At 37.5% G+C, this 72,089-nt stretch overlaps 2 protein-coding genes across 2 annotated transcripts; one reads left to right on the plus strand and one right to left on the minus strand.

The window, feature by feature from the left end:
• Positions 1-20,421: 20,421 nt before the first annotated feature.
• LOC131161758 (uncharacterized) lies at positions 20,422-43,181 on the minus strand. Its single transcript, XM_058117714.1, has 7 exons — positions 42,726-43,181; positions 29,215-29,300; positions 22,149-22,655; positions 21,807-22,028; positions 21,598-21,722; positions 21,246-21,464; positions 20,422-21,111 (listed from the first exon to the last, which is right to left on the minus strand). Exons 1-7 carry the CDS (start codon positions 42,726-42,728, stop codon positions 21,074-21,076), a joined length of 1,200 nt encoding a protein of 399 aa, XP_057973697.1. The 5' UTR covers positions 42,729-43,181; the 3' UTR covers positions 20,422-21,073.
• An 8,432-nt stretch (positions 43,182-51,613) lies between these two features.
• On the plus strand, positions 51,614-52,303 carry LOC131162585 (uncharacterized). Its single transcript, XM_058119199.1, has 2 exons — positions 51,614-51,800; positions 51,915-52,303. The coding sequence occupies exons 1-2, from the start codon at positions 51,614-51,616 to the stop codon at positions 52,301-52,303; spliced, it is 576 nt and encodes a 191-aa protein (XP_057975182.1).
• Positions 52,304-72,089: the final 19,786 nt, after the last annotated feature.

Here is a 72,089-nt window from a genome sequence, read left to right on the forward strand (position 1 = left end):
ACATCATCATGTAACTAACCCCTTAGAGCTTATGAGTTTAACTTTTCCTTTCTCTTCTTTAGCTCTCATTTCCAACCCTTAGAGTTTAACTTGATGTATAGCATGCCCTTATAGCTACTCCCCATAATAGTAGCTAATATATATGAATAGGAATGTCTTCAAACTTCCACCATTAATTTCTCATATTAAATAAGTTAACCCTTTAGTTAACCCATACAACCATTAATTCATATCCTTATCATATGGGATACATACCCTACATGTGGGACTCATATCATTCATGTGGGACATATCCTTTGGGATATAAATCCTACATTCTCCCACTTGGCCCATATAAATGATATTAATATGGATTAACAAATAATCGTAATGTGCACAAAACGTTAGCTTATTTATACTTTTCAATGAGATTAACATAATATCATAATTAAGCAACCCATTAGAATGAGTCATGGCGGTAAATATCATTAGAGCGACATCTTCCCTTCCATGTACCACAATACTAATAAACCACTTAATTATGATCCATAATAGGAAGTTATCATATTGTCCCTGTAATGTCTTTGTCAAAGACCATTTCTGTTTAACAGTAAATCATCTCCATAATCACGTGATTTATGGTAAACAGAAATAATGTTCAGAAACAATTTTATTGATATCATTATACATGTTATAGAACAAAACATAAAGATCAACTATCATACATCAAGGATAACAACAAAGACTCATGTGATCAGCATGTTCTTTAAATGTCTTTGGTGTCAATCCCTTCGTTGAAGGATCTGCTATCGTGAGCTCAGTCCTTATATGTTCTATAAGTACTGTCTATTTCCGAACTTCCTCCTTAATGGCAAAATACTTAAGCTCTATATGCTTCGCGCCATTAGAGTATTTGTCATTTTTTGAGAAAAAAACTGCTGCAAAATTATCACAATAAATTCTCAGTGGCCTGGCTATACTGTTGACAATCCCAAGTCCTAAGATAAAGTTCCACAACCACAAATCCTGAATCGTGGACTCAAAGCATGCCACAAATTCAGCTTCCATAGTAGATGCTGCTATGATAGTATGTTTGGTGCTCTTCCATGATATTGCTCCTCCAGCTAACAAGAACAAATAGTCATACGTTGACTTACAACTATCAACGCATCCAGAAAAATCTGTGTCGGAGTAGCTAACCACCTCCAACTGATCTGTTGTCCTATATATGAGCATACAGTGTCTGGTTCTTTTTCAGTACCGTAAGACTTTCTTTGCAGCTTTCCTATGCTCCATTCCGGGATTACTTTGGTACCTCTCGAGCATCCCAACTGTAAAGCTAATATCTGGTCTCATACAAGTTTGCACATACATCAAACTCCCAACAACAGATCCAAAAGGAATATTTTCCGTACTTTTCTTTTTGAATTCATTTTGTGGACAATCTTTTACACTGAACTTGTCCCCTTTACAAATAGGAGCAGGAGTTGGTTTACAATCAGCCATATGAAATCTTTCTAGAACTTTATTAATATTCCCTTTCTGAGACAATCCTAACAGTCCAAGTGATCTATCCCAGAATATTTCAATTCCAATCACATAAGTTGCCTCACCCATATCTTTCATTTCAAATTTCATAGAAAGAAATCTCTTGGTATCATTCAATAAGCCAAGATCATTACTGGCAAGTAAAATATCATTAACATATAGAATCAGAAAGATAAACTTGCTCCCACTGACCTTTAGATGTATACACTGATCAACAGTGTTTTCTTTAAAACCAAAGGTCGTGATGGTATCATGAAACTTAAAATACCATTTCTTGGAAGCTTGTGTAAGTCCATATATTGATTTCTTTAATTTTCAAATCATGTGCTCCTTTCCTTTAATCATTAAACCTTCAAGAATATCCATATATACCTCTTCATCTAAATTCCTATTTAGAAAGGCAGTTTTCACATCCATTTGGTGCAACTCTAAATAAAAATGAGCCACCAAAGCCATTATGATTCTAATAGAGTCCTTTTCAGACACAGGAGAAAATGTCTCTTTATGGTCAACACCTTCCCTCTAGGTGAAACTCTTTGCTACAAGTCTAACTTTATATCGTTTAATGTTGTCATTACAGTCGTGTTTGGTCTTAAAGACCCATTTACACCCAACTATTTTAAACCCATTAGGCAAATCAACGATGTCCCAAAATTTATTATGTTCCATAGATTTCAACTCATCATTTATGACATTGATCCACTTTTCAAAATCATCACTTTTAAATGCTTGTGAAAATGTAACCGGATCCTTACTAGTTCCTAAATCATAATCAACCTCTTGCAGATATACTAAATATTCATTAGAAATAGCTGGTTTCCTTACTCTTTGAGATCTCCTTAATGCTGTTTCTTGTGATTGTTCTGCAATTGGCTCGATGGTGACATTTTCATTATGAAGTGATACATCATTAGATTGTTGTTTAGTGTTATCATGCCTTTCAACGACTAAAGGAACAACAATATGACGACCTGTTCAATTTCCACATTTTTTTAATAAATAAAATCATTATCACAAATCCTAACTCAGCAAATCATAATCCACATAGACCCGTGGGTATCAAGGATACATTAGAACACATAACGAAAGCCTAAGCAGCAGGAAACATACAATAATAATATTATAAATACGAAAACATCCATCACATTACCACAAATACCAGAGTCGCTATATCCACTGTATTTCAGTATATACATCCCAAAAACAAAATCTAGGGATATTTCCCACAAAATCCAACTGTCCCTACTAAAACTTACTCCTTGAAAAGGGCAGACAAACAGCTCTAGATTAGTGGGGCTTTTCCCGCTCTCCTATCTGGGGCTCCTAAAAAGTTTATAAAATTTTGGGGTGAGACACCTCTCAGTAAGGGAAATAAACTAATACTAGTGTATGACAACATGAGTATTTTGTGTTATATATATACCATACATAACATATTCAGTAAATGTTATATCAAATCTGGGAAAACATATATATCATCAAAACATGGCAGAACATACTTCATTTCCATAAACATATTCCATCTCATATAATAATAATACAAAAAACGTTCTTGGTAGGTTAGCTAGTTGTTGTCATTTATTACCCCCACATGACTAGGTTGTATGGCCTGAAGGTGGGACCTGACAATGGTTGGTCGACCACTGCCAAGTCAAAAGTACAGTCTGTAAGTCTGATGGATCTGCCTAACCTGGTCCGTACACTAGGGGCGCTCACACACTTCTTAAAAACCACATTGACCATCCAATCTCACACCACTTCGTATAGCGGCGTTAACACAGATATCATGATCACGAAGACCATGAACACATAGCAACGGTACTGTACAAGTGCTAGCCTAAACCAAGCCAACCAAGTTCTGATATCATATAACATATATTGAAACTGTGATAAATGGATATTTCATATCATTAGTTTTCAAATCGATCATATCATTTTGCATATATACTTATACCATGAAAATCATCGGCTCGTACGCCAGCAAATCATAGCACAACCCGTATGCTGGCAAATCATTTTCATTGATCGGCCCGTACGCCAGCAAACATATCCATAGCTTGGCCCTTGTGTAGGAAAATATATCAAAATCTCGGCCTATATGCCGATTTTCCATTATAAAAATCCGTATCATTCACGCATTCCCAGAAAATAGTATTTCATAACAATTTTTACTCATGCCACACTAACAGGTTTTTCGCATATCCAACCTACCATTATTTTAATAGCATTTTCCCAAATATAAATCATATATAAATATATTAATTTTCTAAAATCAAATGCTAGCTTAGTTTATCCCCTTACCTGCGTCCTGAAAAGCCCCTAAATCAAACACTCCTGCACTCGCAGGGTTCCCCGTTCAACACCCTGGAAATAGCATTCCCCATAACTAAAGTTCAGTATTTCTACGCGTATATCACTTCCTACAACTGTCAACTAACCAAATACTGCGTAGAAAGCCTTAGCCTTGATTTGGGAGGGATTCCACCTCAGTCCCACCGACGATCTGCTATGGTAGATTTGTAGAGAACTTTCCCAAGAGCGTCGTGGTGGCTTCAGATCGTCGAACTGGCGAAAATTCGGCCCGAAATCGAAGAGAGAAGGAAGAGAAACCGTGTGAGGAGAGAGAGAGAGAGAGAGAGAGAGAGAGAGTGAGAGATTCGGCGCCGGAAAAATGAAGTGAGAAACATGTTTAACCCTATTTATACTACGGGATTCATCGACGAGCCACGTCATCTCGTTGACGAGTCCTTTAATAATTTCATCGACGAAACCCACTCCTCGTCGACGAAATTCAAACTGCTCAAAACCTCTCTCGGTATTTCCTCATCGATGAATCCCCCTTGTTCGTCGACGAGGCCTTGATAATTCCCCTCGGTTATTCCTTCCAAAATGCAACGTCATCGACGGACGCAAAGCGTTCGCCGACGAAGTCGATTGTCTCCTTCTGTTTTCAGTTTCCATTTCCTTCTTTTTTTTATTATTTAAATACCATTATTCTTCGGGTCGTTACATTCTCCCCTCCTTATAAAATTTCGTCCTCAAAATTTACTATTCACATAACTCACCATCCCTTAACAAGAAAAGGGTCTACTTATTTTATTACTTACCCTCACTTGTGGCGGAGGAATACCGTGGTTACATTCCGAGTCCCAGGAGATTACACATAAACAAAATAAAAATTCTCCTAAAACTAAAATACTTCACTAATTAAACCATTACATGTACCTACAAAAGAAATACTACCTACTACTTACATTTACCTATTTAGACTCCTTGGAATAGATGCAGATACTTTTGTTTCATCTGTTCCTCGGATTCCCAAGAAGCCTCTTCAATTGCATGATTCGTCCACAAAACTTTTACTTGAGGAATCTTCTTATTACATAGCTCCTTACCTTTCTGTCCAGATTCTGTATGGGTACCTCCTCATACACTAGTGAATCACTAAGCTCTAATTCATAATAACTAATGATATGAGAAGGATCTGGGATGTATTTCCTCAACATAGCAATATGAAACATGTCATGGATCCTAGACAACGCAGGTGGTAAAGCTAGCCTATAGACTACCGGTCCCACTTTATCTAGAATCTCAAATGGACTGATAAAACTAAGACTAAGTTTACCCTTCTTCCCATATCGCATAACCCCTTTCATCGGAGCTATCTTCAAAAATACATGATTACCCACATCAAATTTTAGATTCCTGCGGCGATTATCAGCATAACTTTTCTGTCGGCTCTAAGTTGCACTGATCTTGTCTCTGATAAGTCGAACCTTATCACGTGCTTGTCGCACAAGCTCTGGCCCCACTACTCGCCGCTCACCCACTTCATCCCAAAATAAAGGAAACGACATCTCCTACCGTATAAAGCCTCAAACGGTGTCAAGCCAATACTAGTTTGATAACTTTTATTATACACAAACTCTACTAGTGGCATGAACTGAGTCCAACTACCCCCAAAATCCAATACGCACACACGGATCATATCCTCTAATGTCTGTATCGTCCTCTCAGTCTACCCATCTGACTAAGGATGGAATGTCGTGCTAAATGACAATTGAGACCCCAGAGCTTCCTGCAAACTCTTCCAAAAATGTGATGTAAAACGCGGGTCTCGATCAAACACAATCGATACTAGCACCCCATAAGAACGAACTATCTCCTGAATGTAGATCTCTGCTAAACGGTTAAGGGAGTAGCTGATCTTAATAAATATAAAGTGGGCGGTCTTGGTCAAATGGTCAACAATCACCCAGATGGCATTTTGGCCATGTAATGTCGTCGGCAGTCCTGACACGAAGTCCATAGATATATGATCCCACTTCCATTCTGGGATAACTAACGGCTACAATTGTCCTACCGACCTCTGGTGCTCAGCCTTTACCTGCTGGCACGTTAGACACTACGCTACATACTCGGCAATCTCTCTCTTCATACCACTCCACTAGTACGACTCTCGCAGATCCACGTACATCTTCATACTACCAGGATGAACTGTATACAAAGATCTGTGAGCCTCCTCTAAAACAGTCTTCCTGATCTCAGTATCGGCAGGAATGCATAATCTGGAACGGAACCGCAAAGCTCCATCATCTGCAATACTGAATTCCTCCCCCTAACCACTCTGTACTCTATCTATCACCTCTTCTAATTCTGGATCTTTTTTCTAGGCGGCTTTAATTCTTTATTACAGCATAGGTTGTACCACTAAACTAGCAATACACACTAAAGGATCACCCTCTACCAACTTTATACCAAGTCTCTCCAAATCCATAATAATCGGATGCTGAATCTCCATAACTGCTAACACTGGGCTCGCGGTCTTCCTGCTCAATGCATCAACTACCACATTTGTTTTTCCGGGGTGATAACTGATGGTACAATCAAAGTCTTTAATAAGTTCCAACCATCTTCTCTACCTCATATTCAGCTCCTTCTGCATGAAAAAATACTTCAAACTTTTATGGTCAAAGAAGATCTCACACTGCTCGCCATGCAGGTAATGCCTCCAAATTTTCAATATGTGTACCACTGCAGCCAATTCAAGATCATGTGTAAGGTAGTTCTTTTCATATTCTTTGAATTGCCTGGACTCATATGCCACTACCCTACCATGTTGCATCAATACACAGTCAAGTCCCTTCAAGGACGCATCACTGTAAATGACATACCCCTCACCCCCTGATGGGATAACCAATACTAGTGTTGTGACTAATCTTTGCTTTAGTTCTTGAAAACTCTGCTCACAGCTGTCGTCCCACTCAAACCTGACATTTTTCCTCATCATTCATGTCAAAGGTCCTGACAAAACTAAGAATCCCTCAATGAAATGGCGATAATAGCCAGCTAGTCCGAAGAAACTCCTGATCTCCTTGACATTTCTCGGTCTAGCCCAATTCACTACCTCCTCAATCTTGCTAGGATCCACAGAAATACTGTCTCCAGATACAACATGCCCCAATAACACAACCTTCTCAAGCTAGAATTCACATTTACCAAACTTGGCGTACAACTTCTTTTCCCGAAGTGTCTACAAAACATGCCTTAAGTATGTCTCATGCTCCTCATAGCTCCTCGAATAGACCAGTACATCATCAATAAAAACAACAACAAATTGGTATAGGTATTTGTGGAAGACTCTGTTCATCAAGTCCATAAATACTGTATGAGCATTCGTCAAACCAAACGGCATAACAAGAAACTCGTAATGCCCATACCTGGTCCTGAAGGCCATCTTCGAGATGTCTTCTGCTTTCGCTTTTAACTAATAGTATCTGAATCTGAGGTCAATCTTCGAATACACCCGTGTACCCTGGAGTTGGTCAAACAAATCGTCGATACGGGGTAGAGGATACTTATTCTTGATTGTCACTTTATTAATCTCCCTATAGTCTATACACATTCTCATAGTCTCGTCTTTCTTCTTGACAAATAAAATTGGAGCTCCCCATGGAGATACACTAGGTCGTATGAAGCCCTTATCAAGCAGAACTTGCAACTGATTCTTCAATTCTGCCAATTCTGCTGGCGTCATCTGGTACAGTACTTTAGAAATCGGCATTGTACCAGGAAGTAAATCAATAGAAAAATCTACCTCACGATCATGTGGCAAGCCTGCTAACTCGTCTAGGAAAACATCTGTAAACTCCTTTACTACAGGCATGCTAGCAAGTTTCAATTCATTCTCTAACATCTACTTCACAACAGCCACAAACCCTTGACAACCACTAGCTGAGGCAGGGATTGCACTCGCAACCCTATGAACTTGAATTATGCTTCCCCCAGAGAATTGAATGTCACTTCTCGTGCTTGGAAATCTATGCTGGCAAAACTAGCTACTAGCTAATCCATGCCAAAAATAACATCAAGCTCGTGCATGTCTAGCACTATCAAATCAGCAGACAAAGTATTTCCTTGAATATCAACTGGACAACCTCGGAGCACCCTACTACATCTCACTGCTGACCCAGTCGGTGTAGATACCAACAATTCAACATCTAATGATTGTGTTTCAACCCCACATAATTTAACACACCCCGAAGATACGAACAAGTGCGTAGCTTCTACATCAAACAATGCAATAACTTTAAAAGAAAGCATAATAATCATACCAATCACCACGTCACCTGCCGTCTCAGCCTCACCCGACGTCAAAGTGAACACCCTAGTTGGAGCCGTATTTCTCTACTGGCCCCCACATGGCGCCTGATAAGCTCTCGGGTATGGTCTGGGAGATGGAACTACATCTGGTGAGGTAGGACAGTCTCGCACCATATGCCCCGATCTACCATAGCGATAGCACACCACACCACCAGCTCGACACTCTTCCCAGTGCCTCCTACCACAAGTCTGACAGACTGGAGGACCCTGCCCTGTATGCACCTCGCGTCCTCGTCTCCTGCCTCCACCCTCTACCATGATTTCCTCTCCTCCACTGACCCGGTCTATGACCCTGCTGGTAGCCCGTAGATGCAGATCTCTTCCTCTATCCCTGCTCCTTTGCATCGAGAAGCTCACCAATCTTTACCAAGGCTGCCCTATCGACTAACTCAACAAAGTTCTAGATCCACAGCACCACCACCTGCTTGAATATACTCCACCTCAAGCCTCTCTCAAACTGTCTCACCTTCTTCACTTCATCAGGAACAATGTACGAGGCGAAACGAGAGAGCTCGATGAAACGCGCTGCATACTACTGGACAGATAGCTGTCCTCGCTTTAGACTCAGGAACTCTTCTACCTTAACCTCCCTAACAGTAGCTAGAAAATACCTATCAAAGAACAATTCTTTAAACCGATCCCATGTCATGGCTATCGGAGTCATCCTCTACTGCTCCAATAGTCTCACCGCAGTCCACCACCTCTCGGACTCTCCTATCAGTCTATAGGTGGCAAAGAGGACCCTCTGTTCCTCAGTACACTGCAACACAGCCAAGACTTTCTCTGTGTCCTGCATCCAGTTCTCAGCTGCTACAAGATCAACTCCACCTGAGAACGCCAGAGGATTCATCTTCATAAACTTTTTTATAGTGCACCCATGGCCTGCAAATGGACCACCCTGCTCCCTCGAGCTCCTAGCGATCTCAGCCATAACCTGCTGAGCCACGCTACGTAATACCGCGTCAGAGTCGGTCCCTGCTGCACCTGAAGGCCCTGCTCCATCACTGCCACTTGCATGGGCACTACTGCCTCCTGGATCCATCCTGAAACAAAAAACGCAACTCAAAAATCCTATTCTCATAATTTACCTACCAATCCTCACCACTTATCTCAACATTCCCAACTTATTTCTAATCTCCAGTCCTACATTCTAGGAATATAACCCGACAATAGCTTACTATGGTTTTCCTGAAATCGTGACCCCAAGAAAAACACAGAAACTACCACGGAAGTGCTGCCTCTAGATTATAAAACAAAACCTCAAATCATTTCCTAAACTCTGGTATTGTTTCTGCTGCATCCTAAAGTCTACAAAACCTAGCAAACTAGGCTCTAATACAAAACTACAATGACCTGCTCAATTGCCACATTTTTTTTATAAATAAAATCATTATCACAAATCCCAGCTCAGCAAATCATAATCTACCTGGACCCGTGGGTACCGAGGATACATCAAAACACATAACGGAAGCATAAGCAGCAGGAAACATATAATTACAATATTATAAATACAAAAACATCCATCACATTGCCACAAATACCAGAGCCACTATATCCATTGTATTTCAGTATATACATCCCAAAAACAAAATCTAGGGACATTTCCCACAAAATCCAACTGTCCTTACTAAAACTTACCCTTCAAAAAGGGCAGACAAATAGCTCTAGATCAGCGGGGCTTTTCCCGCTCTCCTATCTGGGGCTCCTGAAAAGTTTATAAAATTTTGTTGTGAGACACCTCTAAGTAAGGGAAATAAACTAATACTAGTGTGTGGCAACATGAGTATTTTGTGTTATACATATACCATACAGAACATATTTAGTAACTGTTATATCAAATCTAAGAAAACATATATATCATCAAAACATGGCAAAACATACTTCATTTCCATAAACATATTCCATCTCATATAATAATAATACAAAAATGTTCCTAGTAGGTTAGCTGGTTGTTGTCATGTATTACCCCCACATGATTGGATTGTGTGGCCTGAAGGTGGGACCTGACAATGGTTGGCCGACCACTGCCAAGTCAAAAGTACAGTCTGTAAGTCTGATGGGTCTGCCTGACCTGGTCCATACACCAGGGGCACTCACACACTTTTTAAAAACCACATCGACCATCCAATCTCACATCACTCCGTACAATGGCGTTAACACAGATATTATAATCACGAAGATCATGGACACATAGCAACGATATCGTGCAAGTGCTAGCCTAAACCAAGCCAACCAGGTTCTGATACCATATAACATATATTGAAACTGTGATAAATGGATATTTCATATCATTAGTTTTCAAATCGATCATATCATTTTGCATATATACGTATATCATGAAAATCATCTGCCCATACGCCGGTATTACACATTTTACCATAGCTCGGTCCGTACGCCGGTAAATCATAGCACAGCTCGTACGCTAGCAAATCATTTCTATAGCTCGGCCTGTACGCTGGCAAACATATCCATAGCTTGGCTCGTGCACCAGCAAATATATCAAAATCTCGACCCATACACCGGTTTTCCATTATAAAAATTTGTATCATTCACACATTCCCAAAAAACAGTATTTCTTAACAATTTTTACTCATGTCACACTAACAGGTTTTTCGCATATTCAACATACCATCATTTTCAATAGTATTTTCCCAAATATAAATCATATATAAATATATTTATTTTCTGAAATCAAATGCTATAATAATATACATACTTTCATAAAATGCTACCTTAGTTTATCCCCTTACCTGTGTCCTGAAAAGGCCCTAAATCAAACACTCCTGCACTCGCAGGGTTCCCCGTTCAACACCCTGAAAACAACATTCCCCAGAACTAAAGTTCAGTATTTCTATGCATATATCACTTCCTACAACTGTCAACTAACCAAATACTGAGTAGAAAGCCTTAGCCTGGATTTGGGATGGTTTCCACCTCATTCCCACCGACGATCCGCTCCGGTAGATTTGCAAAGAACTTTTCTAGGAGCATCGTGGTGGCTTCAGATCGTCAAACCGGCGAAAATCCAGCCCTAAATCGAAGAGAGAAGGAAGAGAAACTGTGTGAGGAGAGAGAGAGAGAGAGAGAGAGAGAGAGATTCAGCGCAGGAAAAATGAAGTGAGAAACATGTTTAACCCTATTTTACTGCGGGATTCATCAACGAGCCACATCATCTCATCGACAAGTCCTTTAATAATTTTGTTGACGAAATTCAGACTATTCAAAACCTCTCTTGGTATTTCCTCATCGACGAATCTTGCCTTCATCGATGAGATCCTCTTATACCCTCGTTGACGAATCCCCTGTGTTCGTCGATGAAGTCAACTGCCTCCTTCTGTTTCCGGTTTCCATTTTCCTCTTTTTTTTATTATTTAAATACCATTATTCTTTGAGTCGTTACAAACATTGTCTGTTAAAGGTCTAGATATTGGTATAGGAACCTGAATTTCTTTAATGACCACATTTCTTGATATATCACTCCCACTACTTTCACCATTTTCAAAGAACTTTGCATTACCAGATTCAACTATTCTCATACTATGATTAGGACAGTAAAACCTATACCCTTTATACTTTTCTAGGTATCCAATTAAATACCCACTCATAGTCCTTGAATCCAATTTCCTTTCATTTGGATTATAGACTCTAATCTCTGCTGGACAACCCCAAACATGAAAGTGCCTTAAACTCAGTTTCCTTCCCGTCCACAGTTCAAAAGGAGTTTTTTGAACTGCCTTACTAGGAACTCGATTTAGCACATACTCTGATGTTTTAAGGGCTTCCATCCATAATGAAATGGGTACTGAGGAATTACTCAACATACTCCTAACCATTTCTATAAGAGTATGATTTTGCCTTTCAGCCACACCATTCTGTTGGGGCATACCAGGCATTGCGTATTGAGTACAAATACCATGCTATTCTAGGAATTCAGTAAATGGGCCTGGACAGTGTTTTATGCCATCATACTTACCATAATACTCACCACCTCTATCAGATCTAATGATTTTCACTTTTTTATCTAATTGTCGCTCCACTTTAGCAACATATGCCTTTAAAGCATCTATTGCCACAGACTTTTCATGCAACAAATAGATATAGTCATACCGTGAAAAATCATCAATAAAGGTGATAAAATACTTTTCTCCACCTAAATATGGTGAGTCAAAAGGCCCACATACATCAGTATGAACAATTTCCAGTAGATCCTTACTTTTTGTGGCTCCTTTCTTTGTATGTTTAGTTTGCTTTCCTTTAATGCAATTGATACATACATCGAAATCAGTAAAATCAAGGTTCGTGAGAACCCCATCCTTTACCAATCTCTTCATTCTTTCCCTTGATATATGACCCAGTCTTTTATGCCACAAGAAAGAGGAATTCTCATTTATTTTACTATGCTTAGTTCCAATATTATGATGCAGAGTAATGAGTGTTTCAGCAAACTTTTCATTAAGATTAAATTTATATAACCCCTCATACAAAATACCAGAGCCAACACATAAGTCACCTTTCATAAGACAGAAACCTTTATGTTCAAAATACAAACCATAACCATCATTATCTAATCTGGACATGGAAATTAAGTTCCTAGAAATATATGGAACATACAAAGTATCAAACAAGTCTAAACAATGACCCAATTCAAGATACAACCGAACAGTTCCAACACCCATAACAGGCACTTGATTTCCATTCCCCAAGACTATCTTGTGTTCATTTTCCTTTACGCTCTAGATCGTAAGGTGTCCCTACATCGAATTGGAAACATGAACAGTAGAACCAGAGTCAATCCACCAAGTGTTAGAAGGAACTTGTGTCATGTTTGATTCGAAACATACATAAGCTAAAAGCTTACCTTTCTTTTCGAACCATGCTATACGTTTCGGGCAACTTTTCTTTAAATGCCCGTAGCCACGACAAAAGTAACACTTGGGACCATAATGTTCCTTACTACAAGCCTCACCTCCATACGAAGTACTCACCACCTTCAATGGATCTCTATTTAAACCTTTCTTTGTTTTCTTTCCTTTATGTTGACCTTATAGGTCACACCCGATTTTGATAATGACAAATATTCTTGTATTTAATGAATATCTAGTTTATGTGTAGGTCTACATTAGCAGATACATTGACGGCACAAAGAGAAAGTAAAGTTGAAGACCCAATCTCTTTTTGCAATGCATTTCATATCTATTTGGTCTATAATAGTAATTAGGATATTTGGTTTGTAATAAGCATACACATCACATGCATGGTTTATTTTGTAAGCTCAAACAAAATATGAACTAAAAGTGATCGTAGAAAGACCTTAGGATTTTCCCTTTAGTCGACCAATACCGGACTTTTTCGATGTCTTAATTTTGGACATAAATGACCCTAAGATACACACATTTGTATATATGTTTGTTAGGCACTTGAATAGGGTTTGTATGTTTCAAGAAGAGACTGAAATGCACACTTCGTGTACTTTCGGTCGACCGGCAAACACAGTTCATTTTGGCCTAGTCGACCAAACCGGACCTGGGTCAACAGTTGACCAAGGTCCTAGTCGACCGAACTAGGTAGTTCAAAAAGCCTCGGTCGATCAAAACCTCCCTGGGTCAACATTTTGACCATCTGGTCGACCGACCCCTTTTTGTACCCCAACTACTTGGTCGACCGAGGGTCCTCGGGAGAAATCCCAACGGTCTGGTCGATTGAACTAGCCAGTTCAAATTGGCCCGGATGACCGAACCTCAAAAATTTGAAAAATCGCCTTCTTCTAGTCGACCGTGCCTTTAGTTCAAAATCCCCCTGGTCGACCGAACTTGTTCTTGTCAACTAGACCTCTCGGGTTGCACCTAATTTTTTACCACAGTTAATATTTTTAAACAGGGTTAAAATGTTTTAAATGTCATTAAACTTTTCTAACAATCCCTAATAGGTCCCCAACGGTCAAAAATTCTGGTATGTCTATATATACCCTTTCATTTGGGAAAATTAAGCATCGATTAGCAAAAACAAAAATCCAATTTCTCTCTCAAGCTATATACTTCCTACTGCTCATACTATTTCCAAATCCACTCAAACTTACCTTCTTCACTTCTTTGTATCATTTGTAAGTGTATTGAGTGTGTTCATTTAGAGGTTTGCTCTCTCATTTCGCGAGTGCTTGAATCGATTTTTATGAGAGCATAACCTAAGCATTCTTTGGTGGCTTTTCTAATAAGCCTACCCTAAGAAGGCTTCTGGTGAACTTCTGAGTGTTGCATTCTCATTGCAATATCTTTGGAAGTTTGTATTTGTTTTTTTCTTGCAAAAATATTTTCAAACTTACTCAAATATCTTGTGATACTCATATTGACATTATTGTGAAAAGATATTTGTATTTGATATACAAATTTTGTGGCAATATCTATTCAAGTTTATATTATTTACTGAATACAAAGATTGCTTAGCTTTGCAAACCAAGCATATACACTAGTTGAAATATTTGAAACTTGCATAATATCTTTGTTTGAGCATCTTGATTGAGAACACATTGAAATACAAAGATTGCTTGTTGACAGTCTCACGAAAGCATTACACTGATAGAGAATACCTTTTGAGAATTGAACTACCTAGACCACACTGAGCTTACATTTTAAATCATCTATGGTGTTTGTGATTGTGTGCATTTGGGGTACAAATCTGCTTTACGTGAAAGCACCTTTATATTATACCTTTTGATTGTATATCTGTGAGATTCCAAGCATGGCTTGAGGGGGCGGTAATCCAGCCCGGTAAGGATTGGTGTAAAGGTTGAGGTTAGCCCTGTGCTAATTGACCTGATTTGTATAGGTGCCGCTTCACCCGTTTAAGTGAGCAAAGTATTGTGATAATCCTTGTGCTGGTTAGTCAAGGCGGGGACGTAAGCAGTTGGCCGAACCTCGATAACATTTCTATGTGTCACCTTCTCTTTACTGCTTTCTGGTGCTTATGTGATTAATTAAACTGCTTTATTTAATTTCTTATACTATTACTTGCACTACATTGACCATAGGCTTGTGAACATACTGTTGTTAAGAGGAAACCTAGGAGATAAATTTTAAAAATACCAATTCACCCCCCCTCTTGGGATCACGGTAAAGCTAATACTTTACTTCCAGCTGCGTGACTCGTGACATTTACTAAATGTTGTCCCTATTGTTTGAGTCTTGCCTCTTCTTGAACTAACATACTTGCCAATTTATTCACATTCCATTTTTCTTTAATTGTGTTATAGTGAATCTGAAAAGGTCTATACTGAGGAGGCAAAGAGTTCAAAATAAACTGAATAAGGAAACTTTCATTAGCATTCATTCCCAAAGTATTAAGTCTAGCAGTCAAATTAGTCATTTCTAGGACATGTTCATTCATTCCTTTGCTGCCATCAAATTTCATTATGGTTAGTTCAGCCATCAACCTTCCTGCAAGGGACTTATCAGCTAAACGAAATCTATCCTCCATTGCCTTAAGATATTCCTTTGTGTTATCTAGTTGAGGGAGTGTTGATTTAATATTATTTGCTATACACATTCGCATAAACATCATACTTAATCTATTCTACTTTTCTCTTGACTTATACAAAGCTTGCTACTCCAAACTGCTGGTTTCAGTAATAGCAACCAGTTTATCCATTCGCAGAGCTAAGTCCAAATCCAGAACACCAAGGTGAAACTGAATTTGCTCATTCCAGTCAAAGAAATTTGTCCCACTAAAGATCGGAACGAAAGAAGCCAGCGAATGCAATGAAATAAGAACAGACACTACAATAATACAAAATGCTCACTACATTAATGCTTTGAGTTTAGAACATTTCATTAATAAATTGTGTTCAATCTGTGGATCAACTTATGCAATATACTAATCCTTACACTTACTGGTAATTTTCATTCATCCAGGCATAATTGATAACCCTTATAAAGTTTGATTGGTCTATCACCTTTGGGCAGGCATCCCAATCTCACTATCATTCTTCAATTTTCCTAATTAAATCAATGATTATTTGAAAGTTGGTGCACCTTTGGGCCAGTCGTAATATTTAAATAACCATTCTATTATTATTTTTTGCCAAATTATATTTCAATCATCATTTACAACTTTTCTCAGCAAAATCACTTTGGTGACAACATGCTAACCATAATAGAAACATTGATTGATTCCTTATTTATCCATAATTTATAGCAAATAATCAATTCTCCAATATAAGAATTTTAGTAACTTACTTTCATGTAAAATTCTCTAACTTATGCATGCATAACATGTGAGTGTTCCATTATTAATCAAGTAATAATAAAATTATTTGCGTGAATATCATTTAGTAGCCCTACTTTAATATCACTATACAGGGGGAAACTATCAACGGTCCACATGTAAGAAAATTTTCAAACCCACAAAAACCCCATAAATCCATCAAATATCACATATACTTTCAAGAATCATTTGTCATATGAATTCTTCAATTCGATTCCATAAAATATTATAAACACAAATTTTCACACGAACCCATAACAAGATTGTAAGGGGTTAAAAGAAACAATCTTTATCTTGAAAGGAAGATCATGATAATTTCAAACTTGGTTCTGATACCACATGTAAGAAAATTTTCCGATGCTATTATTATTTTTTAGAATAATTTTCATAAATATACTGCAGTCAAAAAATAATTTTCATAAATATACTGCAGCCAAGGATCTTCAATTATCTTTGAACTTCACATCAATAACTTTTATGCAGGAAAATAAATAAATCATAAACTATAAACTTTACATACCGGAATCAGCCATATCGAACCTATCGAGAAGAACACCCGGAGAATCTGAAAATATCGTTTCTCCCACTTTTCCTCTTTCTTTTCCTTCCTTTACCAGATCTATGGGATCTCTTAATGATTAGAGGAGTAGAGGCAGAGAGAGGACAATTCCTTTCTTCCTATCTTTTCTTTGCAGCTAACATCACCATGTAACTAACCCCTTATAACTTATGAGCTTAACTTTTTCTTTCTCTTCTTTAGCTCTCATTTCCTACCCTTAGAGCTTAACTTGATGTATAGTATGCCTTTATAGCTACTTGCCATAATAGTAGCTAATATAATATATATATATATATATATATATATATATATATGTATGTATGTATGTATAGGAACCTCTTCAAACTTCCACCATTAATTTCTCATATTAAATAAGTTCACCCTTTAGTTAACTCATACAACCATTAATTCATATCCTTATCATATGGGACACATACCCTACATGTGGGACCCATATCATTCATGTGGGACATATCCTTTGGGATATAAATCCTACATAGTTGCCAAGACTAGTTTCTTTTCACGCTATTTTCTCTCCTCCAAGACCTATAATTAGGGTTTCATAAAACCCTATTCGGAGATCAAAAAAGTATAAAGAGGAAAATGGAATAAATTGAGATACAATTGCAAATAGGTTGTTTTACTAGAGATCTTCATCAATGAATTTTAAAGATAAGATTGCTAGACAATCAAAACTTATATATCTTCACAATTCCCAATCAAGGTAAGCCCTCATCCAAATTTTCCCTTGCAATATTGTGCTTGAATGGTTATATAATTTTAAGTTGTAAGATCACTTGATCACATTTTCTAAGTGTGCAAGCATGTGAATATCAATGCATTTAAGATTCACTTTATTGGAGAAGGAACCATTGAGGACTTGATTCCAAATTCAAAAGTGTGATAAGTAAGAATTTTATACGTAATCCCAATTTCAAATCAACGATCAAAACAATTTTTCATGTTTTACTTTCTCTTCTTTCTTCCAATGAATCTAGCAACTAGCTCAATCTAACTATCTCATGTAAACATAGTAGTCGGAACCAGTCCAATGTTCACTTGAGCATTCACTTGCTTTTCATTCCTCCAAACTCTATAACTTGCTCAACCTAAGTTTTCCATATAGACCTATAATAGTTGGATCAAATACTAGACTTGAATTAATCATAATAGTTGTTACTTTTTGTTTTGGAAAAAAATTTTTTTTTTTTTTTTTTTTTTTTTGTGTCTAATTTGTCTAAGCAAAGTTTCTTAATGTTTATAAATTGGAATAAAATAGGAATGAAATAGGACTTAATATTGCCATTTTTGCCAAAATGACATTATCAAGGAGATTGTTTTTCTTAATGCATCGCATTAACCTTCTCAATCTATAACTTAATGCCCAACTCCTATTGTCTTAAGGATGTTTTTATAAATTGTGGAATCTTAATTATTATTATTTTCACTTATTTTTCCTAAAAATAATAATACTGCAACTCTTTTGTAATCATATGGATAACTATTTCAAAGGTGGCTAATTTGGACTGAAAATCTCATGGGATTCCTATTACTAAGATACCCAACCAAAGAAAATAATGATCCATTAGTATCCCTACTACATTTAAAAAGAGTAGGGGTAGTCCCATATGGGTAAAATGAGCAATTTGCTTGGCAAGAACAAAAGACTTTGTTTTGAGGAGAGCATTGGGTGCTTTTACAATAGGAAAGCTTGTTCATGGTGAAGCTTAGGGATTGATGTACTCCAAAAAGCAAATCCATGCAAAAGGAGGTCAAATACGACTTCAAAATCCAAATAACCACCGAAGAGCTTCGAAATTATACTTGATGTTAAGTTAACAAAATATTCTTAAGAAGAAATGACTCGTTTATAAACTTGTTTTACCATATTTATAGTTGTTCATTAAATTTTTAGTTGAATTCAAAGTCGAGTTTGAACCAAACTCAAGTCAAATTTGAATATACTTATTCAAACTAATTCATTAAAGTATTATTTGAGTTCGTGGTAAACCTGCGCCATATTTCTCCATATTGCTAACAAAAAATAGGGACATGGAACTCACAAGGTTGGGATAACAACTCTTGCACTTAATTTGCAAGGCAATACTATAGTCATGCATATTTGCACACTACATTACATGAGTGCTCTTCATGCCTATGCTCACTAATGTCAAGTGACGCTTTCTAAACTGAGACAAATTGAGCATGCTACTATTATTTCTTCATCACATATTCCCTGTTTCATAAACTTTTCTAGTCCACACACATTTCTACCTAAGAATTATGACAAATGGCTTCAAAACTTCAACAAATATGTAATTTTTCAAAAAATTTAATATCAATGGTCATTCCATTCTTCCTACTCAAGGGTGTGTAAAAACATGAGCTAACTATGCACACATCAAGACTTTCATTGGTGAAAAATCATCCATACATCATAACTTATATCCTTGGCTACTTGTTTTTATATCCCTGATATGCTTGTTAGTATTGTATATATGCACTTTTCCTAACGTGCACACTTGTTTTATCTTAATAAAGTTACCCTTCAACCAAAAACACAAAATGTCGATCGAAGTCTTATTGTGTTGAAGCTAAAAGTTAAATGTCTAATAAAATTATAGAAATCAACTCCAAAACTAAGTTTGCTACAAAGATTTGGTTAATTGTAGTTTCAAAGCTTATTTCATTAATTTATGAAATAAACATGTAAAAATAAGTACTTGAGTGGTTTAGCAAAATTTCAGCCACTACATTGTACCATACTAGTGAAAGCAACTTTTTTGACAATGACGAGATTTGCAATTCTCATCTCGAGCAACAAGTTAAACTTGCGGAAAATAGAAAAATATCAATAAATGACTACCAAAAGTAATTAAAATTGCATTTGAGTGTATTGATTTCAGATCTTGGATTTGAACATATTTTAACACAATTTTATATTATATCTTATCAAAATCCAATACAACTTCAAATCCAAAGTTGATCCAAACATAGTAAATGAATTACATACGACATGTACATTTGCAACTATTTGAATCTCAAACTAGATCCATTAAAGAATAGTTCACTAGCTTAACCAAGTCAAGCTCAATCTTTTTCAATTTCAGCTTATTCAATAAACAAGCTTAAAGAATAAACTTCAAAAATCACTCATTTATCCAAGAAAATCTCACAAACGGCTTTCTTTGTTCATCACCCTGAGCTTCAGTTATGATTGGGATGCAAGGTCGCCCTTTTGCATAACGGCTCTGTTTTTTAATGTCTTATCAACTAATAATTTTATAAGCATTAGGGCTTCTATGTTTAGGTAAATGCAACTGACACCCCAAAAGAATATCAGACATTTCAATTTTGTACTTACTACAACTTTATCCTCTAGGTTTCACTACACAAGCCAAAAAGAAAGGGTCAAAAAAAAAGAGTAAATTTTTCAATTCAACGTATGAGAAACAATATGAAGAATGAAGGGCCATTATTTCATCATGTGAAAACAAAAATAAAAAATGAAAAGCAAATGGTATTTTGGGGAGTGCCAAGTAACACCTCTCTGTTCTTGTATCAGCACTTTTCCCTTTAGTGCCATCTCGCATCTTTTGTTTACAACGTTATTCAAGTAATAACACTACCATTTACAAACGAATAACATTTGAAAAAACAAAATGAAATTGATTGGTGTAGGAGACCACCCCATAAATAGGCAAAGGGAATATCACCATTGACCTCTGTAAAACAATGCAAACAAACCCCCCCCCCCCCCCTCCCCAAAAAAATAAAAAAAAACCTTGGGTTCCTTTTTCTTCGCCTTCCCAGAAACAACTGCCGTACATCACCACCAGAGAAACAGGCAAAAACTCAAACAGCATACATAGTTCCCAGGAAGAGACTAGCATGATAGCATCTTCAGTTCAGTTGCAACTGCAGTACACCCAGCTGCTCATGCAAACCAGCTCCGCAAGAGGTATCACTTCGGGCACATGGCAAGCGGAATATTGAACTGCCGATCATCAACTCTTAATTTATAGATCACAAGGCATGCCACAGAACTTTTTCCTAACCTTAATATAGTCAATACTCGACTGGTTCCATGTCGCGTTCATGCTCACCTGTTTCAATAATTGTCAGGCCAATTATTAAATATCACACAGCAATGGAAAGAACATGCAATATCTACCAAAAAAAAATATCAACAAATGAAGTAAAATAAGAAATATGGAACACATTAAGCCAGAGACAATACCACCATTGCATAATGGACTGAGGGGACTATGAGTATTCCAATACTTGGTCTTTTTGAACTTTTTTGCGCCTGCTCGACCACCTGAATTATTTACTGAATTCAATAATGCAAGCTGTTCTCCACTACTATTTTGAACTGAAAAAGGGTCATGCAGTTGGTAATCTGAGGAAGCTTTATTCCCCCTGAACACCCCCCACAAATAATGTTTCCCATGAAATCCTACAAAGAGATAAATTAATATGTACTTTTAACTTGGGAGAGAAGCATTCAACAGACATGGATGTATCAGGGAAGAAAATAGCAGCGAGGACTCTTAAAAAGTGAAATAAGGAGCAAGGTAATCTGAGCTTACTCCAATAGCTCAATGGTAGTTCAGTGGATGTGAAAACCAGAAGTTCTGCATTTTCAACCACAGCTCTCATGGCCAGCTCTTGGCTGATCATGTCATCCACCAGGCGGTCATAGAACCTCTCATCCCTGTATTAAAACATAAATGTTAAGAAAATATCCAAAACTGACAGAAGACATAAAAGATGATATAACATTATTAAAAGCCAATACATTTTGTTTCCTGGAAAGAAATAAAGGGCAATATTGTCATCACTTGGCTGTGATATCTCAAAACTTTTCGGCCACACATCTTTCCTAGGAAGCATTTCCAGGCAAAGCAACGCTGGAAACAAACTGGCCTCTTCAAACACTTTCAGACATGCTTTGTTTGACAAATGTGCTACAAGTCCTTCAACTAAACCAAAGTTTTTGTCAAAAATGTCAAATCCACCCCTGTCACATCAGATGTTCAATTGTCAAATTTTGTAAAGAAATTTTATTTATAAAAAAAAAGGAAAGAGGAAGACAGACAGATAGGCAGACAATAGACAAAAAGAGAATAGGAACTTCAACCTCCAAACAGGATCAATGATTGGTTGTGCATGGACAATAATGTTTTGGTCTGAATTATCAAGTGAATCACCCACAGGCATTTGAGAGGCCTTGAGTTTAAAGGATTCAGCTTTTTCATTAGTGTTACATTGGTTTTCCTGCATCAATGTTCTGTGTGTTCCAAGTTCCTGATCTTTCATTTGATTATCCTCGCAAGAATGGCCTTCATAATTCTTCCCGTTCAACAAAGAATAATCAGCGGTTGACAATGCATATTCACTGAAGTTAACTATTTCACACACTTCACAAGGGCCATCATATCTCTGCTCCTCTGTCTCAGCTATAGAACGACTAATGCCCTTTAACCTCTTCCTCAGCTTTATTTTGGATTGGGCTGCTTGATACGCTTTTTTATTTATCCGTTCGCTCTTCCTTGGTGGGATTGGGGTAGGCTTATCAAGATTCAGTACACAACCCTCACAAACCCAAGCCACATCTTCATTGAAAGTTAATTTCTCTGAGCAATATCTGTGGAAAAATGTCAAATTTTTAATCAACAATCCACTAATGATACCAAACCTAAAGAAGCATTTGGCTGCCAGCAAAATATTACATGCTTTTTTGTTTTGCACAGGGTTTAGAACAAGCATGATTCTAGCATATGATATGGCCTTACTTTAATTGATGGCAAATTAATTATGGGATTTTAAAAAGTTTATCGACTCTGCATTTTCTCTCGTCATGGTTTCTAATGCTCATGATTTGCAGTAATAGTCTGCATAATGGTCATGGTGTAATAGTTGCAGCCATCGCATACATTATGTAATCGGTAACAGACACTGCATCTGTGAATTCATTTTTGCATCACCAAACTTATTAAAAACATGTAGATTCACAAGTTTTGATCCCAAAATTCTGCATGCTAATGCTTCAAATGATTTTTAGTAAATTTTAGTCAACTTAAATATAATATAACATATACTACAAGTATTTTTTGGATGTCATCTTGGTTGCTTTAGATGCTATTGGCAAGAAAAGCATGCAGCTGCTACTTCTCACTACTTCACTGATTATAAGTGAAGTTTAAAGTAAGAAATCATAAATATAAAGAAAAATAAAATGTAGAATGCCATTTTTTTACCTTTTTAATCTTTCATTAAAAATTTTTTAATTTAAAAAATAAAACATAGAATGGTCATAATGTTGATATATTAAACAAGAACAAAATTCCTAGCAATACAACATATTTTATCTCAAAATTAGGTGTAACAAAAACACACAAAAATAAAAGAACATAGAACATGAAAATACGTAATTTTAATGATAGAAAAAGTTGGGTTTATGTGAATACTATTATTAGAAGAACGCATACTAAATGTCGAAGAAAATAAACCCCCCCCCCCCTTTTTAAAAACAAACTTGTTTTAGAAAAAAAAATACTAACTAAATTAAACCAACTTAAAATTGAGTTTCTAGCTTCAATAAGGAAAAGAAGGGACAAAAAAAAAGAGGGGGGGCTCAAAAGCTTGTTGGGGGATCTAGGAACAATAATCACACACAAGCAAATATAAACAATCAAAAATGGAACACCAGATTTAACGTGGTTCGGTCCAATCTGACCTACATCCACAGAGCAAACCAATCTCATCATAAACTGAGAGAAGGATTACAAGGAGGAGCCACTACTCAACTCAACTCTCTCTCACACAACACAATTTCACTCTACTCTCTCACTCTTCCACACTCTATTCTTGCCACACAATTACAAACACACATCTCTTATATATAGTCATGGATGGGGAGGTGGAATTCAAAGAGTAGTTGGCTTAATTTCAATCATGGTGGGCAGGGTTGGTGGAGGTGGCTGCAAGTCTCCACTTACTGCAGCTCAACATTCGACGAAAGCGGCTGGGGTTGGTGTTGCCGACGTCTCCACCTACTACAGCTCAACAATCTCCCACTTGGAGACGGAAACACCATCTCAACCAGTGTATGGTTAAATGATGTGCTCACATCTATCTTCAAACATGAAGACCAACTAAAGTTAAGCACAACTTCAGCTTCTCTGTAATCACCACCTTCGTCAACATGTCTGCTAGATTCCAGCTACCTTGATTTTTTTCAATTGTTAGCATTTCATCCTCTAATAAAAATCTGACGAAGTGATAACGAAGTCTAATGTGTTTGGTTCTGGAATGAAATGCAGAGTTCCTTGTCAGATGCATCGCACTCTGATTGTTGTTGTGCAAAGCATTCCTCTCTTGCTTTATTCCAAGCTCTGTCAACAAACCTTGAAGTTAAATCATCTCTTTGCTAGCTTCTGTCACTGCTACATACTCAACTTCTATAGTGGATAGGGCAACAATCTTTTGTATATGTGACATCCAACTAACAGTTGTTGTGCCAACAGTGAACACATATCCGGTGGTGCTTCTGCGGTGATCAATTCACCAGCAAAATCGACATCTACATACCCTTTAATTTTCAAGTCTCATTTGCCAAAACATAAGCACTTATCAATAGCGCCACTTAGGTACCTCAAGATCCACTTCACTGTTTCCCAGTGAGTCTTCCCTACATTTAATATGAACCTATTGACAGCTCTCACTGCTTGGCCAATGTCTAGTCTGGTACAAACCATGGCGTACATGAAACTTCCAATGGTTGAGGCGTAAGGCACCTTAGCCATGAAGTCCTTCTCTTCATCAGTCTAGAAAGTTTGATCCTTGAAGAGGCAAAAGTGTTCGACCAATGGTGTATTTACTGCTTTAGCGCTGCTCATGTTGAATCTTTGTAAAACACGGCCAATGTACTTGGACTGAGATAGTCGCAACATTCCCTGTTGCTTATATCTAGAGATCCGCATTCCAAGTATTTGCTTCACTAAACCCAAGTCCTTCATGTCAAACTCCTTTGACAATTGCTGCTTCAATTTTCTTATCTCTTCTATATCTGATCCTACGATCAGCATGTCATCGACATATAACAACAGAATGATATACCGAGACTGATACCTCTTGAAGTAGCAATAGTGGTCGACGTTGCACTTTTAAAAATCATTCCTATGTATAAAGCCGTCAAATTTTCGGTACCATTGCCTGGAAGCTTGTTTGAGATCGTACAAACTCTTCTTCAACCTACACACAAGATTCTCTTTACCTTTACTGAGAATCCTTCTGGTTAGTGCATGTAAATCTCCTCGTCTAAATTACCATGAAAAAATGTCGTTTTCACATCCAACTGCTCGAGATGTAGGCCCTCCGAGGCAACAATGCTCAAGACTTATCTGATGGTTGTTAGCTTCGCAACTAGTCCAAAAATGTCAGTGTAATTGATTCCTTCCTTTTGCTCGAAGCCTTTGACTACCAACCGAGCTTTGTATCTCCTAGAGCCATCATGCTTCCTTTTGATCCTGTACACCCATTTGTTGTGAAGAGCATTCTTACTTTTGGGCAACTTAACTAGTTCCCACGTTTTGTTGGAGGTGAGGGACTTCATCTTGTCCTTCATCGCAAGCTCCAACTTGCTCGAATCTCTCGCCTAACATGCTTCATCATAGCATTTGGGCTTTCCTCCGTCTGTAAGAAGTAAATAATCCATATACCTTTTATTTGGTACATGAGGCCGAGACGATCTCCTAAACTCCGGAGCTAGAATAGGAGGTGGTGGTGCAACGATCTACTCCACAAATTCCTTCGCCTGAGGATTCTCGGCATTTTGTTGTCGTGTCCCGACACCTTCTGAGACATCATCCATGTCTACATAGGTTCTTCCATTCAAAACTGGTTCGGTGGGTTTTGTTGTGTGTCTGTCCTTGTACATCACCTTTTCGTTGAAGATCATGTCTCTGCTGCTAATCATCTTCTTGTTTTCATCGTCCCAAATGCGATACCCATACTCATCTTCACCATAGCTTCCGAAGGTGCATTTCCGAGACTTTGGCTCAAGCTTGTTTCTAACATAATCACTAATATGTACATATGCAACACAACCAAAAATTTTCAAATGTAAAAGTCCCACCTCTTTTTCACTCCACACTTCTTCTGGTACACTGTGGTACAATGGTACTGATGGAATCCTGTTAATCAAGTATGCTGATGTGTTGACTGCTTCTGCCCAAAACTACTTTGGTAAGTCTGACTGTATACGCATGCTTCTAACTTTTTCAGTCAACATTTGGTTCATCCGCTCGACTATGCCGTTGTGCTGGGGCGTACCTGACAAAGTTCTTTCCATCCTAATACCATGCTCAAAGCAGAATTTCTTAAACTTGGCGTCCTCATACTTACCACCATTGTCGGTTCTCAACTTCTTGATTTTTAAATCAGTTTCATTTTCAACTATTGCTTTACAAATCTTAAAAACATCAAAAACTTCTGACTTATGTTTCAGAAAGTAACTCATACCTACCGAGAATGGTCGTCAATAAATGTGACGAAGTAATTCCTTCCGCCTATGGATGAGACGGTCGTCAGTCCCCATACATCTGAGTGGACTAGTTCTACTCTCTCCTTCTTTTAGGTACAGTTGTATGTCTGAAAACTGACTCTCTTCTGTTTCCCAAGTATGCAATCCTCACACATGTCAATCTCTACTGACCGTAGACCACTCAATTTTCCCTTTGAATGCATCACCCTAAGTCCCTTCTCGCTCATGTGACCAAGCCGTTGGTGTCAAATGTTGCTATCATCATTTTCTGTAGCAACTAAAATAGACATGCAGACATTGGAGGTCAAATAAAGTTTTCAAGTTTTCTTACCTAATGCAATCGTCAGTGCACCCTTTGATCTTTCATTCATTGCCAATGAATGTTATGGTGTATCCCTCATCTGCCAATTGTCCAACTGAGATCAAATTCTTTCTCAGGTCTGGAATATATCTGCCATCATTCAGCTTCCATACTAACCATTCATCTTGATCTTCACAATTCCCTTGTTGGCTATATTGCAAGGTTGATCATTGCCAAGGTACACTTACCAAAATTACCTAGTGTATACTCCTCCAGACAATCTCTGCTGCAAGTGGCATGAAATTAGGCTCCGGAGTATAAGACCCAAGACTCCTGCTTGCTCTCCAAAGAGCATATCAATGCATCTCCTCTTTTTGAAGAAGAGGCGAGATTTGCTTCTGTCTTCGCCTCATGTCCTTTCCTTGGACCTTTGCACTAGTTTCTGTATTTCCCGGTCTTTTCACAATTCTAGCACTCAATTTTCTTTGTGCCCTAGGAACCTCTGGGATTTCTAAATCCGAACTGCCTAGTCCTAGATTTGCCGCAATTGTTTGATCGCCCATGTCCGCTCCTTTCCCTCAGCTTTCCACGTTCAAAGGCAGAACTTGAAATGGAAGCATTGTTTAGTTGCATCCTGATCTCTTACGTCAAAATCATGCTAATGATCTCGTCATACTTCAGCTTTCATTTTCCTACGAAGCTACTTATCGCTGTAACAATACCTTTCCAACTCCCTGGCAACTGACTAAGAATCAATAAGGCACGAATTTCACTATCAAACGTAATTCCAACCGAGGCGAGTTGATCCGACAGCTAGTTGAAATTATTCAGGTGTCTACTAAAACTTTCACCTACGGACATGTTCATGATAAATAACATTTTCTTTAAGTATACCTTATCAGCGGCTGATGGCTGCTCGTACATGTTGGAGAGCGCATCTATAAGAGTGTTATGTGTGCTTGATAGAAGGCAACAGACTTTGTTAGTGTCATCCTGATAGCTCTGAGAGCTTTTCGATCAAAGCAACTCGCACTCGCCCTCCTTCATGGATTCTAGCTTTGCCTTCAATGGTAAGTGCAACTCCTTACCAAACAAGTAGTCCTCAATCTGCATTTTCTAGAAATCAAAATTGGTGCCATCAAACATCTTGATATTTGAGTTCTTTTCATTCGACATCTCAATTCGCCTATCTAGAGATGAAATCAGCTCAAACGGACAGTACGGTTGAATCCGAAACGGCCGAAAACCTTAGAAATGATTCAAGTCGTTCGAAAAAGGGACTTGAAACGGCTCCAAAAACCTGGTCAAACTAGTCAACTTTCCGTTAAACTAGTCAACACCGCTACTGACGTCATTAATTGGCGCATTACAGACGCCATTAAATGACGTTATTTGCTGACGTGGCTGGTGTCGTGGTAGGGTGGGCCCCCAACTGCTAACGTGGCACGATGGGTCCCATCTGATGTCGTGGCACAGTGGGTCTCACTACTGACATGGCAAGATGGGCCCCACAGCTCACATGGAACAGTGGATCCACTGCTAACGTGAAAGCTGATTGGCCCACTAACACGCACGCTGACGTCACACTGACGTCAACCTTCTTCAACCTTCAACTCGTCCTGAACTCGCCGGTGCGTGGGGGCACATGAGGTTACTCGCCGGCCACCGAGAGGCGCGTGAAGGCACATGGCAGTGACGAAGGACAACAAAGAGGAGGAGCCACTGCTCAACTCTCTCTCACACACAACATAATTTCACTCTGCTCTCTCACTCTTCCACACTCTGTTCTTGTTACAATTACACACACACACACACACATCTACATATAGTCATGGATGGAGAGGTGGAATTCAAAGGGTAGTTGGCTTAATTTCAACCATGGTGGGCAGGGTTGGTGGAGGTGGTTGCAGGTCTCCACTTACTACAGCTCAACATTCAACAAAAGCAGCTAGGGTTGGTGCTGCCGACGTCTCCACCTATTGCAGCTCAACAAAGCCTATTGTAGTCATCCACAACAAGTTAATGTAAAGGCCTTACAGCTCATAACGCTCTGCAACTGCATTGCAATACCGTAATAGGCCATTCCATATCATTGAGGATTGTACTACCGTTACCATCATGAAACACGGGATTTTCGAGATATCAGCCTATAACAGTCTTAGAAGCCACCAACACTATTACGTAACAGTGGTAACAGCCATTAAGCAGTAATTTGAAAACTATGGAAATGCCTCCTTAAGAACTCTACTCCAAAGAATAAATTTTAACACACAAATGTCAAGGAACAAGATGATTCGTTTTTCTGTGGCACCCAAAAAACAAACATTTGTAAAATTAAATATAAGCAACGCAACTAACCGGTGTTGAGAAGTAACCTGACACTTCTCACAGTGCACCAAAGCATTTGAGTAACCTTCATCACCACACGTCTGACAAACTGTCACCTGAAACAATTAAGGGTATAAGTGGAGTGCCAAATGACAATAAGGGCATGGTTTTTAAATTGTTTTTTAAATGCTGAAAAATGTGCATGTTCAGTAGATTTTATATTTAGTTTGTTTGACAATGCACACCAAACACATCAAAAAGGGTCCAAAATATTACAATTTAAGGGACTTGGGTGGACACCAAAGACCAAATTTCAATTGATCAAATGAAATAAATATTTTCAAAGCTAAATTTTCAGCTTCATCAAAAGCAACTATGTCAGCATCAATAACCTCGTAAACCCCAAAGTGAAATTGCAACTTTTAATTGCTCATAGTATCAAGAAGGTTGGCATAAGCATGATAGGAGATGCGACTGGTGTGAATGTGATGCAAACAAAAAAAAATTACAATCTTACAAGAATATAGTCACATAAGAAATAATAAATAAATATGACAAACCAAGCCATCTTGGCCAATCACATGACATAGCTAGACACCCAATAATGATGTAAAACATACATACTCCAATATCCCACAGTACAAGTCCACTACAAACCATTTTGTTTAAAGATAATGTCTAGTCAAGCCATAAATGGTTGAAGCTACAAATCAATCTTCAATGAAAATCCAAAACCCATAGCCTCATGTGAGCTCTCAACAATATGGTAATTTGCGCTAGCCCAATCCTCATAGGATTTGCCCTAACACCAATAGAGAATAAAAGAAAACTTAGAACATTAACACATGGACAAACAAGACATTCCTTCAATTTGATACAAAGTTATTTGTCATGTCCCAAAAACAAGATTTGTCCAACTAGATCAAACAAGCCTACAAATGATCTAGCCAAAAATGTCCCACCAGCCAGATATGAGGCAAAAGTGTGATTTTGTTAACACCCAATTTTATCTAGATCAATCAACTAAAAAAGTGTAATTCTCAATTAATTGAGTGAATAGTGGGCAAACAGTGAACTCAAAACAATTAAATAAGGATTCCTTAGGAAAAGCCTTCAATGAGCATAGCTCCTATTTGGGCTAGTTTAAGATTTCAATTTTGTGTTTTAGGATTTACCATTTTATTGGAATAGGAGGGTATTCTTCATCCAAGGAGTTTTTTTTCTTATTTAGAATAAGGTTGTGTCCACAATTCAAGGTACATACACATTCTAGCAATATGAGGCGTCATTGAGTTTTGATAATGGGAAATACACACATAGTAATATGGTATATGTGCAAGCAATGGTTTTAGATAACAGCAACGATCGGAGTAACAATAACTATCGTGGTGTAGCAGTCATAGCTATCACAGATGTTACGTAACAAGTACCTCTAAGATATCACCACCTCAGTCTCAAAAGTCATCATTGTGAAATGTTCATAACAGTTGTTATGCACTAATTTCTAAAACTGGTACTGCAACCCTCCCACCCCCCACCCCCCCCCCCCCCCACCAATATCATAGGAAAACAAAGAAGTCAAACTATTTTCACTAAATCATTATCCTACTCAAAAAATAAAACTACAATATAATTTAAATGATGGTTACCATCCCATGAACAAGCATAATGCCTTGAACAAGCTTGTCTTGTGGCATTCTCCCCCATTTAAATGATCAACATCCTCATTGAATTTAATACTAAGGACTCTTCAAAATACAGAATGCTAGCTCTCTCTCTCTCTCTCTCTCTACTTTAACACTTCATACTGGCCCTGAGCAAGACATGCCACCTTAATGCACTATCTAATTAGAGTGAATTAAACTCTTACTGATTTGACCACACCCGACTCTCTTAGTTAGAAAGAAAGGAGTAGTTTACCTTACTGCTTGTACACCTTCCTCATTTGATATGGATAGAATTTTCACAGGTTGTGTGTCTTTCGTTAACATCTAACTAATTTCTTCATCTTTGAGACCCTTTCACTTCACTAAGAACTTGTGTTGCATCTTCTTTGACAATGTGAACTCTTTATTTGCAAGGATATCTTCAACTTATCGTTTGTTAGGTTGCGATGCCTTCAATGGCACTCTTAATTGACTGACTTTGGGTTGGATCTTATGCATAGCTTTAAAGGAAAACATGAAACACAAGATGCACCTTCATCGAAGCTAAAGGATCAACCTTGTAAGTTGTAAAAGGTCTTCCCGACTTTGGCCAAGACTTCTAGCGACTTTATTTGTTCTAGATGAAGCTTAACATGCACCACTTCACCCACACTGAAGTGCAATAGTCTACTCCTTATCTACCACTTCTTCATCTTCTTCAAAGCTTCCTCCCAATGGGCTTAGGTGATCTCTGCGTTCTGTCTCTATTCTTGGATGTAAAATTACATGCTAAATATTTTCTCTATACAACTCATCCACTATGCTAGGTAACAAAGATTGCTGGCCTATTACAAGCTCAAAAAGATTCTTGTCAATTAAGCTCTTTTGGGCATTGAAATAGAACTAAGCCAAATCGAATAGTTGCACCCAATTCTTCTAAGATGGGAATGACACAAGCACTCCACCAATAATCCATTCCCTATCCATCCATATGTATATGATGATAGCTAAAAGAGATGTCAAGTTTTGAATCGAGAATTCTGAAAAACTATGTTCAGCTTGTGAATTTTGTGTCCTTGTCATTGACAATATCTTAGGAAACACCCTAATAGTTTACAATACGTTTCTCCTCTACCAAGCAGTACTTCAACGCTAGTATGAAAGTACCGTACTTTGAAAATCTATCTATTTCCAATTTACCATAAGTATGGACCTTGTGAATTTGACTTGGGCGAGTTGGTGCTGAAGTCAAGTGAGACACTTTTACAGTCTAGTTAATACTTGAAGAGGCTCCAACAACCCTGTAATCTTCTTCCACTTGACCTTGTCTTGTTGGCAAGTAAGACTAGTCCAAATATACTCAAGGACAATAATACCACTGTTTCAACAATGCCAAAGTCTAATGCCATCTTGCATGGACTGCCCACATGGTGTAATGGCACTCTCGCAATAATGTCTTCCTTAGGTCACCAGCTCGAGGCACAAAAAGCTAGTTACCATGTGTCAATAACAATCTGTTCTCTAGCCAAAACTAATACGCGTTGCCTTCTTCTACCAACTTTAAGAAGTTTTGAGCAACTAGATCTTTAACAAGTTTATCCTTAATGTGCTCCAAAATTGTCATGGTAACCTTACTAACCATTAAGTGTGTTACTTGTAAGATCGCAAGCTCAGCCTTCTTGCTCAATGCATCTATGACTTAATTCATCCACCCCCTTTATGCTTGAAAGAAAAATCAAACTCCACTAAAAATTCTTGCCAATGGGCCTATTTAGGGGATAACTTAGGTCATGTAAAAAAATGACTAATCAATTGATTTTCCTATTTTCACCATGAATCTAGACCCAAGTACGTATGCCACCACACACTTAGACAATTAATGACACGCTAGCATTTCCTTCTCTTGAGTTGTGCACTTCCGGTCATTTTCACTAAACTTATGGCTCTCATATGTAGCAAGATGCACATCCTATAACAAAACTCAAACCCAAGGCATAGTTTGATGCATTTGAACCTTAAAGAGTTTTATGTGTCAACAAAAGCAAGTACTACATTTCGCATCATAGCCTCCTTCAAATTTTCAAAGGCTCCTTGTCATTTAGTTCCACCTATGACTTTTCATTAGCACTTCGGTTGACGAGGCAATCCTTATAAAAAATCCCTCCACGAACTTGCAATAGCAATTAGGGAGTCCAAGAAAGGAAAGCAGCTCTTTGATTGTTATTGGATCTTCCAATCTTTAAATGCTCTCACCTTTCCCATATCCATCCAGATATGACCTTGTTCAACCACATGACCAACGAATTTGATACTCTTATGAGCGAAAGAGCACATCTCTTTCTTCACATGTAGGTTGTTCTCCTTCAACCTGTCAAACACTTTCCATAGATTCTTTTCATGCTCTCTAAAGTGGAACTACTAACAACAATGTCATCCAAGTATACCATGACAAACTTGTTGAGATCGTCATGAAACGCTTGGTTCATCAATGTGTAGAAAGCCGATGGTGAATTCATCAACTTGAGGGCATCACTACAAATTCATATGCCCCATATTGTGTCATACAAGTAGGTTTTGACTATCACCATCTACTACCCTCACCTAATAGCAGCCTAACCGCAAGTCAAGGTTGGTGAAATACTAAGCATAACATAGCTGATAATACTGATCAATAATAAGTGCAATCGAATACTTTGTTCATGTTCACTTTGTTAAGCGCATGGTAGTCCACACACATCTGCATACCCACATCATGCTTCTTCTAAAACAACATTCGTGCTCCAAAGAATACTTTCGTAGGACATATAAACCTGCTCATAATAACTAATCAAGTCCTCAACTCTGTTAACTTTGGAGGTGCCATCTAGTATGGACTTTTAGCTAGGCATCACTCTTGGTAACAACTCAGCCTCAAGCTCAGCACCTCGTCAAAGGCATGGTTTTAAATAGCAATAACAATCTGCATAGTGATCAGGATTGTGATGTAACAATCAACATTGTTGCAAACATTAAGTATTGGGTAATGGACCACATCCGTGAATTCATTTTTGGCATTAGCAAACCTCTTAAAAACATATAGATTCACATGTTTTGATCCCAAAACCCTATACTGATGGTTTGAATGATTTTTAGTACATTTTAATCACTATAAATATAAAATATACTACAAGTATTGAACGTATACCCTTAATTTAAAATGGAATTTCTATAGGATGATTGTAAGACTAGCAATGCTATATAGATCAAAATGTTGAGCAACTAAGAAACAACATATCCAAAAAGTAAAGTTTCCAAGATAAGAATGCAAAGGTGAAAAAGTGATATAACGCTAAAGGACAAATTAAGGAATGAACATATTTGTTGTTAGGCATAATTTTTGTGCAAGATAAGTGAGGGATAGCTCAGATAGTTTGGACATCTGCAACATAGGCCAAATAGTGGGCCAATGAGGAGTGAGCTAGTTACTGTGATGGGCAACAAAAGGTGGAGGGTTAAACCTAAAATTGCACATGATTGTTTAAATTAGCCAAAAAAGATTCACATAGTCAAACCCTCCTACAGACACTTAAGGTTGGGTTTGTTGTTGTTGTTGTTGTAGTCCAAGTAATGGATGTCATCTTGGTTGCTTTAGTTGTTATATGCAAGAAATAGCATGCATTTACTACATTTTACTACTTTGTTGATAATAAAAGAGAAATTCAAACTAAGAAATCATAAATATAAAAATTATACATAGAAAGTAAAGAATGCCATCTTTTGCACTGTGTCTTAAATGGAATTGTTGTTATCAAAAATAAAATATATAATTTTCACATGATAAATAAGAAAAAAAAAAATGCACACAATAGGGCGTACTTTTGTCTCCAAACTAGGTGTAGCAAAAACAGATTAATAAAATAAAATAAAATTGAAAGAACTTAGAATATAAACATATATATTTAATAAGAACAAGTTGGATTTTTTAATAGTAGTAGTTAGTAAAGAAATGAATACTAAATGTCAAGAAAATTAAACCCAAAATTGTTTTTTTTATAAAAATCACTAACTAAATAAAACAACTTAAAATTTAGTTTCTAAGTGAGGAAATGCCAAAAAAATAAGGGACTCAAAAACCTATTTTACTCATTCACGCTCATCCTAGGCACTATAACAGCCCATAAAGGCTAATAACAGCTTTTACAATATCACAACAACTCGTACGGCCATTACAATATCATAACAGATCATAACGGCTACTACGGTTGTGAATCAGCATATCTAAGAGATATTGCCCCATAACAGTATTGGAAACCACCAATACTGTCATGTAATATCCGTAATGGTCATTATGCACTAATATTTAAAACTATTGCCACAAAAGCAACTTTGTGTGATAGCTTATCCAGCATAATGACTTCTTACTCTACAAAATAGATCCTCTTTTGTCCTATGTCTTCATCTACCATCAACAACGCCAGATATGTCTCCTAAATGTTGAAAAGATTAAAATTGAAAAACAACACATTTAGATATTTAGACACCAAACAATTAAATAATTACAATTTTAGATTCTAAGACTAGTTCAAGTTCAATTTAGATTTGATTCATAAAATCATATTTGAATTCAATATTTAGCACTTAACACTTAATTTTACTAAACGTCCCTTAGTCTCCCACTCTCCCTTAAAAATTCCATTCTAAGTATACTTGCAAATCATTCATTGGAACGGCTGTGAAATTCTCATGTGTTGCCCACTATCTAAACATCGCAATTACTTCGTTGGTTACTTCCAAAGTAAAGTTATAGAGTTAAATAACTTTTATGCATCTTGACTCTTGAATCCTTCTCCAAGTTTAAGATTAGTCTTTGCACTTCCCCTTATAAGAAAGTTATGGGTAGCTTTCTTATCCACCATAGCACGAGCATTCTTCCCTTTGATCTACAGATTCACAAACATTAACCCTTTCGCTTGGATAATTTTTTATTATTTCGTCTGCCTCTCCTATGTGTAAAGTAATTGCATTGCATCCATCCTCAATGTTTCCATCTCATCATCATCATATCCTTGTGTCTCATTTGCAAAGGAAGCTGGTAAGACATTAAGCAATAAAAGGACAATCAACAACTCAACAAGCGCCTTGAAGTAAGAAGCACACCAACTTATCCTAACCATTGGATGTAAAGAAATAGCAAAATTATGAAGCTTTTTTTTTTTAAGTTGATACCTTGGAGTAGGCTCCTCTACGTTTGGATTTGCCCCTATTGAAAGGCTTTCCACTATTTACACCCAACATGCCACTCTTGTTGGATGTGGTGGAACTTTCTCAAACAATCAAGCATTCCGCAATAGCCTGTGTAGTAGTCAAGTCTTGAATTTTGTCGATGAAGTTTCAGCCCTTACTCACAAATTCGGTCCTTCAAGGAGGTAGAACAACTTGCCTTTCTCTAACATGTCCCAAATATCCAACATCAAAGTACAGAATTAATTCACATACTCCTTCACTGTACCAATGTGCTTAAGATCCTGTAGTTTGTGCTAAGTATTATACAACATTTTCATGAAAGAATTGATCCTTAGAATTCTTTATTCAAGTCTTCCCAACAATTAATTACACATTTTTCATTCCAGATCTCATCATACATAGTACAATACCATAACTTACCATCTCCACTAAAGTATACTATCGCCCTGGATGCTTTCACCTCCTCCGAGTTAGTCCTCACTGCACAAAAGTACTACTTCATATCAAATAAAAAGTTCTCCAACTCCTTGGCATCACAGGCCTATATGCTATGTGCTCTCACCCTTGTTTCTTCCATACTCTATTCCTACAAAATAGGAATTCCCAATAGCACAAACAATTATGTTTTTAGCAATAAACTCAACCATCAATATGTTTTGCCATTGTTGGTAGTCTCACCTAGCACCTCTAGTGCATCAATTCTCTTGGTCTTAGTGTGGTATGGTTCTCTTACCAATGCTCCCTGGCAGACCCAAGTTGGAGCGTTACAAAATGGTATCAGAGCAATTACCCAGCCAGAAGTGTGATGAGATTCACATCGCCTGGGTTTGGAAATGTAGGTTCGCAACCAAGACGTTGCGTTCTGTGAGTGGGGGAGAATGTGATACCCCGTGAAAGAAAGGCTTAAAAAGGATAAGATTTACTACCCATATCAACAAGGTGCACCTTTCTTTTCAGGAGCCTTCCCATAAGAACTCCACGGTTAAGCATGCTTAGCTTGGAGTAATCTTAAGATAGGTGACCTTTTGAAAAGTTTTCTCAGGAATTGTGTGAATGAGGACGAAACACACTGAAAAGGACACGTGTTGGTCTGTGGGATGAGTCATTAGTCCGATAAGGTCCCCCCCTGTTGTCTGGTCCAGGTGGAGGAGGAGAGACTCAGTGCTCCCTAGCAGACCCAGGTTGGGGGCGTTACATAAATAACATATGTATATGTATTCATCATTTGCAAATCATGTACCACAAATCCCTTTTCTCCTTTCAAGATGGATCCTAGGGATGAGGACATAGAGGCTAAAGGAAAAAATGATGCAGAGACTTCCAGTGAGGAGGACTTGGACATCTCCATGATGTTGAGGGGTATAGCCCGACAGGTCAGGGCAGAAATGAGGAAGAATCCGAGAAAGCAGAAGTATCCACCTGTAGGTCAGGGCTGCAACATCAAGGAGTTCATGAGAATGAACCCTCCGGCCTTCGTAGGAGGACCTAATCCAATGGCTATAGAGAATGGGCTACAGGAGATAGAGGAGATCATGGTTGTACTCGACTGCACGGACGAGCAAAAGTTCCATTATGCCGCTTTTAAGATTACTAGAGATACAAAACGCTGGTGGCTTTCTGTGAAGCTACTAGAGGAGCAGAGGCTGGTAAAGATTGAAGAGTTTACTAACCTGACCCAAGGGAATATGACCATTGGGGAGTATGCAGCGAAATTTGTGGAGCTATCTCGTTTCGCACCGTTCTTGATCCCGAACGAGCCAAGAAAGGCCAGAAAATTTGAAAAAGGCCTAAAACACAGAATTTACAAGCTGGTGATGGGATTCTAGGTCCAGAATTTCTCAGACTTGGTTGATAAGGCTTCAGTGCTGAAGAAGAGCATCCAGAGCATCACAAAGCCTACAGAGCAGAAGAAGAGGTCTGCACCATCCAGTTTTTAGGCTGAGGTCAGTCAGGGATCGAAGAAGAAAGAGAAGAACACAGTGGGTCCGAGGCAGGAGACAAGGGATCTGGGTTATTCTGGTTACAGGGTAATCAGTCTTACTCCGTATGCTAGAAATATAACAAGAGGCATAGGGATGAATGTTGGTTTGGAACTCCTAATTGTTTCAGGTGCGGTAAACCGGGGCATATCAAAAAGAATTGTCAAGAATCGTTGCCTGCAGTACCTGTACCGAACCAGGATCGAGAGAAACAACAAGTACCACTAGGAAGGGGTGGTCCAGCACGAGTGTACTCATTGCTTCAAGCTGATGTAGATACTGCTAGAGGCGCAGGTACGAGATTATATATTTAAGATAATGATGATTTAATTTAATTAGGGATGATTAAGAAGTTTATATGATGATCTTAATGTTTATGATGATGTTATTTAATTGTGGAAAATGTACGAATTCATTTGATAGATATTGGGATATGTGAGATGTATTGAGTTATGAATTTCTAAAATGAGGAAATGAATGGTTGATAAAAATTTCCAGGACGAAATTTTCTGAAGGAGGGGAAAATGTAAAGATCCGGAAAAAAATTAATATTATTATTAACTCATTAATTATAATTATTAAATTGAATTAATGAAATAAATAATAGGATGAATATATAAGTATAAATATATATATATATAGGATAAAGTAATGTGGGTATTTATATATATATATGTATATATATATGTATAATATTACTATAATGTTATAATATTTAAAGTAAGATAATAAAGTAATAATATAATATAATTAAATATAAGTGGAATGCATTAAATGCAATCCATGACATTTGAAATTAAGGTTATTATAATATATATATGTGTGTGTGTGTGTGTGTAAGTTTATGATATTATATATATAGGTTAAAGTAGATATAATATTATTATAGTGGTTAGTATTACTATTGCATGAAATCTTCAATTTCAAAATTGAATCTTCACTCTTGCCAGAAGCCTCAAGCCCTCTCTCTCTCTCCAACTCTCCTCCACGGCCACATCTCTCTCTCTCTAAAATTTCTCGGCGAATATTCAGCCGATCGGGAAACGGAAGATACCGTTAGATTCCTATCTTCATCACCGACATTTCTACAGGAGTGGATTTGTCATGAGAGCAACATAGGCATCACTCCTGGGTAAGGTAAACCCTCACTTTTTACTCAATTTCTCCTTAGATCTTCATCTAAATCGACGATCAGGCACCACCACGAGGTCCTAGTCTCGATCATCGTCATTTTGGTCAAAGTAAATTTTCAATTTGGGTTTCCTAAGCACCACTCCAAAGCGAGGGTGAGATTTAGGGAATTAAGTAAATTAGTTATATTTAAGAGTTTAATTATCTCAGAAACGAAATCATCTAAGGTTTACATAGGCCCATAAATTCCAAATAAATAATTAAACTCTTAAATATAACTAATTTACTTAATTCCCTAAATCTCACCCTCGCTTTGGAGTGGTGCCTAGGAAACCCAAATTGAAAATTTACTCTAACCAAAATGACGATGATCGAGACTAGAACCCCGTGGTGGTACCCGATCGTCGATTTAGATGAAGATCTAAGGAGAAATTGAGTAAAAAGTGAGGATTTACCTTACCCCAAGAGTGGTGCCTACGTTGCTCCCATGACAAATCCACTCCGATAGAAATGTTGGTGACGGAGATAGGAATCTAACAGTACCTTCCATTTCCCAATCGGCCAAATATTTGCCGAGAAATTTTAGAGAGAGACAGGTGGCCGAGGAGGAGAGTTGGAGAGAGAGAGGGCGTGAGGCTTTTGGCAAGAGTGAAGATTCAATTTTGAAATTGAAGATTGCATGCAATAGTAATACTAACCACTAACCACTATAATAATATTATATCTACTTTAACCTATATATATAATATCATAAACTTACACACACACACATATATATATATATTATAATAACCTTAATTTCAAATGTCATGGAATGCATTTAATGCATTCCACTTATATTTAATTATATTATATTATTACTTTATTATCTTACTTTAACCATTATAACATTATATTAATATTATACATATACACACACACACACATATATATATATAGATACCCACATTACTTTATCCTATATATATATATGTATACTTATATATTCATCCTATTATTTATTTAATTAATTCAATTTAATAATTATAATTAATTAGTTAATAATAATATTGTTTTTTTTTTTACCCAGGTCTTTACATCTTCACCGACCTCAAGTATGTCTCCTATAGTCCCCGATCCCCCTGCTCCCTCCTCACAGTATCCTTCTCAAACTCGTCGAGCTCCTGATCAACTTTCTTTAACTTGTTCTAATGAACACCCTATCTCCAAGTATCTTTCTTATCAAGATATTTCCTCAAGTTATCAAGCCTTTTTGGGACAGGTTGATACTATTATCATACCTTGCTCAGTTCATGAGGCCCTCCAAGACCCCAATTGGGTTGCCGCCATGCGTATTGAGATGGAAGCTCTACATCAGCAACATACTTGGGATCTTGTTCCCCTTCCTTCAGGTGCACGCACAGTGGGCTGTAAGTGGGTGTTCACAGTTAAGCACCTTGCAGATGGTACTGTCAAGTATAAAGCCCGCTTGGTGGCTAAGTGTTTTACGCATATTCCAGATCAGGATTTTCATGCTACATTTGCTCCTGTGGCGAAGCTCACTTCTGTTGGCCTCCTGATATCTTTGGCGGCTTCTTTCACTTGGCCTTTATACCAGCTTGATGTCAAGAATGCCTTCTTGAATGGTGATCTTATTGATACTATTTACATGGATTCCCCCTCCCGAGTTTTCTACTCAGGGGGGGTGTTCTGGCAAAGTGTGTAAATTGCACAAGTCCTTATATGGGTTTAAGCAATCACCTCATGCATAATTTAAAAGATCCAGTGATGTGGTTCTCTCTATGGGATTTATTCAGTGTCAGTCGGACCACACTTGCTTTATTAGGCGTCTCTTCCATGGTTATTGCACTATTATCTCTGTAAATGTGGATGACATTATTGTTACAGGTAATGACTTGTCTGGAATTGCTCAGATTAGAAAGGACTTGGGATACACCTTTGACATAAGGATTTGGGACCTCTTAAGTATTTCTTCGGCATTGAGATAGCACATTACTGCAAGAGCATTTCCCTCTCTCAGCGGAAATATGCCCTCGATCTCCTTATGGACACTGGTATGTTGGGATGTCGGTCTGCTTCTACGCCCCTGGATCCGAATATCTCTCTTTCTGCAGAGTCTGGTGATCTACTGACAGACCCTTCGGTGTATCAGAGACCTGTTGATCGCCTCATCTACTTGACCAACACTCGACCTAATTTGGCCTATGCAGTGAGCCTAGTAAGTCAGTTTATGCATTCTCGCTGGACTTCACATCTTGATGCTGTCTATTACACCTTACGGTATGTGAAGACCTCACCTGGACTGGGATTGTTCCATTCATCTGCAATACAACCAGGTCTTTCCGTGTTTACTGATGCTGACTATGCTTGGTCCAAGACTGACAGACGATCTACCTTAGGTATTTGTACTTTCAAGGGTGATCATCTTCTTTCTTGGAAGAGTAAAAAGCAGGTTGTGGTTTCACATTCTTCTGCTAAGGTTGAGTATTGGGCTATGGCACAAGGTACATGTGAGATCCTATGGCTACGCTCTCCCCTATCTGAGATTGGTTTTCCTGTGACAGACTCTTTTTTGTTGCTTTGTGACAACAAGTCTGCTATATCTCTCTCTTTTGATTCAGTTTTGCATGAGAGGACCAAGCATATTGAGGTGGACATTCACTTCATTGGGGAAAAAGTTCGTTCTGGGATTATCTCTCCCCACTTTATCTCCTCCAAATGCCAGGTTGTTGATGTCTTCACCAAGTCTGTTGGCCCAGGTTTATTACAGACTGCTATCTCCAGGCTTCGATTTGTCAACATCTTCGTTCCAACTTGAGGAGGAGTATTGAACATAGTGTATAGTTTTAGTCCCACATCGAAATGTTAGGATTACCTCACTCTCTTGTATAGCTATACATATACATCTCCAAGTTCAAGTGAAATTCACTTCCTCTTGTAAAGTTCTCTCTCTTTTACTTTCTTCTATAACTCTAAATTAAATTAATACAAGTAAACAGTAAAAACATTTTTAAAAGGCTTTTATAGTTTTTAAAATTTAAAAAAAATATATGAATATTTTTATTTAATTATATTTTAAATTCACATAATCAATTAATTTTAATTTTACTATTAATAAAAATTTATAAAATGAATGAATTAATTCACAAAAAGTTCATTCTGGATATTAAACTATTCAGGCAACAAGTTACAAAAACATCTTAAAACCATAAAATATGATTTTCAATTTTCTTTTTAAAAAAATAACTGAAAACCAACAATAAAAACAGAAACTAACAACGTAAACAAAAGCATTTTTATAATCCTATTATTTACTACACAAAAAAACAAAAAATGATACCAAAGACCCTTAACTTTTTAAACTTTTATTCAGCAAGCAAACATAGCAAAATAATGATGGCATGAGATCTCCATTCTTTATAACAGAACCATGAAGGTGAGAATTCACAACCGACCCTTGAAAGCTTACCTTAGAACCAACGCTTACCATTTAGGATAACTGCCAAAGTTTAATCAGCAGCCAATATTAAGGAAAATAGAAAAATTCGAAAGAGAAACTTACCATTGCTGCAGAAAACTCAGAGGCTCACGACCAAATCCATGAAAGAAGGAGAAGTTGTCGAGAAAAATACAATCACAAGTTGGGGAATTAGAGATAAAGAAAAGACAACTGGCGGAATGGGCGAAGTCATTTGGGGGCGGAATAGGCGAAGACATTAGGGTTTCCAGGAAGAAATAGTAACCAACATTAGAAAACCCCCATTGGAGAACAACGTTATCAGAGATCCCCAAGCACAGAACAAGGAATGAGGCAAAACTGCAGAAACCCTAATAAATATAGTAGCCACCGTCAGAAAAAAAACCCAGTGGCTATCCAAAAACCCTAAAGCTCTCTCTCGGAAAAGTGAGAACTTGGGGACCTGGGCAAGGAGAAACGCACAGGGCGCGTACTTTCAAAAGCGTGGGGATGTCTAGCAACGAGAAGGCAGGCTACACGTGGGTACAATGAGAATTCTCAATTGAGGCGAGCAGGAGTGCGTACGTGATTAATGATACTGTCAAATAGGGGAAACAGAAAAATGGAAAGCCACCCACGCAACCTTTGAATTTAAATTTTAAATAAATTCTAATTTCAATTTAAAATCTTTTCGAGATCTACGCTTGCAAATAAATAACTTTTAATTCAAATTTAAAGTAGTGACTACCTCTAAGATATAGCCAAAAAAAAAAAAATTTACCCCTAAGAATTTTACAAAATATCTTTAGGCATTTTCCAATTAGACAGTCAAATCATTAATCAAAACGTTCATTAATAAAATGCAGTTTGGTCTTGTAACGACACATTTATTGATATAAACAAATAATTTTTAGACTTATCTTTTAGACTCATTTATTATAGGGGTCAATTTGAAACAAGGTTGAGCTTAACTCGTTTATGCTCATTAGGGGTGGGCATGGTTCGGTTACCCCCAAACCGATAACCAAGCCAAATTTTTTATTCACTAAAATTTGCGAATCGAAATCGAACTATTTCGAATGATTAATCAAATTTCAGTTAACCGAATTTTATACCAATATCTGATAATTAATAGAACCGAACTATTAGATCTGAGACGAATAACGATGGTGGCGAGTGGGCAACGAGTCGACGACAGCAACGGATGCTGCTGTTAGAATATATGTGTGCAATGTCCACCTCTTATGAGTTGATTGGCACACTTACCTAACGTATGGTTCAGATGAGGTCGAAGTGGTGGACCGCAATGGTACTTTCAATGGTAACCCGATTAAAAAATATATTTGTATAATAAATAAATAAAAAGATATTTTTGAGGAGATATTTTGAAAGGATATATTTATTTTGAGATATTTATATCTAAATATTTTGGAGAAGATATTTATTTTAATTACTTAAAGGCTAAGTTAGGTTTTTCTTTATAAACTCTCATTCTCTCTCTCTCTCTCTCTCTCTCTCTCTCTCTCTCTCTCTCTCTCTCTCTATATCTCTCTTCTCTCTCAGATTTCCAGGTCGTGTGTTGCTGGAATCGACAATCTGACATTGCTACATGGATTAGGAAAGGAATCTTCACAGCTTTTATGGATCAAGATTTCATTTTGAAGATTTCCAAGTTTTTCCCAAAAATTGAGGTAAGGGTCGATTTTTGCTTTTGGTTTGGTAGATCTGTAGTATACGAGATTATACTGAAGTTTTATTCTTCGAGTATTAGGTTTCAAGGTTTTTGTGTCGTTGTTTTGAACCGTTTAGGTTCGGAGTTTGGAAAGCTAGGGCTTGAGTTCCGGGTCATTTCGGACTCTGATTCACATGCAAGTAAGGGGTTATGTTAATACAGTGATTTATACAATATGAATTGATTGAAATGTTGAAATAACTTTTAGATATCGAGTTACAGCGGTTTTAGGGTTTCTAGGCCTCGGTTTGGTAAACTGGCTTTATTTTCAAAACCAACTGATCAAATTCAAATGTTATATTTTTAGAATATTGTACTTGTCATTCTAGACCTTTTCACCTGTTGGAAATGTTGTTTTTGTTGTTTAAAGCTCGTACTGTGATATTAACTGTTTATATTTACTTTCGGGTTGTTTTCGAATGTGGAAAATTGTGTGCAGGTGTTGATGTTGTGAAATACTGGAACTATTGTGAAAATGTAGGCAGTTTATTTGACGGCTACAAGCCAAATTTCACATAATGATGTGTTTTGTGAAATGATTTCAAAAAAGTGTTTAAATTGCTTAAATTGCACGATATGCTTTAGGAACCCTAGAGACTAATAGTGTAGGCATAGATTCGTTGTCAGTGAGGGCACCATACTTTTGATCTATATGAATCTAGACTGTATTAAGACAGTAGGGACGGTCAACCCCGATTGTGGGGATTTATACATGTATAGAGTTTGAGGGCGTGTCCTATCCTGCATATCTGTACATTTATGTAATTGTTGTTATATACTATGAGATTGTTCATCTGATAAAAATGGGTTATGTATTTTACAATTACGAAAACGATGATTGTATATGTTTATGTTTTTGTTGAACACTTAAAGCATGCTGGCCACACACTGTTATTAGCTTAGTCATCCTTTACTAAGAGGTGTCTCACCCTATCATACAAACTGTCTTTTCAGGTCCTTATCGAGGTTGAGATTAGCAAGGACTGGAGCAGGGTAGCGATTTGTTTTTGAGTGAGCATCTCCACGAGCTCAATTTTGTAGATTATGTTATAGGTTCTTAGAACTTGTAAAATGTTGTAAGACTTGAGGATGCGTCGAGTATCATACAGTATTGTATATGGATGTTGGAATAGTTGTATGAATCTATCAGCCAGTTAGAACTCTGGTAATATTTTGATGGATGTTTATGTTTTCCATTGTATATGTAAAAATCCCAAAAAGATATATAAAAGATTAGCGGATTGATTTCCAAAAAAAAAATAAATTTAAAAATTAAAAATTAAAAAAATAATAAAATAAAAAATATTATTAATTAATTAATTAATTAATTAATCAGATTTTAAAAGAAAAAGAAAAAAAATAATTAATTAAAATTTATTTTTATTTTATTAATAAAATATATTATTATATTAATTAAATATATTATTATTATTATTATTATTATTATTATTATTAAATCACCTGAAGCTTCAAAGAAGCTTCAAGTGAATTCCTATTTGAATTCACGCCCCCCCCTGCATTATCTTCTTATCTTCTTCTTTCTTTTCTTTTCTTTTCTTTTCTTTCCTTTCCTTTATTCTCCTGCGCAGCCTCTATAATCTCTCTCTCTCTTCTCACATTTTCTCTCCCTCTCTCCTCGATTTCATGACGGATTTTTGCCCGATCGAAAATCCGAAGATACCACTGGACTCCATTCGCTGCTGTCGTCATTTCTACCAGAGCAGATCGGTGGTAGGAGCGACGTAAGCGTATTCCCTTGGGTAAGTCATTTCCCCCTTTTTCTTTAATTTCTTGCAAAATATAAGCCCAATTGACAAACGGACACCACCACGAGAATTTAGGGATGATTCTCTACAAGTCTAGTAGGACAGAATTCTCATGGGGGTGTCGGGCCAAAACTCCAAATTTGGGGTGTGGCGATTATTAAAGGGCTTATTTTTAATTAATTAGCATTAATTTAGAAATGCTAAAATATTAAGCATCTGCGACTGAAATAGGATTTCTGAAATTTAGGGCTCGGGTGAGCGCCGCGGGTGTAATTTTGGGACCCGCAGGCAAAATTTGAAAAATTAAGTAGGGATATTAAATAATAGTTTAAATATTAATTTGAGGTATATGGAGCCTAAGGAAGGCTAGATGAGTATTATTTTGGAGAAATAGATTAATAAATCTGGGGAAAAATGTAAATTGCAGGAATTAGATTTCAGGCGCCAAGGGCGTGAAATTTTGGATCCTAAAGAATTTCTCAATAGTCAGGTAAGGGAATAAACTAAAGTAGTAATTTTTCATACAAATTATTATTGATTATTTCTAAATTTATTTTTAGAAAAGCATATATTATATTGTGTATTACGAATAAAATGTACGATTGGGAAAATATTGTTATGATGATTAAAATGTATATGTATGTATGAGTGTAAGTAATTCATGATTTTAGAATATGAAGTATGACTTTTAACAGCTGAAATTAGGAATAGCTTCCCAAGAGGGGGGTGAATTGGATTCTAAAAGTTTCTTTTAATTCCTTTTAAAATACCTTAAACTTCTTTTATTTATTTTAACCAATTCTTGACTTATTTTTTAATTCCTTAATCAATCAAGAACTTAGTTCTTTTATCCAATCAATTAAACACAATCTTCAAAGCAAATAATCAATTTATTTGCCAAGTACAAGTTAAACAACAAACAACCAAACCAAGATATAAAGTATTCAGCAATTTGGTAATATAAGATCTTGAGATAGTTTATTTGTTTATATAAGCCCTGTGATTATGAATTATAATTTATGCTTACTGAAGTAAATCCCTCTATAAATAAATCCAATCACTCTTTCCAAATATTTAGAATTCCAATAAACTCTTGGTAAATTTATCTTTGGGGTGTTAACCAAGTAACGTACTCCCGTATGGTTTCCGTAAGATATGGTGTAACCAACGTACTCCCTTTCGATTTCCGCAACCCAAATCAAAATTGGATTTTAAGTTTACTTGATTTCCAAATATGCATAGTATGTATAATTTAGATATTTAAATCATCCACGCAGTTGTATATGAACTGAAATTAAAGAATAGGGAAAGAGAGAGTGAGACGGAGATTTTTACGAGGTTCGGCTAATACCCAGCCTACGTCCTCGCCTTTGGCAAACCACCAAAGGATTCACTAAACCTGTTCCGTTGACGGGTGGAACAAAACCGATTACAACACTCCTTGGTTAAGGCTAGAGTCTGCCTTCTCCAAACGATATTCCCTCGTTCGGTCACTCCTTACATAGGCTAGAGTCTGCCTCTCTAAGCAATATCCCCTTACTTAGCCAACGATCCAAACACCTTGGAACGTCAATGAACTACAAGAAACATAAGATAAAATCTACGTACAAGTATACTCTCTCAAAGAGCAAGTTAGTACAATTTCAGCACTATATACTTAAATGTAAAATATCAATAGGAAATAGAATAAAGCTCAAGTGTAGAATTCACCAATATCCTTCTTAGAAGAGGATTAGCAGTAGGAATTCAAAGGAAGAAGGATCAACACTTCAGAGTTCTCAGCAAAAGAATTTTCCAATTAGCGAGCAAGAGAACTTAGGAAGAACAAGAATACTTTCAGCTTCTCAAAACAGATTTTTCAATTCTTAGTCTTTTATTTGTTTTGCAAAATCATGTATTTATAGGCTTTCAAACTTGCAAAAGTTTCCTTAAATAATTTCCCTATTTATTAGAATATTTAAGGTTCAAACGGCTATAATTTAAAACATTCGAATTTTAAAAATTTGCCCGTTGAACAATTTTTAAATGTCTGACAGCAGTGACCTCGTTTCAGTGTTTTGGCCATAACTTTTTCTATATAACTCCAAATTAGGTGATCTTAGTGTCAAACGAAAGCTAAGAGAAAATCCTACAACTTTCGTGTTTATCACTATTTAAAATAATGAGTTCTTGATAGAGAAAAATTCACCTCAATGCGGCTGTATAAAAACTGACAGCATTTGGGAAAAAACTCTTTTTGGTGCTCTTTATTCCAAAAATGATTTTAACCTTTTTAAAATAATTTTTGACCTTTTAAAAATATTATTCAGGTATTTTAAAAAGTATCTAGGTCTAAGAAGTTAACCTAAGAGCTTCAAAATATTTCAAATGATATTTTAAACATTAAAGCACTTACATGAGACTTCTAAAATATTAACATTCTAAGTTCTTGAGTCTTCATGCTTTGTCCTTTGATTGAATCCATCTTTTCTTCAAACTTCCATATTCTTTAAGCTTTCTTACTTTGCCTTTCTTTGGATCTTTTGACTTTGATATACCTTGGCTTTCAACAACTTATTCATGTCCTCATGTTCTTCAACAAGTAATTCATGTCTTGGCTCATTTAAACTTCATTTGATCCTTGTGAGCACTTTGACCTTGCTTCTGTCATATTTGATCCGTGTGGGCACTTTAACCTTACTTTCACATATATGAATCCTGAAATATCATTACTCACACAATTACATTAAATTTCACTTGTTTGTTAGCATCAAAACAAGATAACAAGATTTTAAGCCTTGTAAGGCCAACAACAGCATATGTGTGGCATGAATATTATTTTGTACGAAATGTATTATGATGTGAAAGATTTTACGAACAAAGCATGATTTCAGGTATTATGAAAATATGAGTTATGTTGTGATGGTTTTGACGATTATGTGATAAATGTTGTATTTTCAGTATATATATACCTGAAACGATTTTGGCGCGAGACCATATATTTATGTTATTGGCACGAGACCGTATCTATGTTTTTGGCGCGAGGCCATATTTACTATGATTTTGGCGCGAGGCCATATGTATGATTTCGGCGCGAGGCCGTATTTATGTTTTCGGCACGAGGCCGTAATGATGTTACGTATGATCATGTATTATATGTTTTCACAACCAGGATGTTAGTTTAGTTCAGACTAGGAGCTCAGTACCGTAGCTATGGGTTCATTTTGGCACGAGGCCTTATTAGTGCTACCGTCCCACGAGGGGATGGGAGATGGATAGTCGATGTGCCTTTCAGTCGAGTGTGGACGTCCACCTGGCAGTCCGGACCAGGGTGTGGCGGGCTCATCGTACTTACAGACATATTTGATTCGGCAGTAGTCGGCCAGCCATTGTCGGGTCCCGCCTTTGGGCTGCACAACCCGTCATGGGGGGTAATACATGACACCAGCTAGCTAGTCATCCTGGGTTTGTTTTCAGTACTACAGTTATAACAGATGACTTTATGTATGATATGATTTGTTAATAGATGTGAAAATATATGTTTACCCAGTACGATATGATTATGTTTATAGAATTATGAAATGTACTGTATATGTACAAATGCATTAAATATTCATGTTGCCACACAGCTGTATTTAGTTTATTTTCCCTTACTGAGAAGTGTCTCATCCCCAAACTTAATTAATTTTTCAGGAGCTCCTGAGAGACGGGCGGGTCAGGGCCGCCGTTGAGCTAGTGAGATTACCCTGTGAGAAGGGTAAGATTTTGTAATAGCGTCAGAGTTATTTTGTGTTTAACCCTAGAGATATTTGGATGTATGTGAGGATGTGTAGAATGCTCTGGTATTATATTTTATGACTGGATGTTTGAGATTTTATGTGTACTGCTGTTAGGTTTTCCGGTGTGTATGACAGGTGTCCCCGCTACCCACGGGTTCGGGTTGACCATTTTATTTATTATGTGATATTTTATGTTAAGAAATTGAGGGACGTTACAGTATATATATCTGTTAAGAAGTATATCAAGTACACAAACGTCACTACAATAACACCCAGGTCGTAAGTTAGGACCAAGGTGTTACACGTGGTATCAGAGCCTAGGTTTGCTAGGTTCTGCAAACTTTGACGGTTGGTGAGTAAATTACCAGAGTATTGGCTATAATGAGATAGAGTTAGAGAGTTAGTCGAGTTTTAGTTTGGAGGTTTGAAGGCAGGATTTCCTTCGACGATCTTCTGTGTTTTTTCAAGAATAACGATTTTAGGAAAATCATGGTAAATCCATCCATGGTTTCATTTCTAGGTTGAGAGACTTGACTCGGATGTTGAGATGAGAGGTTAGATGGTCTAGTGTGTATGGGCTGTCAGTGTCTCGAATACGTGTTGTTAAATCTTCTTGTTCCATATTTGCCTTTATTGTGTTAAATGTGGAATGACTAAGTCGGCTTTTACCTATGTACAAGACGAAATCAAGAGGGAAGGGGATTATGGCAGGAGGCGATAAAAACTTGGATGCCTCTAGTGAGGATGAGACTGAGGCTCTCGTGTTCCTCCATGATATATTGAGGTAGGCCAGGAAGGAACCCAGGAAGGGTTCTAGGGAGCAGGATCAGATGGTTGCAGATAGAGGCTGCACGTACCAGTAGTTCTCTAGAATGAATCCACCAACATTTTTGGGAGGGCCGAACCCGAATATGGCGAAGGACTGATTACAAGAGATGGAGGATCTGCTGGAGGAGTCTGAATGCACAAAGGAATAAATGGTTAAATACGCCGTCATCAAGTTGGTAGGGGAGGCTAAGAGATGGTGGCGATCAGCTAGGTTGGTCGAGGAGCAGCGCCTAGGGTACATGTCGACTACCTGGAGTCGCTTCAGGGAGTTGTTCATCGCACGATACTTCCCCTTCACCACCCGTGAGGTGAAGTCTAAGGAGTTCCTCCACTTGACTCAGGGATCGATAACGGTGCAATAGTACGCGGTTAGGTTCGTGGAGTTATCTTGGTTTGCACCTCACATGGTTTTAGATGAGCCAGAGAAGGCTCGTATGTTTGAGAGGGGCCTGAAGCAAGCTATACGTGCGCAGGTGGTAGCGTTGATGGTCTAGGGCTTTTACAAGCTTGTGGATAGAGCCATGGCGGCTGAAGCCAGCATCCAAGAGGGGGAGAGAGAGAGAGGCGAATCAGAAGAAGAGGTCTTTTCCCCAGAATTCGCAGTTAGGCTCTGACAAGAGTTATTGGAAGAAGTTCAGTGGTCCTTCGGGCCAACAGCAGCAGCAGTTGGGATCTTAGGCTTCCCAGGGGAGTTTAAAGAAGCCAATGTGTCCTAAGTGCCAAAAGTAGCATTGGGGCGAGTGCAAGTCTCGATTCATGGGCTACTACAGGTGCAGGGAGTCAGGGCATCTGATATGAGACTTTCGGGCGACAGTGACTCTCCCTTCAGCATAGGCTCATAACCGAGGTGATAACCAAGCACCTCGAGGTGGTCACCAAGGAGGCACCGCTCAGTCTAGGGTGTACTCGATGACGCCAAATGATGTAGAGAATGCTGGCAATGTGGTGATAGGTACCATTTACAGCTTATCATATAATGTTATAGTTCTTTTTGATTCAGGTGCAATCCACTCCTTTATATCTCAAGAATTTGTTAAATGGTGCGGAGTGGAGGCTCAACCGTTAGAGATTGAGTTATGTGTGGATATGCCATCAGGTTTAGTGGTGGTATGCAGTAGAGTGGTCTGAGATTACCCGATAGAGATTCAGGGGAGGAGGTTGCCTGCCAGTCTAATCGTGTTTGATATGCATAGGTTTGATGTAATCCTAGGGATAGATTGGTTGGCATCCAATTTTGTGAGCATTGACAGCTGTAGGAAGGAAGTAGTGTTCATGCGTCTTGGAGAACAGGAATTTCTATTTATTGGGTCATGTGTGCGTTCTGCACCACGGATCCTCTCCGGGATGCAGGTGAGACAGCTAGTTCTGGAGGGTTGTCGGGGATACCTGGCGAATGTGAAAGAGTCACCTAAGAAGGGATTGAAGTTGGAGGATATCCCGATGATAAGGGAGTTCTCTAATGTCTTTCCTGAAGACTTGCCAAGGTTGCCTCCAGATAGGGAATTGGAGTTTGCTATTGAGTTAGCATCAAGAATGGCACCAATCTCCAAGGCATCTTATAAGATGGCTCTAGCTGAGTTGAAAGAGCTAAAGGAATAGTTGCAAGAACTTTTGGACAAAGGGCTCATCAGGCCAAGCGTGTCACCCTGGGGTGCAACTATGTTGTTTGTGAAAAAGAAGGACAAGTCAATGAGGATGTGCATTGATTACTAGGAGATCAATAAGGTGACCATGAAGAACAGATATTCGTTGCCTTGGATTGATGACTTGTTTGACCAATTGCAGGGCACTCAGGTCTTTTAAAAAATCGATTTGCGATCCGGGTATCACCAGTTGAAGGTGAAAGTAAAGGATGTATCGAAGACTACTTTCCGAACCCGGTATGGCATTACGAATTTTTGGTTATACCTTTTGGTTTGACGAATGCACTTGCAGCATTCAAACTTGATGAACAAGATGTTCCATGAGTACCTGGATAAATTCGTGGTGGTGTTCATCGATGACATCTTGGTGTATTCAAAGAGTCCAGCAGAGCATGATGCTCATCTTAAAGTAGTCCTTCAAGTACTTAGAGAGAAGGAACTATTTGCTAAATTCAAGAAATGCAAATTTTGGCTTAAGCAGGTTGCATTTCTAGGGCACGTGGTGTCCAAGGAGGGGATTTTAGCTGACTCAAGTAAATTTGAGGTCGTAGTTGATTGGGCGAGACCAAGGAACATGCATGAGGTTTGTAGTTTCTTGGGTCTAGCCAGGTATTATCACCGATTCGTTAAGGGCTTTTCTAAAATGTCGGGCACTTTGATGCGACTTACCAGGAAGGATAGCAGGTTTGCATGGACTGGACACTACTAGCAGAGTTTCCAAGAGTTGAAGCGGTGCTTGGTCACGACTCCAGTGTGGACCATTCCATTCGGGGATGATAGCTTCGTGATCTACAGTGACTTCAGGACTAGGTTGTGTTTTGATGCAACGGGGTAAAGTGGTTTCCTACGCTTCTGGTCAGCTCAATGAGTATAAAAAGAATTACCCTACGCATGATTTGGAGCTACCAATAATTATGTTTGGTCTAAAGATCTGGTGGCACTATCTATATGGTGAGAAATGCGAGATCTTTACCAATCATAAGAGTCTTAAATACTTCTTCACCCATAAGGAGTTAAATGTGAGGCAGCACAGGTGGCTCGAATTGATCAAAGACTACGACTGTACCATTAGCTATCACCCTGAAAAAGCTAATGTGGTAGCTGATGCGCTGAGTCAGAAGTTAATGGAGGCATCGATTTTAGCAGTTGTGGGGCAGCATCAGATCAGGATGGATCTAGAGAGATTGAGGCTACAGCTGGTGGACGGGGATCCCCAGGCCTTCGTTACCTGGTTGGTGGTTCAGCCAACCTTACGAGAACGAATCAAAGCTGCTCAATTGAACGATGTGGAGTTGGTAAAGATTGTGTAGAAACTGCAGAGCAATCCACTTTCAGACTTTAATGTCTCTGAGGATGGAGTTCTTAGATCCCACACCAGACTGTGTGTACCAAATGACACAAAGATAAAGAGGATGATTCTGGAGAAGGCTCATCGCACTCTCTATACTCTTCATCTAGGAAGCACGAAAATGTATAGAGATCTACGAGAATCGTTCTGTGGAGTAATATGAAGAGGGAAGTGGTCAGATTTGTTGGGCAATGCTTGACATGTCAGCAGGTGAAGGCTAAGTATCAGAGACCAATAGGACCACTACAGCCGCTTGACATTCCCAAGTGGAAGTGGGAACACATCTCAATGGATTTTGTTTCGGGGTTGCCTTCAGCGGTGCACAGACAGAATGCTATATGGGTGGTAGTGGATTGGCTGATGAAGACGACACTTTTCATTCGAATCAGAGTCAGCTATTCTATGAATAGGCTGGCAAAGTTGTACGTACAGGAGGTAGTACGACTCCATGGTGTCCTGATGTCTATCATTTCAGATCAAGACCCACGTTTCATGTCTCGATTCTGGAAGGGGTTGCTAGATGCCTTGGGGTCACAGCTCACGTTTAGCATGACGTTTCACCAACAGACGGATGGGCAGTCTGAAACGAGGATTCAGATTTTGAAGGATATGCTGCGGGTATGCGTGTTGGAATTCAGTAACAGTTGGATCCAGTATCTACCGCTTGTAGAATTTGCTCATAACAACAGCTACCAAGCCAGTATTGAGATGGCACCATGTGAAGCCTTGTATAGTTGTCAGTGTCGATCTCTGTTGTATTGGGATGAGGTAGATGAGCAGCAGATTTTGGGACCAGAGTTGGTTTAGCAGACCTCTACGAAGGTTGAGCTTATTAGAGAAAGGATTAGATCGGTTCAAAGTCGGCAAAAGAGTTATGCCGATACTCGCCGACAGGAATTGAAATTTGATATCGAAGATATGGTATTTCTGAGAGTTACTCTTACGAAAGGAGTGATGAGGTTCCCGAGGAAGGGCAATATGAGTCCTTGGTACATTGGGCCGTTCAAGATCCTGGAGAGGATAGGTCTAGTTACTTATCGGGTAGCCTTACCCCCAACCTTATCTAGGGTGTATGATGTGTTTCACGTGTTGGTGCTAAGGAAGTACGTGTCAGATCCGTTGAACGTGATCAGTTATGAGTCCTTAAAGATCAGTGAAGTGCTAACTTATGGTGAGGTATCGATTCAGATTTTGAATCAAAAGATACGAAAGTTGCATACCAAGGAGATACCATTGGTAAAGGTGCTATGGCGTAACCACGCGGTTGAGGAGGCTTCTTGGGAATGAGAGGTCGAGATATGTCAAAAGTATTCTCAGCTATTTAGAGATGTTCAATGTTAGACAGGTAATGTAGATATGTGAGTGTATCTCTTTTTTCTTATGGTAAGGGTATGTGGATTGTCTCTGGGAGAGTTTGTATATATAATGTGAGCTTCCGAGACTATTGTATGTAATCACGGTATTCCTCCTCCATAAGTGAGGGTAGGTAATAAATTTGGGACGGGGCTGCTATGTGGGTGGCTGCCGGCTCTTCCTAAAGACAAAGCAGTTAGAGTTCAGACAATGTGATAGGAATAGTTAGCAAATTTTGAGGACGAAATTTTATAAGGAGGGGAGATTGTACTAACCCGATTAAATATATATACATATATATAATAAATAAATAAATAAATAAAAAGATATTTTGGAGGAGATATTTTGGAGAAAATATTTTGAAAGGAGATATTTATATATAAAATATCTTGGAGGAGATATTTACTTTGATTACTTAAAGGCTAAATTAGGTTTTTCTTTATAAACTCTCATTCTCTCTCTCTTTAGACACAAACTTCACTCTCTCTTTCTCTAAGATTTTTGGGCTGTGTGTTGCCAAAATCGACGATCCGACGTCGCAACGTGGATCAGGGAAGGAATCTCTATAGGTTCTATGGATCAGGATTTCATTTCAGAGATTTAAGAGATTTCTGAATTTTTCCTGAAAAATCAAGGTAAGGGTCAGTTTTTGCTTTTGGTCTGGTAGACCTGTAGTATACAAGATTATACTGAAATGATGTTCTTTGAGTATTAGGTTTCGGGGTTTTCGTGCCGTTATTTTGAACCATTTAGGTTCGGCGTTTGGAAAGCTAGCGCTTAAGTTTCAAGTCGTTTAGGACTCCGATTCACATGCAAGTAAGGGGTTATGTTAATACAGTGTTTTATACAATATGAATCTATTGAAATATTGAAATAACTTTTAGATATCGAGTTATGGTGGTTTTAGGGTTTTCGAGCCTCGGTTCGGAACGGGCTTTATTTTCAAAACCAACCGGTCAAATTCAAATGTTATATTTTTAGAATAATGTACTTGTTATTTCGGACCTTTTCATTGGTTGGAAATGTTGTTTTCGTTGTTTAAAACCCGTAATGTGATATTAATTGTTTATATTTATTTTTTAGTTGTTTTCGAATGTGGAAAATTGTGTGGCAGGTGTTGATGTTGTGAAATACTGGAACCATTGTGAAAATGCAGGAAGTTACTTGACGGCTACGGGCCGAATTTCACGTAATGATGTGTTTTGTGAAATGATTTCAAAAGAGTGTTTAAATTGATTAAATTGCACATATGCCTTAGGAACCCTGTGGACTGATAGTGTAGGCACAGATTCGTTGTCAATGAGGGCACGATACTTTTGATCTATATGAACCCAGGCTGTATTGAGACAGTAGGGGCGATCTTAGTGTGAGTTTGCCTCTTGATCGTGTACCCAGGCTGTATTGAGACTGTAGGGGCGGTCAACGATTTATACATGCATAGAGTTTGAGCGCTTGTCCTATCCTGCATATCTATACATTTATGTAATTGTTGTTATATACTATAGGGTTGTTCATCTGATGAAAATGGGCTACGTATTTTACAATTACAGAAACGATGATTATATATGTTTATGTTTTTGTTAAACACTTAAAGCATGCTGGCCACACATTGTTATTAGCTTAATCGTCCCTTACTGAAAGGTGTCTCACCCTATCATACAAACTATCTTTTCAAGTCCTTATCAAGGTTGAGATTAGCAAGGACTAGGGCAGGGTAGCAATCTATTTTTGAGTGAGCGTCTCCATGAGCTCGATTTTGTAGGTTATGTTATAGGTTTTTAGAACTTGTAAAATGTTGTAAGACTCGAGGATACGTTGAGTATCGTATAGTATTGTATACGGATGTTGGAATAGTTGTATGTATCTATCAGGCAATTAGAACTCTGGTAATAGTTTGATGGATGTTTATGTTTTTCGTTGCATATATATCTATTGAGAAGTGTGATTACGCGCTTAAATTGGGTAATTAGGTGCTTTAATTTATGCATTATGAATTATATTTTTTATTTAAATTTCTAATTACTCTCTGTATTCTAACATTGTGTTCTATTTATAAAATTTGGATTTTATTGAGTAATTTATGAAATTTTGGTATTTTTTATTATAGGGCAACTATTAGAAGCCAAAAATCGACGATACTTTGTAATATGTACGTAACTCTCTCATCCGGCCTTCGATTCAGATGATTCATGATGCCGTAGAAAGATAAGTAAACGTCTTAGTTGGCTGAGGCACTAGGACACAAACAAAAGAAAGGAAAGACAGAAAAGAAAATAAAGAAAAGAAAAGAAAGGAAAGAAAAGGGAAGGAAAGAAAAAGTCAAAGGAGACATTTTTTGGGTAGGGTTTCTATTGGAGGTCGTGGCAAGAAGAGATTTTTGGGGGGTAGAAGGTGGTGCGCTGGGAATTTATTTTTGAAGGAACAGAGGGGTTTCTGGAGGTGGGCTGCAGACAAGGAAAATATAGAAGACACGGGAGGCTTATTCTAGGGTGGAAGATTGGAGGCCGCATCACACACAAGAGGGTGAAAAAAATATTATTTTTTGGGAGACACGCAAGGGAGGCCGGAAGATATTTGGAAAAATTATTTTTTGGGAGCTTTCTTGTGGTTTTCTTTTGGGGGTGCTGCGAAGACACACACACACACGACCAGCAAAGGAGAGATGGTGGCACGCAAAAATAAAATCTTTTCGGAATCAGAAGATGGAGAACAACGGCGGTGCTCGGGGTGTTCGCGACGCGCAATGGCAATGCTGCGAGTGTTGATTTTTCCCATACTTTCCAAATAAAAGAACTCATGGTGAAATCTTATATGTTTGATTTAATTTTTGAAATGAACTAAATTTTTGTATTTTAGGAAAATGATGTAGCCAATTTCGAACTATGCTTGCTCTTTGATGCTAATTTAAAGTAGTTTTCATTAATGTTTGTTTGAGTTATTCTGTGCCTAATGCTTTTAATTAATTAGCCATTAATTAAATGATTTTAGTCTTGTGATTTGCTATCAAAAGGGGGGATTATAGGATAGATCTTGAATAATTCAGTATAGGTAAATATAGAGATCGAAAGACTTATATGAACCTACATAACATTAAAAATTGAGGGTCTTATTGCATTCTTGCGTTATTAATTTGCATAATCTTATGTTAAATAATAAACAAGAATAGGTTCTGATTGGCTATCGAAAGAGGCTTTTAGAAAAATTGGAGATTTGCTAACAAACAGAGAATACGAATTCGAATTGGCTAAATGAGTAAAGCATAGTGAGAAATTAGGTGAAATCGGTTTCCTAGAAGTTTTCACCATCATTAATTTGATAAGCGGTATCCAGTTTTAAATTCTCTTGAATAGTTTATTTAAAGTAACTTTGTTTAAATTTAGCAGTTTAAAATTATTAATTTTTTTAAATAAAATTAAGGTTAGTAAAATTTCGGTACTTGGTAAAATTAAAACATCAATCCCTGAAGACGATACTCTAGACATCATTATATTATAAAACTACAATACTGTGCTCTTGCAGTTTGCATTGATCAAAGTATATCAGGTACACAGACGTCACTACAGTAACACCTGGGCCGTAAGTTGGGACCGAGGTGTTACAATGAAGACAGAAGATGTTACCCTCTGAGACACGGGGGTCTAGGGCAGCGCCATCTGTGGGGGGGTATGGGGGGCAACGCCCAGACGGTGGGGTCCGAGGACTGCCGGTAGGCCCTGACGAGACGGTATGGCCTATCCAATGTGAATGGTGGGCATGGTAGGTCAGCGACGACTATCGCAGCTGCGGTTGGTGAATGACATTCACTAGTGTGAACAACGACTATAGTAGGTGAGCCACCGCCACCTACCATGGTAAATGAGTCACCCATGTGTTTCTTCCATGGATTAGAGGTTATAAATAAGACCCCCCCACCGGAGCAAAGTACACATCTCAACTGCAAGTTGTGTCATCTTTTGTTTTTCTATTTGTTGTCCTTTCGCCATTGAAACTCATTTAGTGAGTGCATGGTTAGAAAGTTTGTTGTAATCTAACTATTATAATAAAACTTTGTGTCATCTCTTCAATCGTTTCTTCAAAACAGATCTTGGTGTTGTTATTTTACAACTGCCTCCTAACCGATGTGACTAGGAGTGGGTGACGAGCTGACGACAATAGTTTGTGACTCCGTTGGCTTGTGAGATTTGTTACAAATGACAATGGTGGCAAATGGGTGGCAAGTTGGCAACGGTGAGGGGGCAGTGGCGGCAACAACTCGATGAGTGGGCAGGGGCGACAGTGATGGCGACTCAGCAAGTGGGCAGTAGTGACGTGGGATGACGATTGTCGGCCACTACCTATTGCTTGTTTGGGACTAGGAATGGGTGACGGACAGATGACAGTGTGGGGGGGGGGGGGGGAGGGGGGAGGTCGGTATTGGAAGGGGTATCGAGGATTATGCTATTATAATTGGGGTTTCTTTGGTTTTAAGAGTAGATGAAATTATGAAATTTTAAAATAGTAATTCATATTTTAATTTTGAAGAGGACATGAGACGGGCAAAGTGGTGTATAGCTCACTATTGTATAGCATTACCTTAATTTTTAATTAAATAATATAAATATTATATATTTTTGTTATCGGTTCAGTTCAATTGACCATGGTTAATGAAATTGCCAAAATCGAAACCGAAGCATCATCTGAAAATATCCATATTTTCGAACCGACCAATTTTTTGGTTTGGTTCAGTTTTACGATTCGGTTCGATTTTTCGATTTTCTTTGCCCACCCCTAATACTTATGAACAACTCATACAACAATTCATTTGGTACTCTTTTCTAAGCTTGGACTAGGACCTTTTAAGAGTTTGCTACCAAACTCTTCTGAAGGCGTAAACAAGAATGGTGATAAACAAATACATGCGTCATATTTGGTTTTGAATAGTGGAATAAGGTGGCAATGGAAACGAATGAATTTTTGAATAAATATTTTGAACAATCAGATGATAAATTCAACTTCATTCCATTCTATTCTTATGTATGAGACATACGATTAATGTGATTTTTTAAGGAGGCTTTTGACAAAATTAAGCATTAGGCATTAAATACTAAAATGTAGTTCTAAATAAGTGAACTAGGGTTATGACGATAATTAGGTCCAGTCCTTGAATCTAAACATTAAATTATTTTAATCATTTGGTAACTAACATTTGAATATTTGTTTTTCCCTCTTTGAACCATGCCAAAAGCATAACTATTTATTAAAAATAAGAAACATTATGAAAAATCAAAATAAATTTTTTTATTATGGTAAAAATAATGTTTTCGATAAAAATATCAATTATAAATAATTATAATGTAAATGTACAAAATAAGAAATAATATTTTCTTTTAACAAATGTTATAAAAACTAAAAACAGAAGTCTCTTCTTTTTACACAAATTTTATGAATGTCAATGGTCATTTTGACCGAATGACTAAAATTAGGATTTGCAAATCCTAATTCCCTCTCTTTGGCATTTTCTTATTTATTTCAAGGCTTTTTTACTCTCTTTTTTGTCATTTTTGACCATTGCGAGATGATCCAAAATGGTGTGAAGAGATCTGACAAAGTTTTGAACTTGTGCACTAGAAATTAAGGCAAAACACTATCCTTTTTTGCATTTTTTACATTTCCTCTTGTCATTTTTTACCCTTTTGAGTGTTTAGGCACAATTTGAAATGGTAAGAAGGGATTCGACAAAGTCTTGACATTGTGCACAAAAATTGAGACCAAACCCTATCTTTTCTACATTTTCTACTTTTTTTTTACATTTTAGGTAATTTGAAACAATTAGAAATTCTAAGAAGAGGTTCATAGAGTTTTTTACCTTGTGCATTAAAAATGAAGTAAAACCCTACTTTTTCTACATTTTCTATCCTCTTTTCATCATTTTTTACTGTTTTGAGTGTTCCGAGATAGTTTGAAATAGTAAGAAGGGGTTTAACAGGGTTTTTTTTTTAACCTTGTGCACAAAAATCAAGGAAAAAACTTAATCTTTTTTTATAATTTTTTGGTATTTCTGAGCACCTATGAAATATTTTACTATTTTGGTGGGCTCTACTTAAAATATTTTTTAAAATAAAATACTATAATAATAAATAAATAATAAAAATATCAATACTAATATTAGTGTACTTCTAAAAAATCAAAAAATGAAAAAAAAATTTAAAAAATTTAGAAAATATTAAAAATCTAACTAGTGTGTGGACGCATACACCAGCACGTGGTATTTGTAGGCCATAGAAAACAATATCTGCTAACGCATCAAAGTTGCGTAATTAGGTGTTTAAATTCATGCATTAAGGATTATAATTGTTGCGATATCCCGAAGCGTGGGTGCCCTGGGGTGGCGAAATGAAAAATTGTTTTATATTTTCGGGAACAAATAGGAATGAAGTCACCACTAACCTTTTAGTTTGTTAGAACAATTAATTACCACCCAGTTAAGGGGAAAATTGGTCTGCGTTACCAAAGTCGGGATCGGGAGTTCGGTTATGCGAGGAGAAGGTACGAGTACCCCCTACACGCCCGTTCTTACGAACGGTAACTAATTAATCAAGAATTATCCCAAATTGAATTTAATATATCTTTAAAATTACTTCCTTTTAGTGAATTTTTGAAATGCACATTTAAAAAAATAAATCACACAAAATATATATGATATATATTCCCTCGAAATTGGGGTACGTGAAACCCGAAAGCTCATACCCTCTTGTTAAAATCATAGGAAAGAAAATAAAAAATATTTAATAAAATAAAATAAATAAGTACCATAGTACATAATAATAAATATACACTATAATAAGTAATACCATATATATTAAAATTCTAAAAATACCCTAATAAGTTATATATACTAATATGCTAAAGATACCATAATAAGTAATACCCTATATATTTACAACCTTGAGCATGAATAATACTTACTCAACATCTATTGTTAAATATTGTATGCTAATTTATTTAATAAGCATAGTAAATACCATAAACATTAAAACCTAAGTAAATATTAGAAAGAAAAAAAAATCCTGTAAAAAATAAATTGACGTCAAATATATATATATATATATATATATATATATATATAAAGCCTGAATAAATCTTATTACAAAAGAAGAAAAATCTTGCAAAAAATAAATTGACATCAAATATATATATATAAAGCTTGAATAAATATTATTACAAAAAGAAGAAAAATCCTGCAAAAATATAAATTGATGTCAGATATATATATATATATATATATATATATATATATATATATAAAACAACATCGGATAAATATACAATGAAAATTTAAACTTTATATATATATATATATAAAACAACTGTTAAACATACAATAAAAATTTGAACTTTACAATCCAAATAAAATCAAAATAATATATATATATAGAACATCTTCACAATAAAAAAAGTTTTTTTTACAATGAAATAACAGAATATATATAAAAAGATAAAACATACCTGTGAGCGTGTGTGTGTGTGTGTGTATAGGATGGCCGTGGAGTGGGGCTATGGGTGCACATGCATGCGTGAGTGAGTGAGAGAGAAGCTCACAGTAGGGAGTATGGTCGAAAAGAGATTGGCGGACTGTGGTACGGGGCCTCGTTGCCGGAGATGGGTCACGCCAACGTTGGTGGATGGACAGAGCTCAAGTGATGCTGAGGAAGAACGCCGTCCTGAGGGTGAGCAGAAGGTGGAGATGCCGGTGTGAGGAGATGGGCACAGTTGGTGGCTAAGTTCGGCCTTGTTGGAGCTGTGGGTGACAGCAAACTTGTGACGAAGAAAGATGGTGGTCTGGAGGCCGAAGCAAGGCACCGGAGGCGGCGCACAGCGAAGATGCCGCTAAGCAGATGTCGGCGATGGGGCAGCAGAGCAGCGGCTAAGCTGCAGTTGAATGATGGAGAGGGGAGAGAGCGATGGTGGTGGCTGTTCGGTGGAGCTACGACAAGTTCTAGGCGGCCATGCCGCTATGCGTTTAGATGAGTGGGAGAGAAAGGAGGTAGGGGAGAGATGGGTGTTCGAGAGAGAGAGAGAGAGAGAGGGAGGCCGAGATAGAGTATTGAGAGAGATAGGAGAACGAGGGAGATCGTTGGGTGTGTTTTTTTGTTTTGCCTCCGCCCCCCACGACTTCATGTTCTTTTCTCTTCTAAGCCAAAATAAAACCCTAAAATCCTTCTTTTCTTTTTTTTTTTCTTTTTCTTTTTTTCCTTTTTTGTACTTTTATGGTAATAATAATAATAATAATAATAATAATAATAATAATAATAATGATAATACTAATAAAATGATAATAATAACAATAATAATAATGCTAAATAATAATAATAATAATAATAATAATAATAATAATAATAAACTTTTGTTGTATTTGGCTCGGGCAAAAATAGGGTGTCTACAACTGCACCTCTTTGTAGGTTTTGTTACTTTAATATAATGGTAGGAACTCTCCTACGTTTTTTGTAGCAAAAAGTCTGCAAAGATAAAAGACACCTAGTTTAGTCAGGTCAAACAACTACTTATGGCTTTCAAGTTAATCAAGTGTTGTTTGTTTTTGCCAACCAGTGATGATTTGCACTGAATGTAAGAATCTAGGTGGGAGTATGCAGCGTTGATTTGTAAGAATCCAGGTCGAGGCGGATACGAGGATCCGAGCCACACGACACAATGGTGGCTTGCTTTGAATGTAAGAATCTAAGCCGTAGTAGGTACGATGATCCGAACCACAAGACACAATGATGGCTTGCTGTGAATGTAAGAATTTGAGCCATAGCTAATACGATGATCAGAGACACGGGACACAATGATGGCTTGCTGCGAATGTAAGAATCCAAGCCACAGTGGATACGATGATCCAAGCCCCAAAACACAATGATGACGTACTTTGAATGGAAGAATCTGAACCGTAGCGGATACGATGATCTGAGCCATAAGACACAATAATGGCTTGCTTCGAATGTAAGAATCCGAGCAGTAGAGGATACGATGATCTGAGCCATATGACACAATGATAGCTTGCTGCAAATGTAAGAATCCGAGTTGTAGCAGATGCGATGATCCGAGCCACACGACACAATGATGGCTTTCTGTGAATGTAAAAATCTGAGCTGTAGCGGATACGAAGATCCGAGGCAAACGACACAATGATGGCTTGCTACGAATGTAAGAATCTGAGACGTAGCAGATACGATGATCCAAGCCACAAGACACAATAATGGCTTGCTACGAATGTAAGAATCCAAGTCGTAGCAGATACGATGATCTGAGTCATACAACACAATGGTGGCTTGCTTCGAATGTAAGAATTCGAGCCGTAGCGGATATGATGATCCGAGCCATAGGACATAATAATGGCTTGCTGCGAATGTAAGAATCTGAGCCGTAGCAAATATGATGATTTTCGAGCCATACGACACAATGGTGGCTTGCTACAAATGTAAGAATCCGAGCCGTAGCGGATACGATGATCCAAGTCATATGACACAATGGTGGCTTACTTCAAATGTAAGAATTCGAGTCGAAGCAAATATGATGATCCGAGCCTTAGGACATAATGATGGCTTGCTGCGAATGTAAGAATTCGAGTCGTAGCAGATACGATGATTCGAGTCACAAGACACAATGATGGCTTGCTTTGAATGTAAGAATCTGAGACGTAGCGGATACGATGATCCGAGACATAAGATATAATGATGGCTTGCTTCGAATGTAAGAATCCGAGCCGTAGCAAATACGATTATCCGAGCCATAGAACACAATGATGGCTTGCTGCGAGTGTAAGAATCCTAGACATAGCGGATACGATGATTTGAGCCATAAGACACAATAATGACTTGCTTAGAATGTAAGAATTTGAGCCGTAGCGGATACAATGATTCGAGCCATACGACACAATGGTGGTTTGCTTCGAATGTAAGAATCTAAGTCGTAGTGGATACGATGATTCGAGCCACACGACACAATGATGGCTTGTTGCGAATGTAAGAATCCAAGCCGTAGCGGATATGATGATCCGAACCATAAGATACAATAATGACTTGCTTCGAATGTAAGAATCTGAGCCGTAGCGGATACGATGATCCGTTCCATAAGACACAATAATGGCTTACTTCGAATGTAAGAATCTGAGCCATATCGGATACGATGATCTGAGCCATAAGACACAATAATGGCTTGCTACAAATATAAGAATCCGAGCCATAGAGAATACGATGATCCAAGCCCCAAGACATAATGATAGCTTGCTTTGAATGTAAGAATCCGAGTCGTAGCAGATACGATGATCATAGCCATAGGACACAATGATGGCTTGCTATGAATGTAAGAATCCGAGCTGTAGTGGATACGATGATCCGAGCCACTTCAAGCAATAATAAGGTGTGAAACCAAAGTTTGGAAAATGGTTACTTGGTTGGGGAAATGCACTTGGGTGTAGGGTCCTGATTTCAATGAACGAATCCATTTGTCCCTAGGATCTGCTGCTCCAGTTTCAAAATAAATCAATGTGTGTCTGGGGTTAGCTGTCCCAGTTTCTAGGTAAATCAGTGTATGCCTAGGGTCGGCTGCCCCAGTTTCAAATATTAGCACAACAGGAATTGCTCAGTCAAGGATGCCAAATGATCATTCAAAAGCTTATTCAACAAGACAAGTGTGAAGGATGCTCTATTACTGCTTGTGATACCAGAATGCAGTGATATGTTGCTATATGTATGCATATTGCTAACTAATGACGCTAGAATGCAATGATATGTTGCTATATGTATGCATGTTGCTAACTTATGATGCTAGAATGCAGTGATATGTTGCTATATCTATACATATTGCTAACTTGCGATGCTAGAATGCAGGGATATGTTGTTATATGTTCATAACTTGTGATGCTGAGTGCAGGGATATGTTGCTATATGTATGCATTCATTTTTCTATGCAATGCATGAAACATATGATAATGCATGAAATGCATAGCAATGTATGAATCTTTTCTTCTAGCGCGCCTATGATCAATAACCTCATATTTTATCTTGGCCCTGTTTTCAAATTTATGCATGAAACTTACTGTATTTGAATGGATCTATAACTGATTTTGGCTCAATTTTCTTGATTCATCAGGTCATAGAGGTGATTGGCTTGGCTCAAATGACAAAATCTACTCCAGTTGAATGGATCTATAACTGATCTTGACCTTATTTTCATATTCCAATATGATAAGAAGGTGTTTGAATGGGTCCCACTAAAACTCAACACGAAATTTGCCCCAATTTAATTTATCTGCTACTGATCTTGACTCTATTGTTAGATTCTTCTTGAATAAGCAGATCTCTGAAACTTGATGTGACATTTGCCCTAGTTAGATTGCTCTTTCTCCACAGAGATCTTCTTTATAGAAACTCCAGTTGATTTTAAAACCCTTCTACTATACGTCCTCTTTTCAAGCTTGGAAGAGTAAGAAGGTTTTTTTTTTTTTTTTGATATAAAACATGTTGACACGCCAATTTCCCAATGAGCTCGTAACAAACCAAAATCTGATCTTGGCCATATTTTTGAATTCCCATCCAACATAAATGTCCCTGAATGTGCTCCTCTGAAACTCGACATGACACCTGCCCTAGTAGATGCATTTGTAGCTGATCCTGTCCATCTTACATTTTCTCCACAAGGATGTTCTTTGGATTGCATCCTTAATGTTTTAAAATCTCTTTGAAAATCTAAATAAATGAGCATGCAATCAGATAACTCAATTTTAATAGGAATATGGATGGAATGCACAAACTTGCTTGTCTTTGCTTGATTTTCTATATTTGTTAAATAAAAGACAAATTTTACCAGTACTTTGACACTAATGTAACTTTGCTAGCTTAGAGAATCATATCAATGGACAAACTTTTTTTTTTTAAGCCTCATAACCATAACTTGTTCACTGTATCACCACTTAGAGATTCTTTCTTACTTATTTCAAGCTTATTTCAAAAACCCTGTCTTGAATTATAACTAGTATCTCATTAAGTAGTTTGATCAATATTCCAATCTCAGGGTGGACTTTATGACATGGAACGAAATGTAGCATTAGGATTTAGGTTTCACCAAGAACAAGGAAACTAAAGCTAAAAAATCTCATCCCCCAATAAAAATTTTTGCCTCAGTTTGTGGTGCAGTATTCGCAAAGTATTGACCGAACTTGTCATTTAAACAAGTTGCCTACGTACCTTTACAGGATTAGGTCATTACGTAATTCAAACTCAACATTGAGTCTGACAAATCATTTGAGACAACTATGTATATCAATCTGGTCAGGATTTTCATTTGGACCGTAACATAGGCTAGGAGTATGGGTTAAAGAAAGAAAGATTTAAATAAGGCTCAAAATTTATTAATCTCATCATAGGTATTCGCTAGTCAAAGATCACATATGAATCATGTCCTTATTTTTTTTTTTCTTCTTCCTTTTTTTTTTTTTTTTTTTTTTTTCCTTTCGTTTTTTCATCATCATCTTCTTCTTCTTCTTTTACCGCAACTTTTACTTTTTCTTTTATGAAAAAATCTTAACTTCATTTTCATTTGAATTCCATTTGGGATTGATCTTTTTTTTAAAACTGCCCCAATGTGGGGTGTGATCCTTTGACGGATTAATTATGAATTGAACTTTTCAGGCTCAAAAAGGGCTTGTAAGGGATTTCTTCTTTGACTTTATTTTGGGTAGTAGAAAAATGGCCTACCATCAGTTTGGTAGTAACCATTGCCTCAAATGACTTTGTCAAACACTAGGAGACTCAAACCCAGGTTAAATTTCTGGTGTACTGACTTTTAAAAAAAAGCTGGTTTGATATTCAGACTCAAAATTGGTTAAAAAATGATAAATCAATATTTGGTTCTTTTTAAGAATACTAGTCGACCAAAAATGGCCACCCCTCATTTGATCAGAATATAATCATTATTGTGACGACTTGCTTAATTTCCATATATTTTTTTAAATATAATAATAAAAATCAATATCATAAATCTCAACTCAACAGATCATAATCCACCTGGACTCGTGCATACCAGGGATACATCAGAACACATAACGGAAGCCTGAGCAGCAGGAAACAAACAATCATATACATCTCATTATACCATACATCACAATACTAGAGTTACTACAATCACTGTATACATATATACACAACACTCAACCCAAAAAGATGTCGTAGGGCCATTTCCACAAAGCACATCAGACCTTATCAAAATACTTACCCTTTTGAAAGGGCAGATTTACCGTACTAGATCAGCGAGGCTTTACTCGCTCTCCTATCAGGGGTTCTTAAAAAGTTTATAAAATTTTGGGGTGAGACACCTCTTAGTAAGGGAAATAAACTAATACCAGTGTGTGGCAACATAAGTATTTCGTGTTATTCATACACCATACATAACATATCTAGTAACTGTTTTGTCAAATCTGGGAAAACATATATATATAGCATCAAAACATGGCAGAAATATACTGCATTTTCATAAACATATCTCATCTCATATAATAATAATAACACAAAAACATTCCTGGCAGGTTAGCTGGCTGTTGTCATGTATTACCCCCATATGACTGGGTTGTGTGGCCCGAAGGCGGGACTTGACAATGGTTGGCCGATCACTGCCAAATTAGAAGTACAGTCTGTAAGTCTAATGGGTTTGCTAGACCTAGTTCGTACGCCAGGGGCGATCACACACTTCTTAAAAACCACATTGACTATCCAATCTCACACCACTCCGTACAGCGGCGTTAACACAGATATCATGATCATGATGACCATGGACACATAGCAACGGTATCGTGCAAGTGTTAGCCTAGACTAAGCCAATCAGGTTCTAATATCATATAATATATACTGAAATTGTGATACATGGATATCTTATATCATTAATTATCAGATTAATCATATCATTTTGCATATATACGTATATCATGAAAATCATCGGCCCGTACGCTAGTATTTCACATTTTATCATAACTCGGCCTGTATGCTGGCAAATCACATCCATAGCTCAACCCATACGCCGACAAATCATATACATAGCTTAGCCCATACGCTGGCAAATCATACATATAGCTTAGCCCGTACGTCGACAAATATATTTATAAAAATCTCGGCCCGTATGCCGGTTTTCCATTATAAAAATACGTATTATAATCACATTCCCAAAAAATAGTATTTCAAAACAATTTCTACTCATGCCACACTAACAGGTTTTCTGCATATTCAACAAACCATCATTTTTAATAGTATTTTCCTAAATATAAATCATATATAAATATATTTATTTTCCTGAAACCAATTGTTATAACAATATACATATTTTCATAAAATACTGGCTTAATTTATCCCCTTACCTGATTCTTGAAAAGCCTCTAAGAAAATCTGCCCCGCACTTGCAAGGTTCCCAACTCAACACCCTGGAAACAACATTACCCAGAACTAAAGTTCAGTATTTTTAGGCGTATAACACTTTCTACAACTATCAATTAACCAAATACTGAGTAGAAAACCTTACCTTGGATTTGGGATGGTTTCCAACTTAGCCCCACCGACGATCTGCTCCGGCAGACTTGTAGAGAACTTTCCTAAGAGCGTCGTGGTGGCTTCAGATCATCGAACCGGCAAAAATCTGGCCCAAAATCGAAGAGAGAAGGAGGAGAAATCGTATGGGGAGAGAGAAAGAGGGATTCAACGCAGTAAAATGGACAAAAAATCACGTTTAATCCTATTTATACTACGAGATTCGTTGACGAGCCACATCACCTCGTCAATGAGTCCTGTAGAAAATTCGTGACAAACTTCAACCCTCGTTGATGAATTTCAGGCTTCTGAAAAATCTCTCTCGGTATTTTCTCGTCGACGAATCCTGGCCTCGTCGACGAGCTCCTATTATACCTTCGTCAATGAGGAGCTAAAAAATTCTCGGGATTATCCTTTACAAAATGCAATGTCGTTGACTGCCTCCTTCTATTTCCAGCTTCCATTTCCCTTTCTTTTATTATTTAAATACCATTATTCTTCAGGTCGTTACATTATCCTTTCCTTATAAAATTTCATCCGCAAAATTTATTATTCACATAACTCATCATCCCTTAACAAGAAAATGGTCTACTTATTTTATTACTTACCCTCACCTATGGCGGAGGAATACTGTGGTTACATTCCGAGTCCTGGAAGATTACATATAAACAAAAGAAAAATTCTCCCAAAACTAAAATGCTACACTAATTAAACCATTACATGTACCTGCAAAAGAAATATAACTTAACTACTTAAGTTTCTTGAAATAGTTGTGGGTACTTCTGCTTCATCTGCTCCTCGAACTCCCAAGAAGCCTCTTCTACTGCATGATTCCTCTACAAAACTTTTACCTGAAGAATCTTCTTGTTACGTAGCTCCTATACTTTCCTGTCCAGAATCTGTACTGGTACCTCCTCATACACCAGTGAATCACTAAGCTCTAATTCATCATAATTGATGATATGAGAAGGATCTGGGACGTATTTCCTCAACATAGCAATATGGAATACATCGTGGATCCTAGACAACACAGGTGGCAAAGCTAGCCTATAAGCTACCAGTCCCACTTTATCTAGAATCTCAAATGGACCGATAAACCTAGGACTAAGTTTACCCTTCTTCCTAAATCGCATAACCCCTTTCATTGGAGCTATCTTAAAAAACACATGATTGCCCATATCAAATTCCCTATTCTTGCAGTGATTATCAGCATAAATTTTCTGTCGGCTTTGAGCTGCACTGATCCTGTCTCTAATAAGCCGAACCTTATCACATGCTTGTTGCACAAGCTCCAGCACCACTACTCTCCGTTCACCCACTTCATCCCAAAACAAAGGAGAATGGCATCTCCTATCGTACAGTGCTTCAAATGGTGTTATGCCAATACTGAACTGATAACTGTTATTATACGCAAACTCTACCAGTGGCATGAACTGAGTCCAACTACCCCCAAAGTCCAATACGCACGCACAGATTGGCCTAGCAAAACGAGTCATAACTCGTCGGGTGACTCGGATCCGCTCGTTTAAAACGGGTTCAGGTTTAAGAATGTTAACCCATTTAATAATTGGGCGGGTCACGGATCAACCCGTTTATAAATGGGTTAAGTGGGTTTGGGCGGGTCACCCGGCGGGTGACCCGCTAATTCGCTCTGCCTTCGGCCCTTCACGCGACTCACGCCTCAGTGCCTCACGGAGTTAGTGAGTCACGGTTCACTTTTCAGTCTTCACAAACACAATCACGCACACTTGAAAAAAAAAAACCCTAACCTTAACCTGCGCTGCGCCTCTCCACAGACCACAGTCCACTCTAGTCTCCAGTCTCCTCGTTTGGCCATTTGGATTGTTTCTGACCTCTCGGCTCTCGGCTCTCAGCTCTCACTCTCTCTATCTTTTAGATTCTTCTCTCCAGTCCGGCAATCTTTCCTCTCCTCTGGTGACTGGTGCGCTGCTACGTGCCGGATCTGCCAGGCTACCAGTCATCGTCTCCTTCGAACGATCCACAGACGCGCATAAAGGACCAACCGGCAGCCGACCAGAGGTGGAGCCATGGAGGTAAGATTTTTTAGTATTTTTATCTAATTAGGTCATTAATTAAATGACCAATGAATGGCTTTTGAATTTGTATATTGAAAGTGTATATTTAAAATCTTATATTACTGTGTGTTTAGAAATTTTGTTGAAAGTGTGATTATTATTTTATTTAAAATCTAGATATCTGCATATCTCATGTTTGCTTTTGAATTTGTATATTGAAACTTAAATAGGTGTGAATTTTTAGTATAAATAAGCCATGAATGGCTTTTTAATAGAAAGGAATCAGAAATTAAAAAAGAGATATTTCCTTCTTTTGTTGTTTTCTTTGTTTTTTCTGTCTCTGCTTTGGTCCTGTGTTGTGGTCCTATGGACCTTGTGGTGTTCTGTAAATAGAAGGGTGGGATGACAAACCTTCCATTGTTTTGATATTTTATTAAACTACAAAAATAAATAGAA

This window comes from Malania oleifera, chromosome 8, assembly GCF_029873635.1.
Source record: "Malania oleifera isolate guangnan ecotype guangnan chromosome 8, ASM2987363v1, whole genome shotgun sequence".
Classification (NCBI taxonomy): Eukaryota; Viridiplantae; Streptophyta; class Magnoliopsida; order Santalales; family Ximeniaceae; genus Malania; species Malania oleifera.

Excerpts from the sequence above, each read along its gene's own strand:
- LOC131161758 (XM_058117714.1), bottom strand. Across the intron at positions 22,656-29,214 it reads CAGGTTACTTCTCAACACCG|ATATTGCTCAGAGAAATTAA; the intron begins GTTAGTTGCGTT and ends ATTTTTCCACAG. Across the intron at positions 21,723-21,806 it reads TTCTTTCCAGGAAACAAAAT|GGATGAGAGGTTCTATGACC; the intron begins GTATTGGCTTTT and ends GTTTTAATACAG.
- LOC131162585 (XM_058119199.1), top strand. The coding sequence starts at position 51,614 with ATGACGCCAAATGATGTAGAGAATGCTGGCAATGTGGTGATAGGTACC. Across the intron at positions 51,801-51,914 it reads ATGTGTGGATATGCCATCAG|GGATAGATTGGTTGGCATCC; the intron begins GTTTAGTGGTGG and ends ATGTAATCCTAG.